This window comes from Psittacula echo, assembly GCF_963264785.1.
Source record: "Psittacula echo genome assembly, chromosome: 5".
NCBI classification, from domain to species: Eukaryota; Metazoa; Chordata; class Aves; order Psittaciformes; family Psittacidae; genus Psittacula; species Psittacula echo.
Genome location: NC_137739.1, coordinates 79,110,240 through 79,181,490, shown reverse-complemented (window position 1 = coordinate 79,181,490; position 71,251 = coordinate 79,110,240). Strand labels below are relative to the sequence as shown.

General features: G+C 43.8%; 3 protein-coding genes and 1 long non-coding RNA gene across 18 annotated transcripts in view; 2 read left to right on the top strand and 2 right to left on the bottom strand.

The window, feature by feature from the left end:
* TBPL2 (TATA-box binding protein like 2) overlaps window positions 1-1,909 on the top strand; it is a gene marked incomplete at its 5' end in the record, with an annotated part of 10,005 nt that extends 8,096 nt beyond the window's left edge. Inside the window, one exon of the mRNA XM_080618118.1 lies at window positions 1,393-1,909. Within this exon, the coding sequence (XP_080474244.1) occupies window positions 1,393-1,472 (80 nt within the window). The 3' untranslated portion in view covers window positions 1,473-1,909. The remainder of the gene's footprint in view (window positions 1-1,392) is intronic.
* Window positions 1-4,219, bottom strand: part of LOC308221156 — a 6,587-nt gene extending 2,368 nt beyond the window's left edge. The window contains exons 1-2 of the long non-coding RNA XR_013956882.1: window positions 3,944-4,219; window positions 2,185-2,598 (exon numbers count right to left, since the gene is read on the bottom strand). This is a non-coding gene — a long non-coding RNA (uncharacterized lncRNA). The remainder of the gene's footprint in view (window positions 1-2,184; window positions 2,599-3,943) is intronic.
* Window positions 4,220-4,233: 14 nt separating this feature from the next.
* On the top strand, window positions 4,234-22,820 carry ATG14 (autophagy related 14; the record flags this gene model as incomplete). 2 transcript variants are annotated; one of them, XM_080618116.1, is made up of 10 exons in its annotated part: window positions 4,234-4,505; window positions 9,888-9,950; window positions 10,086-10,128; window positions 10,501-10,582; window positions 16,378-16,615; window positions 17,033-17,262; window positions 17,719-17,836; window positions 18,928-19,018; window positions 19,128-19,213; window positions 21,871-22,820. In XM_080618116.1, 10 exons carry the CDS (start codon window positions 4,234-4,236, stop codon window positions 22,175-22,177), a joined length of 1,530 nt encoding a protein of 509 aa, XP_080474242.1. In that variant the 3' UTR covers window positions 22,178-22,820. The 2 variants fall into 2 exon arrangements, with proteins under 2 accessions (XP_080474242.1, XP_080474243.1); XM_080618117.1 differs by lacking the exon at window positions 21,871-22,820 and adding an exon at window positions 20,993-21,068.
* A 5,808-nt stretch (window positions 22,821-28,628) lies between these two features.
* Window positions 28,629-70,944, bottom strand: FBXO34 (F-box protein 34). 14 transcript variants are annotated; one of them, XM_080618107.1, is made up of 8 exons: window positions 68,573-68,697; window positions 54,451-54,527; window positions 43,528-43,632; window positions 42,657-42,709; window positions 41,312-42,089; window positions 40,817-41,016; window positions 32,626-32,708; window positions 28,629-32,098 (listed from the first exon to the last, which is right to left on the bottom strand). In XM_080618107.1, the coding sequence occupies exon 8, from the start codon at window positions 32,086-32,088 to the stop codon at window positions 29,917-29,919; it is 2,172 nt and encodes a 723-aa protein (XP_080474233.1). In that variant the 5' UTR covers window positions 32,089-32,098; window positions 32,626-32,708; window positions 40,817-41,016; window positions 41,312-42,089; window positions 42,657-42,709; window positions 43,528-43,632; window positions 54,451-54,527; window positions 68,573-68,697; the 3' UTR covers window positions 28,629-29,916. The 14 variants fall into 14 exon arrangements, with proteins under 14 accessions (XP_080474233.1, XP_080474234.1, XP_080474235.1 ...); XM_080618108.1 differs by lacking the exon at window positions 32,626-32,708 and having other exon boundaries at window positions 28,634-32,098; window positions 41,289-42,089; XM_080618109.1 differs by lacking the exon at window positions 32,626-32,708 and having other exon boundaries at window positions 28,634-32,098.
* Between the last annotated feature and the right edge of the window lie 307 nt (window positions 70,945-71,251).

The window sequence follows — 71,251 nt, the reverse complement described above, 5'->3', positions numbered from 1 at the left end:
TCATTTAAACATTTAGAAGGGATTATTAGAGGAAAGGGTGGAGATCTAAGAACTTGTTCCAGACTGTCTAGCCAAAACACTCATGAGGCAAAAGCCTTGCTGAGTAAGTGTGCTCAGTAGATATCTGTATCTCAGATTCTATGTCAAAAAATGTTGAATTCCCAAGTGCATGTTTTTATCACATCCTTTTTCAAAGCTTGTGAAATACTTTTATTCTGATGTACTGAAATGTAAATGGTACTTGTCCCCAGAAGACCTGAATGCTTTGAGTTATGTGAAAGACAGAAGTGCCTGCCTTAGCCAGAGATTCTCACTACCATAAATCACAAATTAACTGAAAATGGGGTGCTCTGTACTAAGCTTAAGTGCTTCTCCCTCCAATGTTCCCCCACCTTCTTGTGTCCAGTAAAATCACACTGGACTGTTCCATTCCACTGATAACTTGCATTTTTGCAAGTTATTTTTACAGTAATTATAATACCCTTGAGTGTGCAGGAGGCCCAGAAGCACTAAGGTAAGCCCCTGTCTGTGAATACTGGGCCCAGCTGTTAAGGACAGAACTGAATTTGGGCTGAGAGGTGCTTTTTTCCTAATTGAGAAAGCAACTTAAAAGTAACCTTACTTTTGGAAGAGAAGATTGTAGTAATGCAGGTAAATTAGTCATGTCCAAGTGCGCTTTGAGGGAAGGGTTTGCACAGTCATCCTGAGTGGCATTTAATCTAACTGCTAATTCATTTAAATGCAGTTTTCTTGTAGCTGATATATGTTGTACTAACATGAGAGTAGTGTCAGTGGTATGGAATATTCCTGCCTACTGCAATACAATTAGTGTACAAGACTTGGTATTAAAGATTTACATGCAGTAACATGGAAAAGGCTAGCTTTGAAATCACAGGTGCCCTAACAAAGCTTAAAAATAGCTTCTCAGAACTGGAGATGGGGAGTTCTCAAAGTATGGCTCAACTTCCAGTATTTAAAAGAAAAATCCTTGATTTCTTATCTGTTTTCCCACTGATGTATGGACAGGCATAGCTGCCCTTGTTAAGCAGATAACACCATGGTGGTTCTCAGTTGCCTTCCCTCCCCCCCCACCCACCCCACCCCCCTCCCAAAGCCAATGTTTTGCACCTGTCAAGAGTGGTGGTGGTTTGGTTTCACAGATTAAACAAAAATTTAGTCTTAAAGAAAGCAAGCTAGAAATTCTTCTTTCTGAGGTGGAGGAAGTATGATGGAAATACTGCCTCAACCTAATAGTATGTTACTTTCAATTCCTGTTTCTTCATGGTTTGTAATCTTGTTAGGTTTGAGTTGTATTCAGTAATTCTTAACTCTGTTAATTCTTGGGGTTTTTTGTTTTTTTTGTTTTTTTTTTTTCTCTAAATGTCTTTTTAGGAGCAAAAGAGCGTTCTGAAATCTATGAGGCATTTGAGAACATCTACCCCATTCTAAAAGGTTTCAAGAAACCATCATAACATGGCCCACAAAGCAACTAATCATAATACATGGGTTTGTATTACTATGCATGGAACAGATGCAAGGGTATTCCTGGACCCACCTGTACTGCTATGGATTATTAAGCAAACAATACTGTTCTGAATGCTATAAATGCTGATGCCTTCCTATGGTTTCTGAAATTGTCAGGTTTTTTGCTTTCAGATTAGCTGTCTGTAACCCACTTGTGTTCTGACAGCTTCTGACAAGCTGAAAAATTTGACAAATAAATGTACTTTGAATAGAATATATATTAAGGTGGCACTTAAAAGTATTTTGTAATAGGAACCATGTGTCTTTTTCTGCTGTTGAACAGCTAAGACAACACTGCGCTTCAAACTAGCTTTATCAAAATCCTCAGCGTTAACTGTACTGCAACCTAGCTCCTGCAATGTTGTATTTTCATATTTAAACTCAAAATGTATTTTATCTACAATATAGCTTACAGAATCCAGCATGAGCTGATTTCAGAGTTTTGAAGACAGAGATTGTAGAGGACATATACCAAATTCTTCTGATTCTACTGGTTGGATAAACTCTTGTGTGGAATGGTGTTGGTACTCCTTTTACAGAGAAAATGTTCAAGGCCCCTGACTGCTGAAACATATCTAAAAAGCCTGTGGGGGGAGGTGTAACTAAACAAATTATCTGATTTGTCATGACAATTAGATTTTTAACAAAATTGGTACCCACTTGTTATGGCTGAAGTTTCCTCAGATGATGGGAGTTTGTTGCTTGAGACAGACAAGAATACGTTGGTTAGGGAACTGCCTCTAAAATGGTCTTGAGGAAAATACAAAAAGTCTTGGATGCTCAAGATTTAATTATATGGGATATTTAACCAGACTTCAACCAGTGGCTCTGTATCAAATTTTGTAATTTTTCAGCTAAAACAATGGGGTTCTTGTACTTTGTTTTTTCTCCAAGTGAACTCAAGGCTTCCTTTGCAAAAGGTGTCATGCTCAGACTGGTGACGCAAGTAGGAACGCTGCAAAGACTATCTCTTGACTGTTCTGGTACCTTCCATGATTCCCTGGAGGCAGGGTTGTGTTTTCCAGAACAGGGCTTTGGTGCTGCTAAGTTCGTCTTGCGTCCTCTCCTTGTTTCCTGTTGAAGATGAGATAGCTCTGTCAGGAAACACCACTAGAGGTTGCTGTTAGACGATTTAAGTGTAACCCGGGCCAAAAGCTTGGTCTGTTCTTTATGGAAATACACAATATGGGCAACAGCTTAATACAGGACAGGGTGTTGCAGTCTTGCTGGGCTTAGTTTTGCTGTCACAAGTTTATTTCTGATTCAGTGAAGACATGATTTCAACTTCTGTTTTGTAATATGTTTCAAGTGCTTTTGTAACTGTGCTCCTCTGGAAAAGAAGTTTGGGAAACTTCATGCACTTCCTTACGATAAACAGGTCTTAACTCTTATCAGTTTCTTTGTCACAGTCAAACTGGATTTCCACACTCAAATCTACTCAGAGGCTTACTTCTCTGTTTGTTTTCTAACACTGCAGACTTTCCGTAACTATGGGTGTGACTTTTATTTGTCCTGTAGCTGTAATAGCTTATTAGGTTAAGTTACAATAATCTTTTGCAAGTGAAAAAAACAGTCGTGCTTTTATTGGCATGCTGGGAAAAGTTTATCTAAGATGACCCCTCTTCAAGAAATTACATTTTAATTAAGAGCTTGCCACATAATTTCACTAGTAAAGTTAATGTTCTTTAAAAGTACAGATACAGTCTTAAAGATAAGAAATGAGCTCTGTGCCTTTTCACTGAGTTACTGATTAAGTTAATGTTTGCTTCTGGTAACCTTAGAAACAACTGTCTTTGTTCTGGTGTTTTCTGGCACTTCAATGCACTAGGAATGGGAACAGTGTAGGCTGGGATTTTTATTTTACCTGGGGCATGGTTTGTTTCTTTTTTTTTTTTTGCTTTAAGTTATTCTGGCTCCTGTGGCCTATGTCTTGTCTCTGCTAATTGCCTGGTGTTTCCCACTGTATTCTGATGCAAAGAATTTGCTCTATTTCTACATACTAGTTGATTTTATCTATTTAACTCCTGATTCTGGCTCCAACCTTTAGGCTGGGGTAAGGAAACTTTTTAGTCTGTCACTCTTAAGGATGTGTATCAAGATTTGACATTTCTATTGCACAAATTGTCTTCTTAAACAGATTAGTGTTGGTGGTATTATAAACACATAGGGGCTGGCTGCTATATGTAGCTCATGCAGCAGTGTTGCTGACTGGCTGTTGTGCAGGAGGCCCCCTCGATACTGCAGTGAGGGTAACTAGTCAAGACGTCCCATCCTGGGGCCATGCGGTGGTTACAGATCTGCAGTGCCCGGTGGGGTTGATGCGAGCCCCCAGCACCGCAGGAAGCAGAATATAACCACGCTGCTTACTGCAAGCTTTAAATAGTAAACTTTAAGTTCTCCAAGCTTTTTTTTTTTTTACCTCAGATTTGCACAATTCCCTCCCAGTCCCAGTGGAGCCGGGCTGACCTGCCCGCTGTGTGCCGCAGCTCACCCACCATGTCCCCCCGCTCTGGGCGCAGGGATGGGGCAGTCTTGCCTCCTCCAGCCGGTGCTGCCGGCAGCCAGGAGTACCGCAGTGTGTGCTGTTGAAGCCGGAACTGTCCCACCTTTCCTTTCACCGCCTGCCCCGGCGCTGGGCTGGGGTCGAAGGGGCCGGGCCGAGCACTCAACCCAACGCCACCCCCACCGCCTCAGCACCCGCTTCCCACAATGCCCCTGTCCGCACACAAAGTGCCACGTGACTCGCGGCGCGGGGAGCCCATCATGGCGGCTCCCAGCGGCTGCCGGCCGCAGCCAGGCGGGCAGGGCGGTGGCGCCGGGGCCGGGCCGGCGGCTCTGCGGGGTGCTGAGGAGGACGCGGAGGGGCTGTACGTGGCGGTGGAGCGGTGTCCGCTCTGCAACACCACGCGCCGCCGCCTCACCTGCGCCAAGTGCGTCCAGAGCGGAGACTTCGTCTTCTTCGACGGTCGCGACTCCGAGAGGTACCGGCAGCCCTGAGGGGACAGGAACGGCGGCGGAACGGAACACCCTCTCTCTGCCTCCCTGCCCCGTCGCCGGAGTGTGGGCAAGGAGCACCCTGCCTTGCCTTGGGCTGCCCTTCCCCCGCTCCCCTCAGGGCTGGGGATTGGGGGGGGGGAAGGCGGCTCGTCCCCCTTCCCCAGTGTTCAGCCACTACACCGGGGCGGGAGGCGGTAAACGGGAATCAGGGGAACCGTCCTTCGGCTGCCGGGCCCGCTGCCGGGCTGCCCGCTGGGGGAGGCAAGCGGGCAGAGCAGCATGCACAGCGTTTTGCTTAAAATAGTAATAATAATTAGTAATACAGCGCCCCTGCTTTCACACAGTCAGGTGCAGCTGCCAGCAGGCATGCCCGTGTTGATGTAGCCGGCAGAAGCTCCAGACACTTCAGGGCAAAAAGAGAGCCGTGCGGTAGGGTATCTGAAATGCATATCTATTTTCAGCAGCATGTGTTAAAACTGTGGCCTCTGTAAACACTGAATGAAATCAGGAAGGTACACAAGAAAATGCCACTTTTATTTATTGTCTTATCTATATAAACAGCCCTGATCATGGGCCCCTCTTTAGAATTACAAAAAATCTCACCAGTTAATCATGTGCCTTCCTGCTCCTTTTTGCAGAGCATTGACCCTGCAGAAGGGTGGCTGAAGGAGCCACATGTCTTTAAGTAGCTATGCTCATTACATGACTGAGATGCAGATTGCCCTTCTGTAGCTGTCGTTCACAGCATGGCCATCCCAGATTCTTAAAGAATCTGCCTCACACCGGCTCTGTAATAGCTCTGATTTTTTGGCTGATGCCGTGCTCTTGGTCCTTCATTTGTAGTTTCATTAGCAGCTGTTGAGAGTGATTTCTTGAACTATTTTGGGAAGGCAGTAAGCAGTATGAGGTGCGGTATGGTCCTTGCACCAAAGGCTCTTGGCATCCTTCTACCAAGCACACAAACAGCCACTGGGACGGTGGTGTTTTTCTTCCTTTAACGTCAGTGGGAGTGGGCATAGGGCGTCAGCCAGCGTGAATCAGCTTGCAAAATTGAGACCTTAGTCTGCCACTGGATGGGCTTGCTTCTTTCTTTATTTTTATGTGAAAAACTGTGTCATGGAACCACAAACTGTATTTAGTCATTCTAAAATAGATGGAAAAGCTGTATTTGTGTGAGACTGCTCAGGGTAATCTGTAGCTTCCATGAAAAAATGGGATTTGGAGGTTGGAATATAAACCAACTATTATATTCCTGCCCATTTTGTAGACTTAAGATTTTTGGCTAAATATCAGGCTTAAGTAGAGAAATTCAACCGTAGCCTTCATTACAGCAGAAGCCCTGTAGTTCTGTATTAACCAAGGCTTAGGAAGTTTCTGTGCGCATCAGAAAAAACATAAAACAGCAGCCTTAGCCAAAGTACCAGAAGCAACAGCTTGTTAGGGAAAAAAACAAACCCATCTTTCTGTCTTCCTTGTGTCTTCTCACATGAAACAAGATCAGCTTTTCTGTGTGACAGTTTTCACTGCATCCTCCTAAGGTGTTTTGACTGTCCTAATCATCTGTAGCTAGAAAATCTTCTGTATATTTACATTGATTCTTAATTGCAGCAAGTAAGTCTCTGTCTTTTTTTTCCGCATGCCTTTTTTTCCCCCTCTGCCTGGACATTGTGGTTCCATCTGTGGGGATCACTGCCGTTCTGTTCTCCTGGGGACTCCCTATATGCTCAATTTCCCCAGGCTTTGCCTCTCCGGCTGCTCAGAACTTTCCCAAGCAGTAGTGTAATTCACTGAAAACAGCAATCTCCTATTAATGAATTAAAGGAACAACCTCATATATGAGTAACGTGAAGTGTGTAACATAGGACCACTTGATTGCAGCAGGAAGGTGTAGGAACAAAGCTCTGTAAAGTTTGGGCTTCTTGTGCTTTTGAAGATAATGGAATTCTTTTTAAAAGTGTTTTGTCTGTGTTCTATGCCTAATACTTCAAATGACAGATACAAAAGTGAGAAGGAACTTGTCACTTCAGAGGTCAGTTTTCTGTGTTTCCTCTTTCTAAGCAGTGAGCTGGTGTCTATGAATCTCTTGCAATGGGAGCACAGAGGGAGGCAGTGACTTTTGGAATGGTGGCCACACACCATGCCAAAGTCATGCAGGGACAGGTGCAGTTAAGTGGCTGGATTTCGGAATGTGTTTACTGTCATCCTTATTTATTTGTTTATTTTATGCCTTCTAGTAGTACCTGGGCTAATTTTAGGTCTGTGTTATGGCCGGCACTGGAGGAGGCCGATAGGGTCATGACAAGGGCTTTTGGTGTGGCTCAGTTATTAGCGCCGTGTGAGAAATTCAGAATGTGGAAGTGTATGGGGTCACTTGGGCCTCCCATTTGTCTTTTTGATGTGTTACAGATAGGGGGAAGAATTGTTCACTCTTGTGGAAAGAAAGCAAGTGTTACTTCTTGTGTCCAATGGTGGGTTTTATTTACAATTTTCTTGTGATTTTTCTGTAGAAGATAATGAATGATTTCATATTCTAAGTGTAAGAATTATTTCAGATTTATTTTCGTTGGACTGTTTTGTGTGTGGACTTCTATAAAAGCAACAGTAAGATTGAAGTTTGTATGTCTGGCAAAAATCACACCCTGTATCTGTGAGGAAGAGAGATTGAGGAGCTGTTAAGATTAATTATTGAAGTACAGCTATAATTAAGGATGAGTAGTCCGGAAGTCCCCCAGTAAAAACATCGCTGACATTCTTCTTTTCATTAGTAATGCATGGTATATTCAAAAGCTAAGCTGGCATCTTGATGTTGGTTTCAGCTCGGAGACTCTTCTTCCTCCTGGGAGTTTACTCCAGCCTGTCATATGCAGGAATTATCAGTGTGTTTTACAGGCATACTGAATTGCTTTGTCTTATGCGTCTGCAGATGGCAAAAGCCAAAGACAATGTAATTGTGATGTCTAAGCCTGTCTGACTTCTTTAAGCTGTGGCTTATAATCAGGAATAGTGACTTTTTGCAGTGATGAAGTTTTATTATAGTGAATAGGTACAGTAATAGGGGTATCTGTTGTTGTTCTCAGCTCTTTCAGCATTAATCAATTCTTGTAGATTAGGAAGTCCTTCCTTCTGATTGCTTCTCTCTAACTATGAGCATGTGGGAATAAGCCAGGTAACCTTAGAAAATCTGAGCTTAATATGTAAGATGTGAGGAAAGAGAGACATTTCATGGATAATTTGAGATGTTGAGGTTTCTCCTGTCAGTTTACATTTTATGGGAGTTCCTATAATAATTCATCTAAAGTTTTGTTTCTCCGCCAAATCAAAAGGCTGTAGATAAATAGAGAAAAATCAGTTACACGATGCAGTGCAATTAACGTTAGGGCTATATAAAGAAATGGAAATGTTTGCTCAGGAGAAACCTGCTGCAGAAGTTTGTAGGAGCTGTTTGACGCAATTGCTGAAGTGCGTGGTGAGCTGCAATTTTTGCAGGCTCTCACAAATATTTCTGTCTTCCCTCAGCAGTAAGAACTTAATTTAGTCCCAGATTCTTGACAGATCATTCAACTTTTTGCTGATGTGATGGACGTGATTTGGGTAATTGCGTTTAGTCAGACTGTATGCCCATTAATCCAGCTTTGAGAAGAATTGCCAAACTACCCCAGCGCGCTCTCCCTGTGTGACTGCCCAGTGGTGTGTTTCTGCGCCAAGTTATTTTTGGTTGCAGCCGAAGGTCAGGGGTACAGTAGGTGTGCATTGCTCCGTGGTAAACAGGAGTCTTGTACAGTGCACTTCTGTAATTTCCATGATGACTAGTGGGTGAGGACACACAGGAAGAAGGAACACGCGCTGGGTTGAGCAGCCAGACTCCAGCTGCACCACATTCCTCCACCTCACGCATGGCCTCTGGCTTTTATGCGAAGCCACCTCCATTTGTATTTGGCTTGTTTTGGAAGGAAAACATATTTTTGCTTGACTATGAGGCAACAGCCAGTAGTTCTGTTGTTGTTTTAATGCTGATGTCATCCGGAAGGGTGATTACCTGCTTTCTGAACGCAAAGTTAGTCACTAGCCTTTCAGACTTAAGCACTTCAAGGAAGAAAATAAAGCATTTTCAAGTTTTACCTGCAATGACACCAGCAGAGTCGAGCAGAGAGGGAGGCCCAATATGCCCTCCTATCAAGGCTTACTGTATCGTTCGTTCTGAACACAGGTTAGATATCTGTGAAATAAAGGACTTGGTGGATTGGTAGGTAAAACGTTCAACCTCTGTTAGGGTCAAATTGTCAATTCTGCATGTTGCAGAAGGAAATCAATTGTTTTTCCGCAGTGATATAACCCAATACATGCTTTTGAGGCATGGATTAGGACAGCGCTGTAACATCGCAAGAACAAGGGAAAGCTGGGAAGCCATATGCTGATAGAAGACAAAGCACATTTGCTGGTTTTTTTGCTGTCTAAATCTCTTGGCTGGCTGGCTGGCTCTTTGCTCTTACTGTTAGCTTTGTCACTTCATGCTTTATTGTAATTTCTCAATGTGCATCATTCGTATTTTCTTTAAGTGTATTTCTCAATACATTGTGGAACATGGAGGAGAACAGAACGTGGCAGCTGCTGCATATTCAAAGGGTGAAAACACGGGATGAGGAATCCTGAAAAAATTCCCTTCTGATCAGTTCTTTGCAGTTTCCATACCTCAGACATCTGGTGAAGCAGAACTCGCACAGACATTTGGGTCATGGACTTGTGATAGCTACAGGTGTTTAGTAGAAGACAATTGAACTCATTGCTGTTACTAAAACAACAAAGATTTGGATGTCATGTAAAAGTCTTGAGAGAGTGCTGTCCTATTTGGAATCATTAATGAATAAAGTGCAAGACACTTCCATGTTAGAAGGGAGAAAATGCAGTGCATAGTGTATGAAAACCTGCCTTTCCCACTAGCGGAGTGGACTCAGCTGATGCCATCACAGCTTGTGAAGTAAGGCAGTTCAGACTGACTATGGTATCTGAAATAGTATTGTTAATTTCTCCAGTGACTAGAAGTTTTGAGGATACTATATGTTTTTCTTATTCCGCAAACAATTGACATTACTAAGCTGTAAATCTTCTAGAAATAGCAAGTAATTTGCTTACAAGTTTGCTAATACAATAAGCTGATGTTTCCTCAGCTTGGAGGTTCTTTTGCAATTCCGATGAGACACGTGCTGTAGAATTCTGCAAGAGTTTTATACATTTTGCCATTATTTCCCAAGACTAAGCCAGAAAGCTGCAGTTTAGAGGCTGCCACAAGCTTTGGTCTTTTTATCTTTTCAGACAACTTGCAATGCCATATTGTGAAAATACCAATTAAACCCTTTAATCTCTTCTAGGTTTTCAGACAAGAAAGAAAGGCTGATGCGTCTTAAAAGCAAACAGAGAGAATTCCAAAAGCAGTAAGTTGTGGTTATTAAATGAAAATAAGCTGTAAGAATTCTCAGAAAAACAAAACAGTTTCTCTGATGTGCTGTTGCTGGAGACAGACCTAGTCCAGATAGTCATAAAACTTTCAATTGTGTTTTTTCTTCTAGTGTTTTGAAGGCCATGGAAGGAAAAGAGATAACTGATCAGCTGGTGAGTTGTTCAAAGTGTCCCATAGTTTTTAAACTCGCTGAATTCCTAGATCTCATAGTTTAAAGTTACAGTTTACCTTGAGGGTATTGTATTGCTTTCCCAAAAAGCTTGTTTGTAAGCACAACTGAAATGGGCTCTGCAAGCAGAGTGCTCCGAGCAGTTTTTATTTGTTATCAGATATTTGTTCAATAACTTATTCTGATTGACTTTATACTAAGCATTCAATTTGTTTGTGGCATTTTTCTGTGCACAAAACAGCATATAAAGTATTTATTTGTACTTTTGCACTAGAGCTGCTGGTTTTGTTGTTAATCATTAGTCAGTGTGTTTGAAGGCTTTTCTGCCCTAGAGTTGCTGAATGTTCTTTTTCAGAGATGGAAAATAATGTCTTGCAAGATGAGGATTGAGCAGCTGAAACAGACCATTTGCAAAGAAAATGATGAAATGACAAGATGTGAGTAATGCCTGTGCTTTTCTGGTGTGGGAAACTGTGTGCCTTACAGTGAAAAATCAATTGATGTGAATTTGAGTCTTAAGGTTTTAAAAATGATGAATTTTCAAACCGTCACTTCTTAAATCGACTTGAAGGCAATCAGTGAGTGGATTTTAGCCTTTTCATGCTTGGGTTTTAATTAGCAAACAGTAGACATTATTCAGCTGGATGGCAATCATTTTGCAACAGCTTTAAAAGTAAATGCTTAGCAGCCTGTGACTTTGGCTTTGTCCCTAGAGATGGCTTTACTTAGTGTGGTGTTCCTGATCACTTCCTCTTGATAAAGAGGAGGCGAGCAGCTCTGCAGCTGTTAGGAACTTCATGTACTGATGAATTTTAACCCACACCTGTCTAGAAATCCTAAAATCCTACTAGAGCAAGAGCCATTGAAATGTGGCATAGGCTGGGGAGTTGCTCTCTGTCAGCAGCTTCTGTTTTGAAACTCATTAGATTTTTTGCTCATGAGAGATTTGTAGGACCATTTTTCAGAAGAGAATGTGCAGCACTCTTTACAGCCTACATGCAAAGGAAATATAAGAAGCACATTCAAAAGCATATTGATTGAATCAGGAACGTTTTTATGACTTGAAATTCAAAATGAGCCATAGAGAGAGTGGAAGCAGAGGCATATACTTGACAATAGTTATAAAGGAATAGCAGAAGCATGGATGATAACATCAAAACGGCTGAGATGCAAAATGGTTTCAATTAATAAGGATGGATAGTAACAATAAGAAATGTAAAATAAGAAAAAGATGAAGTAGATAAGTCTGTTAGTTAACAGGAAAGACAGCAAATAACAGTGCAGAGAAGTCTGAAGCATTCAGCATCTTTTTTGCTTCATCTTCTCACAAAGAACTGTGATCAGCTGCTCAGCCAGATTAAATTTTACATCACAGGAGGACTGCACACTGAGGAAAGAAAACAGCCAGCTAAATATTATTTTATGGCAGCAAGGTCTTACAGGATTTGCCTTAGGGAACTTAAGGAACAAGCTGTAGTTGTCTGTGGAGGACTTGAGAACACATGGGACAGAGGATGTCCCAGGAAACCGAGTGAAAACAGTGTCAGTTTTCAAAGGGTGGAGGAAGGGAGAACCTTAAACTGATGATACAGTCATGCTATTACAAACCTTTGGTCACTTTGCAAGTAGCTAGAAGGTAATGTAATTAAAAATAGGTATCACTTTGTTAAAAATGGTCCATGTCAAACGTGGAGGATAAAGCAGAAGATGCAACATGCCTTGCCTTTGGGCGCTACACCAAACCATGTCATGAGCAAGCAAAAACATTTGCTCTGGGTGTAATCACTGTAAGATTGACACAAAAGGGCAGAAAGGCTGCATTCAGAGAGTAGTGATACTTGTCAAACTGAGGAGGTGAGACAGGTGGAGCTCAGCAGGAGCTGGTTCCTGGCCCATTTTTGTTCAATATTTTCCATAATAGCTTGCATGGTAGCATAGAAGGTAGAATGGAGGAAGCCAAGGTGGATGATGATATGACTTCTGTGGAAAATAGGATCAAAATCAAAGTCGTGCAGATAACTTGACAGTGTCATCTGAGAAGGACAAAGTCAACTGCACATTGTTTAGGAAAGACAAACATACAAACACAAAGCAAGGGACAGTGGTGAGATTGACGGGAAAGGATCAGGGGAATTATAGGAAGGGGGCCTATAAGGATGCTGGGGAGGGACTATTCATTAGGGACTGTAGTGACAGGACAAGGGGTAACGGGTTAAAACTTAAACAGGGGAAGTTTAGATTGGATATAAGGAAGAAATTCTTTACTGAGAGGGTGGTGAGGCACTGGAATGGGTTGCCCAGGGAAGTTGTGAATGCTCCATCCCTGGCGGTGTTCAAGGCCAGGTTGGACAGAGCCTTGAGTGGCATGGTTTAGTGTGAGGTGTCCCTGCCCATGGCAGGGGGGTTGGAACTTGATGATCTTAAGGTGCTTTCCAGCCCTAACTATTCTATGATTCTATGAATTACGAATCAAGTAAAAATTATCAAGCTAATGCTGCTTCAGAAAGGTTCAGACCTCATTCTGGGTTATCCTAATGTAAGTGTTGTATTTAAGGTGGAAGTAGTTTTTCTGGTATTCCCAGAATTGGTGTTTTCTCAGTGTGGGTCTGGTGTCCAATTTGAGCTATTTAAGAAAGTTGAAAATCAACTGGAGAAAGTCTGGAGGAGCATACTAGGACTAAAACACAAGGAACATCTAGGAAAATTTATTTTTGATTTAGAGAATAGGAAGGTGAACAGAAGCAAGCTTTTCAATAAGTTGAAGAATATTATCAAGTCAATAAACTACTTTTTCTCATTACCCTGTGAAGGAAGGAGGAAGTCAATATGACTTCAAGGCCCTTAGTCACCTTTTCTCAAAATGCAGCTCTGCAGGTAGTAAAACTTTGGGACTAACTGGGAAGTGGAGTTCCTCCGCTTCTCTACTCTTCTGTGAAGTGTATTCTCTGCAGAGAATATTGCGTCCAGTTCTGGGCCCCTCAGTTCAAGAACAGGGAATTGCTTGAAAGAGTCCAGCGCAGAGCCACAAAGATGATTAAGGGAGTGGAACATCTCCCTTATGAGGAGAGGCTGAGGGAGCTGGGTCTCTTTAGCTTGGAGAAGAGGAGACTGAGGGGTGACCTCATCAATGTTTACAAATATGTAAAGGGTGAGGGTCAGGATGATGGAGCTAGGCTTTTCTCAGTGATGTCCAGTGATAGGACAAGGGGTAATGGGTGTAAACTGGAGCATAAGAGGTTCCATGTGAACATCAGGAAAAACTTCTTTACTGTGAGAGTGACAGAGCACTGGAACAGGTTGCCCAGGGGGGTTGTGGAGTCTCCTACGTTGGAGACATTCAAGGCCTGGCTGGACAAGTTCCTGTGTGATGTACTCTAGGTTACCCTGCTCTTGCAGGGGGGTTGGACTAGATGATCTTTTGAGGTCCCTTCCAACCCTTGGGATTCTGTGATTCTGTGCAGCTTTTTGCAACTCTTCTGATTCATAGTGAACTTAATTAGATTTAACCCGTGAACTGACCTAACTATTGCCCAGCTGATTTATTGTTAGCTCAGTTACCCCAAAATCACTCACGCAGATAGACCCAAAATGAATTCTTGCCATGAGTAGCTACTAGATCAGAAACCCAACTTGGTTAACTCTTGAGCACATTAGAAAATGTAAATAGGTTGCTTCTGTTCTATTGGATATGGTGGCATAGTTTAGTGACCTGAAATAAGAATCATTTCTAGTACGCTGTGTTCCTGCTTTTAGAGTTGACTGTTTTGGACACCTCAATAATTGGTACTTCTTTAAATAAGGTTTTAAAATACATGTATTTGCCTTCTGTCTGTGGAGAAGAGTTCAAGGCAACGATCTTGCACATATCTGGCAGAACTCTCTATTGGGCAGATAGTGGTGTGCCTGAGCTTGCATTTGTCAGCCAGTGTACATGTGTGGGACATAGAGGTGTCCTGAAATACTTCTGGGGACAAATTTTAATGACCTCATTAACTGAGTCAAAGAGCAAAAGTGCTATGACAAAAAAAGGGCAGTTGTTTCTGCACTGGGACTACTAAAGAGGAAATGTGTGTGCAGTGTTCTCCCCTGCTTCTCAAATAATTGCGGTTGAACCTGCAGAAAAGGGAGTTCACTCTATGAACATGAATGTGAAAATTGAGCAGATGGGCATTTTACTCTTCTTCTGTCTCTTCTTTATGCAAAGGGGGAGTTTGGGAATATGAATGCAAGCATTAATTGATTTTCTATTAATGTTACAGGAATACTTAAAGGAGGTTGAATTACTAGCTGTCATGTAGCGATTCTTGGTATCGCTTAAAGAAAAGTTGATCTTTCTATGGTTCCACTAACAGGGGGTCATTTATTTTATAAACCTGAGGATTATTAGTTCTTATCTGCACAGAGAAGCTGTTCTCACCTTCTCTAATTTGAGACTTTGCGTCTCCCACATATCAGATCTCTCTTCTTACCAAACACACATCGTGGATGGCAACAGATCAGCTAGATGACTAGAAATAATCCCTGACATTCAGAGAAAGCACCCTCTGTGTCTGCAGGGGCAAGCACGCTCAGGGGGCTTCCAGCAGTCCTGGTCTCCCACCCTACCAGGCCAGGGACCAGCCAGTTACAGCTCTGCAGGTGCAAACCAGGACTAACAGAAGGCTATCGTGTGCCGCCTGAACACGGCTGGGCACAGACCTGTGTGTGGGAATCAGTCTTGGGTCCCAATCTTTGGATGTAGCCTTTTATTCCTCCCCTAATGGGAAGAGTGACAGACTGAATGTGTTATTTGAGGTAGCTGTAGCCACTTAGAACTTTTCTTGATTTTAGTAATAACAGAATGAAGCTTCTTTGAGTAGCAGATGCCACAGAGAATTCTTACTGTAACTGATCTCATCTGTGTCTTGCAATCAACCTATATCACTAAAATGATGTCAGGGCTTAGTGCTTCCATTCTGCGCAAGGAGCAGTTATCCCACTTCTTGATTGCAAGAAGGTAATGCCTTTTTCTAATAGAATCTGACTAACACTATGTCTTTTCAGCCATAAAACCAGGAAGTGAGCACCTAGCAGATGGGGGCTTTTGTTCAAACTAGGGTTTTGACATTAAGAGTTTTAGGCATGTATTTGGGGAATATTTTTGTGCGCTTTTGAAGGACAGAGTTGGCTGACTCTAGCACCATATGTTTGTGGAAGCACTACTGCAGTCAGTTATTGTACAGGAGAATAAGCAGGTGCTCTTAAAGGATATTTTTTTTAAGCTATAGTGTACCTGATGTGGGGAGTAAATTCAGGCGGTTGCAGTACTGTACAGTACATAAGCTCATTTCTGGAGAAGGCTCTGGGGAGATCTTAGAGCAGCTTCCAGTATATAAAGGGACTGACAAGAAAGCTGGAGAGGGACTTTTTGTAGGGGCCTGTAGGGATAGGACAAGAGGCAATGGCTTTAAACTGACAGAGAGGAGATTTAGATTAGACATTAGGCAGAAGTTCTTCCCTGTGAGGCTGCTGAGGCCCTGGCACAGGTTGCCCAGGGAAGCTGTGGCTGCCCCATCCCTGGCAGTGTTTAAGGCCAGGTTGGATGGGGCTTGGAGCAACCTGGTCTAGTGGAAGGTGTCCCTGCCTGTGGCAGGGGGGTTGGAACTGGATGGTCCCTTCCAACCCAAACCATTCTGTGATTTCTCATTTTGTGACTGGAAAGAGAGACAGTCAGTGTTCCCTTGTGGTAACACAAAGTCTGCATCGTTGGGACCCAAGTGCTTTAAGAGCACGTACATGAATGTGAAGCCCAAATAACATACATTAGTAGCAGCAGTGGTGCCAGAAATGGTGAATGAAGATGCTATCAGCTCTTGATTTTGGCTGCAAGCAGTGCCTGTCTTTTTGGCCAACACCATGCAAACATGTACAGTCAAGCTATTTCTGTCGTGGTGATTACCTCAGAAGTTTAATTAAACTGTGAGATCTTGGCTTTTCTGCTCTAAATCAAAAAATAGCTGGGTAAAAGATAGGGAAAGAATAGTCCCAATTTCAGTCTCTCTGGAGATCTTCAGAAAAGATTAAAAAGTTGTACCACTGAGCAGCTGGAAAACATGAATAGTTTAGCAGGGTTTTCTGCTTTAAGCTGTTCTAGATCTTGTTTGCTATAAATATTAATAATGCTTTCCTCAAGCTTACTACAAGTACCTCACAGTTCCTTTCCCAAGGCTAACATCTGCTGCCATTTTCACAGATGCAGAGGGGCTTCTCAGAATTAAAGAGGAGAACCAGAAGCATTATCGCAGGGCGCAGCGGCATCAGGAGAAGAAAGAGAAGATCCAGAGGCATAACCACAAGCTGGGAGACTTGGTAGAGAAAAAAGCCTATGACTTGAAAACCCAGTATGAGCATCTGGCAAATCTTCGTCGGATGCATATCCTAGAGCTAACATCAGTCATATTTCCCATTGAAGAAGTAAAGACGAGCATGAGGTATAGAAGGTTTATCGTTTTGGATTAATTTGACTCAGCTTTAGACACCCAGAAGTGAGTCATGTAAGTCTAAGCTAGACACTCTGCCTCCCTTAGCATCTGTGGGGAGGAGGAGGTGTTTCCCAAAGGCAAAGCATCTGACCCAAAAAACAGAGGTCCAGAACAGAAGAATCTGGAGGTGCTAGCATCTCCCCCAGAAGAGATCTGAGGAATGTGTCCAATGTTAAACTTTCTTAAAATAGATAATTAAAAATCCTGGAACAAAGGGAAGTAGTTTTGGGAATGAGGAATTTTGCAGGAGTGTTTCTACAGGATTTTGCTCTCTGTGAAGTCTGGCGAAGTGCCTGCCCAAGTGTATCTCTGACTGTATTTTTAACACTTCTTTAAAAACACTTCGTTCCTCTTTGCGTGTTACAGAGATCCTGCAGATGTGTCTTCTGAGAGCGACAATGCTATGACCTCTAGCACTGTGAGCAAGCTTGCGGAAGCCAGGAGAACCACGTATCTCTCTGGGAGGTGGGTGTGTGATGATCACAACGGGGACACCAGCATCAGCATCACAGGGCCTTGGATAACCCTTCCTAATAATGGAGACTATTCAGCATATTACAACTGGGTGGAAGAGAAGAAGACTACACAAGGACCGGGTAAGGAGCAAGGTCTGATTAGACATCTGGGATACTCCAGAAGCCATAGAACTTGCAGCCTTGGATGCCAGCAGAAGGCACTGAGGAGCAGTAGCCCAGTCCATTTGTTCTCACCCAGACAAACCTGAATCTGAAATAAACACCAGTATAAGGATTAGTCCACTGAAATCCTCTTTTGCAGGAAGTGCTCACTGGGACACAGCACAATGTAATAGAGAGATAAAGTTAATTATTCACAGTTTTGATGTGTTTCACATGCTGCTGTTTTAACAGGAATCCCAAGAATTACCATTTTCTACCAACTTCTGACAGATTTCACTGTAAATGATTGTTGAATTCAGGCTGTTCACAATACTCACAAATGACATTTTCCAGAGTAGACTCCGGTAACGCATTGACACATCCACTGAGGCTTCATTTGAAATGAGACTTTCATGATGTTTTTATTTCTTTTAGATATGGAACATAATAACCCTGCTTACACTATCAGTGCTGCATTGTGCTATGCAACTCAGCTTGTTAACACTTTGTCTCTCATACTTGATGTAAATCTTCCCAAGAAGCTCTGCAACAGGCAAGTAAATGCAAGCCTCTGAGGTGAATTAGTGACCAGTTTTGACTGATCTTAATTCTGTTGGGGTTTGGGAGCAAAGTCATTGCTTGGAACAGCTTTTATGGTACCAGTTGATGGCTCATGGATTTTTGTGCTGTTTAATTTGGGGTGGAGGACTAGTAGGGTTTTAGACCACAGTCCATAGTGCCTCCTTCCTTTTTTACCTCCTGAGAGTGTAGACCAGCCACCATAGTTGAAAATAATAGCTTTCTAATTGACATATTCGGCATCCTCAAATTGGAAATGAAATATGACGTCCATGAATAGCACTTTTCATTTTATGAGACCCTACTGTGCTTTACAAAATCCCAAACCAATTCAGCAACCCTTAGTCATCTTGAATAGCTCCACTACATTAAGTGCTGCAGAACAAGGCTTTATAATATGGCATGATAGCAGTGTGATTCTCTTTGGGATAAAATGCCAATGGGGAGCATAGCTGGCTGCCAGACAGCTGGGAGAGTATTGTGTAAATCCCATGATGAAAAGCACTGTTAGATTTTTAATGTCAGTGTGGAATAGATGGGATCTGTACAGAAGTACTGAGGGAGCTGTAGACCTGTTCAGTCTTCCTGGGATCTCAGATATGCTGCTGAGATTCTTTTAAGTGTTTAATATAGTGATTGCCGAATTCAGGGCAGTAAAGTTGTGTAGGGTCTCCGTGTGGGGAGTTTATACTGTTACTTGGGAGCTCAGCCTTCACAGGAGGAAAAGCTTGGGAACAGGAAATGATGCAGTATTTAAAAGGAGAGCCAAAATAGCGTGGCTACAGTGGATCTTTGAGTTTCATACACCTGTCCTATTGAAGTGGGTGAGACTAGCGCAAGCAGTGCTGGTTGATGAAATGCTAACAGTCTTGCTAGCTGAAAAAATAACCTCCTAAACACTCTCAAACTGGCTGTACAGTTTAAACAAGTGCTCACTTTGAGCGTGTTTACTCTGGGGTTTATTAGGAAGCCAGGACACAGAATGCTGATGTCTCCAGAGAGTGTATTTTCACAGCAATGTGGTTTCTGTCTATTCATGTATATGTGTGTATGGTCTTTCAACAGCGAGTTCTGTGGAGAGAACCTCAGCAGACACAGGTTCACGCGGGCAGTGAAGAAGCTGAATGCTAATATCCTGCACCTTTGCTTCTCTCAGGTAGGGGAAATGCACATTGGGATTCTTTAAATAGCTTTTGAAAGATCAGCTGTGCCTGCAAGTTTCCCACTGTAACTGATCTTGTCTCTTTCTTACTTCCCTATGGTAGCATGTAAATTTAGATCTGTTGCACCCACTGCATACGCTCAGGAACCTTATGTACCTGGTCAGCCCAGACACCAAGAACTTGGGCAGGTAAGAAAAGCAGTATCTCAACTCACCTGTGACTGAATCCGGTTCGGAGTAATGCATTTGCCTCGTTGCTTAGGAGGGAAATTCTTCTCGTCTGCTGTACCTATAGATCAGTCCTCAGCACCTCAGAAATCAGGGTGGTTATAAGGAGGAGATAAAAGAAGACAGAAAAAGGGGGTTCCGAGTAGGAAATCAGATTTCAGACGTGCGTGCTGTGCTGCTGCATGTGGCTCACAGCTGATTATGGACTTGTTTCCCATATGCTCAGAAGCAGAAACTCCTTCCCTCCAGGGGACAGCAGTACATGTGCCAGGCAGTCCCACTTCCTCCAGGTACCACCCTACCCACGTCTTGCCGACACGTAAATACCTGAGAGCATCCAGCCGTTTAAACCCTAAAACAAACACTAGGTAAACCTTCCCCAAAATACTTCCACTGAGTGAACACCCTAGCCGAAAGTCGGCACTTCAAATAATATTAATTTATATGTAAATTAAGATTAAAGTCAACTTTTCTGCTGTTAGTACACAATGAAAAGAAAATCAGTTCCTGTGGGCCGTACACACCACGTTTAATAATCTTTTTTTTACATTGATTTCCTGTTGGGATAATCCCATCACAAGTCACTTGTGCCTGAGACAGTCTGCAAATATTTGTTTAATCTGACCAGGGCGTTATTCTCCCTTAAACTCAGTAGTGTGCCAAAATCCACTTTTCTACTTTGTTCTCATGTACAGATCTAGTTTTATTTGAAAACCTTCAGTACCACTAAGAGGAACATCACTTCCCTTATGTCCTCTGGGTATAGCCCTACTGGTTCAACCCAAAGGTATGGGGAGCCAAATCTTTGTAGCATATCTCAGTTTGGAAGAAAATACGTGCTTGCTGCACGCCTGAAAAGGAGGGTGCAGGAAATACCCAGAGAATGAAGAACTGTTGTAAAAGGTCCAAGTGCCACTGTGGGTCTCACTCCTTGTGCAGATGTTACAGAGCTCATCAGTCAGGTCCATGTAGTGAACCAGGAGGTTACAGGGAAGAGCTGGAGAAAACGCCTACCAGCAAGGGGTATAGTTTAGTCTGTATGAAACTGACTTAGCTCGCTAGGGATGACACTGACAGGTGATTTGTTTTCCACGCCTTCATGGGGAGAAAATACAGGCTAGCAAATGGCTTTATAGTCATCAGTGGAAGCAAAGAGTCTGAACTAGGTTGCAACAAGGCACATGTGCTTAACACAGAGATTAATTACCCACAGAATGAAGGTGGGGATTCTCTGTTTCCTTCTGTCATCCTGTCAAGGCTGGATGAGTTTCTGGAATGGATGCTTTCATCAGGCAGAAGTTACTGGGCTAACGACAGGGGGAAGGGGTAGAAAGTAATGGCCTTTGTTAGGGAGGAGGTCACTGGAGATGATCTAATGGTCCCTCTGGTCCTAAACCTGATGACTTTCTTTTTATGTTGCCTTATTAAGCAAATGCTCTGCCAGAAGGCAGCGCTCCCATTCCTTTCTGGGTTATGAAAGAGGAGCGTTTACTTTTAATTTCTCAGCTGTCTGCAAAGTTTGCAGCAACCAGCTCTCTTTATTTTCCTTTAGATATCTAAGCCTATAGTTACCTGATAGTCTCCTTTATAAGCTGCTGTTTTCAGATACATATAATTTTACCAAGCTTTAATTGTCTAGATTAAAATTTTCCATGGTAAATCACTGCTTCAGGCTCCCTCTCCCACTAAGGCTGGAGAAACAGTCTTACGTTAAATTCTTACTCCTGTTTTGCTGAGCAGCTTTGTGCTTTGAAATGAACTTCGCCAGGGACACTGCTTGCTGTGGGGAATCCACTTTTCACTGCCTCCACGAACACCTCTCTGACCACTGGAACTGCCTGCTTTGGCTCAGTAAAGGTGTTCCAGCTTTCGGCGAAGCAGTGGGATGGGGCGGGATGCAATTGCTTCTCCCACCAGGCAGTGGCAGCAGGGAATAATGGAGTCACAGCACAAGTGGGTTTGGTCGGGACCTCTGAAGATCCAGGCCATGACTCCACTCAAAGCAGAGCCAACTAGAGCAAGTTGCTCAGGATGAGTGCACAGCCTCGCTGGGCAACCTCTTCCAGTGTTTGACCAGCTGCATAGTAAAAAAGATCTTGAGATGCTGCTCAGGGTGAAGCGCTGCAATGGGAAGTCTCCACTAGTGAGCTGTGCCAGCCCGGTTCTGTGAGCTGTAAACTACACCCTTCTTGCTGACAGAGCTGCAGCTGTCTTAGCCTGGCCAGGCCTAGCATTAAAAATGAAAGCTGTTCCCCATCAAGCTGAGATTTCCACCAGTGGAGCTGTGAGTTATTATCAATAGCTTTTTCTTTTGTGTGTACATGTTTCACTATCCCCTGCCAAAGCAGAACGTCTCTTTTGCCGTTCTTGCTCTGTGGTTTGGAACCCAGCTATCACTTCCTTGGCCAACTGTTCTCGTTTCACCATTGTCTACAGTTAGCTCTGTAGCCAGCAAGTTTCTCTTTGCCAACTGATAGACACAGAGGTGGTGTAATTCCTCTGTTGTACACATGACAGAGCAGAGTGCTTTGGCATGCTCAGGACTCATTCAAGCAAATGGACAGTGACTCTCTTGCATGGTACCAAACAGGCTGATGGCACTGTGTTCATATTCACAGGTCTGGGCCTTTCGAAATCAGTGCTGATCTTGAAGACTCCATGGAGTTTGTGGATCCCAGTGCCACCGGTGAGACAGATGAGAGTGGAGATGAGCACGTCAGTGATGAAGAGACAGACCTAGGGACGGACTGGGAGAATCTGCCAAGCCCCAGGTTCTGTGACATCCCCTCTCAGCAGGTGGAGATGCTGCAGAGCCAGAGCACGCAGGTATCTCAGCCCATTGCTAGCAGCAGTGCTGGTGGAATGATCTCTTCTGCTGCTGCCTCCGTGACCTCGTGGCTGAAGGCGTACACTGGACATCGCTAACAGCATGGGAAAAGGGTCATAGGATTTTTGGAAGTAATCCCTCCCCAACAATGCTGTAGTAAACCTTACATATTCAGTTAAGTAGTGCCTGGAACAAAGAAAAGGTCAGACTTCCATTTTGTAAACCAGAAAAACCTTTTTATTTACCCAAGATGACTGTGATGGTACCATTTTGTAAATTAGCTAGCTATGGACTCTGACGGATTCTGTGACGGCACTTTTGTGTCTTGGTTCTGTCTGCATTGTTGAGTACCCGGGGAATTACAGACCAGTCAGCCTCACCTCTGTGCCTGGAAAAATCTTGGAGCAGATTCTCCTGGAAGGCATGCTAAGGCACATGAAAAACAAGGAGGTGGTTGGTGACAGCCAGCATGGCTTCACTAAGGGGAAATCCTGCCTGACCAATTTGGTGGCCTTCTATGATGGGGCTACGGAACTGATGGACAGGGGCAGAGCAGTTGACGTCATCTACCTGGACTTGTGCAAAGTCTTTGACACTGTCCCGCATGACATCCTGTCTCTAAATTGGAGAGACATCAATTTGATGGGTGGACCACTCGGTGGATAAAGAACTGGCTGGATGGCCGCACACAAAGAGTTGTGGTCAATGGCTCAATGTCCGGCTGGAGACCGGTAACGAGTGGTGTCCCTCAGGGATGGGTGTTGGGACCGGTCTTGTTCAACATCTTTGTCGGTGACATGGACAGTGGGATTGAGTGCGCCCTCAGCAAGTTTGCCGATGACACCAAGCTGTGTGGTTCGGTTGATACGCTGGAGGGAAGGGATGCCATCCAGAGGAACCTTGACACGCTTGTGAGGTGGGCTGATGCCAACCTGATGAAGTTTAACCATGCCAAGTGCAAGGTCCTGCACCTGGGTCGGAGCAATCCCAGGCACAGCTACAGGTTGGGCAGAGAAGAGATTCAGAGCAGCCCTGCAGAGAAGGACTTGGGGGTGTTGGTCGATGAGAAAATGAACATGAGCCGGCTTCAGTGTGCGCTCGCAGCCCAGAAAGCCAACCGTATCCTGGGCTGCATCAAGAGGATTGCGACCAGCAGGTCGAAGGAGGTGATCCTGCCCCTCTACTCTGCTCTCACGAGACCTCATTGGAGTCTTGTGTGCAGTTCTGGTGTCCTCAACATAAAAAGGACATGGAACTGTTGGAACAAGCCCAGAGGAGGGCCACGAGGATGATCAGGGGACTGGAGCACCTCCCATATGAAGACAGGCTGAGAAAGTTGGGGCTGTTCAGCCTGGAGAAGAGAAGGCTGCGTGGAGACCTCATAGCAGCCTTCCAGTATCTGAAGGGGGCCTACAAGCATGCTGGGGAGGGACTCTTCATTAGGGACTGTAGTGAGAGGACAAGGGCTAACGGGTTCAAACTTAAACAGGGGAAGTTTAGATTGGATATAAGGAAGAAATTCTTTACTGTGAGGGTGGTGAGGCACTGGAATGGGTTGCCCAGGGAGGTTGTGAGTGCTCCATCCCTGGCAGTGTTCAAGGCCAGACTGGATGAGGCCTTGAGTGACATGGTTTAGTGTGAGGTGTCGCTGCCCATCGCAGGGGGGTTGGAACTTGATTTTAAGGTCCTTTCCAGCCCTAACTATTCTATGATTCTATGTGAGTCTACTGAAGAAAAAGGACTCGTCAGCCTCCAGCTCTACTTTCTAAAGAAGAAACAGGTTTTGAAGTGTTTGCATCAGGATGAACACACAGAGAAGGCTGCTCTGTGTGCGGCCTGGACAGTGGTGCAAATGCAGTTCACGTTCTCTTAACTCCTTACAGGGTTTCCATTTATGTGTGGTTTAAATCTGTCTTGCATAATGCAGAAATGCATATTTCTAAATTCTTTTCATTCAGGACATGAAAATTTTGCATTTTTAACATGTTTTCTAATCTCTGTTGCCATATTTTTAATACAAAGAAACAGTGCAGAGAGGAATTCACACAGCAAATTGCTCTTGTTTTAGCTTTGGTTGTGAACCTTTACCCAGTTTTGCTGTAGAAAACTGGCTTGTTTCATGCTGTTTCCATTGGTAGGTAGTCTAGAAGTTTTGTGTTGTGCTGTCCAAGCACACAGGCTCTTTACTCTCAATATCATACACCAAAGAAAAACTGGACGTTCTCTTAGCTTAGACCCACATTTGATGCAGACACAGGATTGTGTTGTTGCAATAATATTCATCAGTTACGACACCATGTTGCCACTTTTTACTATTAGAAAAACCTCATTTCGAGCTAGTTTGATGAAGTCACACAGTCTCCACCCTACATGCGTTTTAAACCCTATTCTGTTTTACATTGATGGTGAGTTGTTTCTCTTCTTGTTTACTGAATGCCAAGAAGCTGATTTCATTTTGCTGCAGAAATGCCCACAGTGCAGCTGGTGGCTCGCTTGTAAAACTGCAGGAGGTGTGATACTGACAGAAGCGTTTGTTAGCAAGTGCTCCTCCACTTCCTCTGCCTTGCGGTATGGATGACATAAAGATGGGTTTGCTCAGCGAGGCTTCCAACGTATGGTTTACATTTTCTATAGCTGGGACGTTGTACTTCTCCACGGGGTAAATTAATGTAAAAGCATCCTCCCATCCCTCCCAGAGGGAAGACTTCCGACACTTCCCTGTTGCTTCCCTGCCGTGCTGCAGCTCCTAATGGGGGCACCACAAGGCCACGGCGGGTGATGCACCAGCCACATCCCTGCCACAAGGCAGTGTCTTGAATCTTTGAAGCCCTGCTCTGGGGCTGGCTTACCCGACCATCTCATGGAGTATTTTGGGGTGGTTCTGCACTGTTGCTCTCCAGGCCAGCTACAGCTGCGTCCTGTCCCCACCAAGGACGGGGTGGAAAAGCCCATCATATCCCAGTGAGCTCTGTGCCAGGGGTACTGGTCAGCATCATGTCTCCAGCCCCCCCCCCCCAACTTGTACGGCAGCTCTTTGGGGATGAGAATCTGTTGTCAATGGTTTCTTTTTTTAAACCAAAGACCCTTAACTCTGCACTCACTGCATGCATGTTGTTAGGTGAAGCCCCCCTCAGTCCTACCCTTTCTGATTCCCCATTTATTTTCCGCTGGCCCCTGCCATATAAATATGTTTGGGCTTTTTCATTTGTTTTTAATAGGCATTTCAGTCACATTTTCATTGCTGCCTCTCGTCCTACTTTGAAACCCTTAAACATCAGGCCATGATTCAGCTTTGTACGCTGTCATTTACTAGGGAAAGAAAAACCCAACACACAAACTTCTTTAAGCCATATACTTCATGTTTTCCAACTATTTTATTTGTCATGCACTGAGAGTGCACACCAGCACTGCAAGGGCATTCAGATGCAGTGGGATGGGTCTTTTCTTCATCTTTTGTAACAGAATATAGACTGTGGGTTGTTCTTTTAAAAGTGTTTTGCACATGTGTAGCTAGGGAAGAATCATGTGCACCTTGAGTGCAATCACCAGTATTAGTTCTCCAGGTTGTTCCGGGGAGGGAGGGCAGGAATATCTGTAATTATAGATATCTGAAGACAGACTGCTGAGAGTTTACACAACACTTCTGCGTAGCATGAATGCAGGAAGTGCAGTTCAGGCCATGACTTTTGTCTGTGACCAGTGATCTGGCGTGGCCAATTTGAGCTGCCAAGGAAGAACCTGATGCTGAGAGCTCAGCCCTCCATTGGGAATCAGGTGCCTTCACATGGGCTTAGGTGGGACACCCAGGAGTTGCTTGTCACTGGCAGAAACTTGGGGGCTCTCTGCAACTTCCGAACTAGATGTAAGTGAACACAAACAGTTTGGGTTTTTTTTCTAAATTTTATTGTATTATTGCAATAAATCTTTAACAGTAATTTTTTTTAAAGTTGTATATTTATAATTGTTACTTCTGTGTGGTTTGTTTTCAACTGTGCTGGGGAAGTACACAAGCAGTTCCAGCCTTTGAAGCATCACAGGGACCAGACCTGTTACAGTGCAATCGTACAGCGGTGGAGTAAGCAATACCCATTCTAGAAAAATACTTGTACATAAAATAACTGCATCTCCATTGGAGCAGGTAGTGGAGTCCTGCAAGACACACACACACGACTTTCCATATATATACACATGTAAACTGAAATACTGCTCATGTAAGCCTGGCTTTGAACTGCTCCTCTGCTGGGTGACTGTGTTTCTGCAGGTAGTGAGCCTGAATGCAAGGGAAGATGCTCCTCTTCACAAGGCCATTTCAGAAGGATGGAAGCATGTTGTCTTTCTAAGAAGGTAACTACATGAACCAGTGTGTGTCTGAGCAACAACGATGGGAAAGGGCTGCGTTGGTCAGCAAGAACAAGGGTCTGCCCACTGGACCTGGTGGCCTAGCAGGCCACAGAGGATAAACAACCTACCCCATTAGAATTCTTTGTGGCAGCTACTTGGGTGGAAGGCCTGATGTCCCATGATTGCTGTTTGCCTGGGGCTGCTGCATGCACATCTGCAGTGGTTCATTGCCTTGGTCACAGTTGTGGCAGTGCAGGAAAGCAGCCTATGCACAAAGCCAAGCCTGGCTCCAAGCTCAGCTCCTGCCTACAGCTTGCTGAGGTCACTTCTGCGGAAGCGGTGCCATTAGGAGGTTTCATCCTCTGCTAGTGCAGGGTTGTGGCAGGAGCTCAGCACCATAATGCCCACATCCCAGTCAGAGCTGGGTTGCCTGGACCAGCTGAATGCAGGCTGGGGAAGACACACAGTCCAAGGTGAGGCTCCAGCACCATTCCCACATTGCAAGAAGCGGGACTTGAGACAGAGGTTGGATGCATCAGTGAAATGATGTCTGAACTGGGGCCAGGGCAGCGGAGCAGAACACTGATGAAGCATTGCAGAGCCTCCTTACAGGGAGCAGCAACACAGCACAGGGGCAATGCTGCTGTAGAAATGGGTGGGATGGAGCAAGAGCCCAACCACAAGCTTCAGCCACAGTGGCTTTTTCAGTAGCATCCATGCCAGGAGACCCCCAGAGCTTGGTGAAAACTGGAAGCTTACAAAGAATGGGAATGTTATTGGATTTCTTCACAGGCATATCTGGAAATTCAGTCCAGACACTTCAACCGCACCCAGGCAGGGACGTCAAACACAAAACACAGGCAAGTCCTCAGTGCTTCTGAACACAGAATTCTGTAAATCCAAAATTGGTTGATTTGGGTTTTTTTACTCCAATTGCTTTTTAGAAAAAAAAGCTGAACAGACCTTGGCTTCTTCCTAAGCTGGTGTTAACAAATCTGCACTTTAAGGGGGGGGAAGCTTGCAGGCAGCTCAGCAGGGCTACATTCAGAACCAGCCCACTGCTGGATGCAAAAGCTTGTTCTGTAAGCAATTTTTACCAGCAGTGCTCTGCAACAAGGATAGTTCCAGCAAGCCCCATAGTAATGTGTAAAACATACCATGTGCCTCAGCCAGCCCGGGGAGAGGGCAGGGATGGGGTAGGGAAGAGCACGAGTTGTCTTCCATATTTTGATGCTCCAAGGAACAAACCAACCTAATGTCATTATTATTTTAGTCCAGTTTTGCCCTTTGTTCTGCAAAGGTGACCATAATCTCACAGCCTCTTGCAAAAAAACCCCAACCAACCAAACAAAAACAAACAAAACAACCAAACCCTCACCCCCCCCACAAAATGACCTCACTGGCCCCTTACCTAACTGCAAAATATTTTCCTCTGTTGCTTCTATTTCAGCCTCGCAGGGACTTTCCTCACTGCTGTCAGCCTGGCACAGGTTATCTCAAGTTTTCCAGCCTTGGGTGGGGGGCAGGAAAGCAGTTTCTTTCCCCTCTTCCTTAACTGAAATTAAGCTGAAGGCCTTTATTACTGATAAGTTTAAACAAGACAACAACTGCCAGCAAGTTGTTCTGCCACTCATCCCAGCACAGCCAATGGAGCAGATTGAGTCTCGGGTTCAGCCTGTGCCCCATTAGAGAATAAAGTCACAAATCCACAAGGGATCCTGCTTTTGCTCTCCCTCTTCACAGCTGATTGTGAGGCAAGCCACACCCTTCTCTTAGATTTCTAATTTCATCCCTCCTGGTTGTCATAATGTCTGCTGCATTGCAGAGGTGGCTGAGCCAGCACCAGGAGGGGTGCCCAACACCCAGGGTGGCAGGCAAGGAAAGCAAGGACTGACAACAAACCACAGCAGCATACCCTTTGTATCTCCTGTGAACACCCTGAGCTCACCAAACCCACATTTCAGGCTGTAAGGGTTCAGTTCTTTCTCTTGTTGTTAATGAAAAGGATGAAAGCATCCACCTTCAAACCTGCTCTGTCCTCAGCATGAATCACTCCATGCCATCCCACCACAAATGCATTGGAGGCAAATGCAGGGGAAGCAGAGGGAGGTGGGTGGTTCAGCCTGGCCACTGCATCCTTCCTCACCTTGCTGAAGGTTCAAGAATAGGATGAGCCAGGTGCACAGCCACCCCACCAGATTGCTGCTCCTGTGGGCTTTGCAGGGTAGAGAAAAGGGCTCAGGGTGAGCCACATGAAGCAGTGGCACCAGCTCTTCCTGCATCAGGTCAGAGATTTTGCCTTTTCCAGCTGCAATGAGAATGTCAGGAGTCCATCCTTGTCCTGGGAAGGGGCGCTGACTCACACCTCAGAAACAAGAGGCCAGAGGCTGTAGCAGAGCAGGGCAAAGCACTGCAAGGATTCCTCTTAGCAGACAGACAGCAAAGCTTCTGGCACATCCCTGAGCCAAGGCAACCCTGCTTCCATCCTGCTGGTCCCACACTCTGTCCTCTGGTATCCAGGGCACACATGAGGGGCCAACACCAGAGCTGAGCAGCAGCAGTCCTCAAAACAGAGCCTGCACTTTTGTGACTTCCACACACCTAGCACCAGCTTTCTGGAAAACAGGAGCCTCTGTCATGCCTCTGATGGGAGGGAAAGGAAAAACCAGGAACTGTGATTGTTACAGAAGGAATTGCTCTAGGTAAGAGAGGTTTGGGTTTTTTCTTGATTGGTTCTTTTTTATTAGGAGGCCTTGTTTTCTACAGAAAGCACACTGCACGTCCAAACGACAGCACAGCACCATGTTTCTGCCATGTGTTTTACAGTATTTTTATTTTGGGGCAAGTCTTACACAAGAGGAAATCTGGTAAGGCAGATCTAGAATGCACAGTTAAGTGAAAAAAAAAAAAACACAAACCAAAATAAAAATAAAAAATAAAACAAAAAACCCAAACTAAGCCAAACAAAGACCAGACAACATGGGTAAGGTAGACAAGAACTTTTATATTCTGACTACACAATAACATTCCTCTCTTTTTCTCCACTGCCACACTACTGTAATGGATCTGCTTCTAGTCTAATTTTAAGGTTGTCCAGTTAAGTTGTCTGCAGATTCTTTAAACAAGTTGACCTTTACCTATTTAGAGTTTCTTCTCAGAAACATTCATATATTATACAGGATATACAGATTTTGAACCAAGACACTTAAAAACACACACAACTATAGCCGCAACACTATCATAGCTGCATTGTAGTGATTACGTTGTTCAGCCAGCTGTAGACTCTGTATGTACATTAGATTTTATAGTGTTATTTACATAGATGGACTAAAAGCTATCTTTAATCTAAAAGGTAAAGGCTCTTGTGTTTAAGTATGTGCAGTTTTCATAGCCCTGTGAAAAAAAAACACACACAACAATTATATACACTGTAAACAGCACAAGGCATGAGTATCTCCTCCTACCCCAAACAATCTCGCAGGAAAGTGTATGTGCACTAATATTCCTCTTCCACTTCTGCTCCTGATCCTCTGGTTTTCTTATGAATAGCACGGTTAAAGCTGTGGCAGGCAGGAACCCAATGATTGTCATGAAGACCCAACTTACAGCCCGGGATGCCCTTCTGGGACCGGTGACAGCACATCCAGTACCCAGGCCCATAGGGTAAAGCTTGGCAGTATGGTTTCGGATGCCACCGGCACAGCGATACGTCCCCTTTCACATACTTCTTCTTGCACTGTTTGCAAGGGTCTTCTCTGTAGCGGGGATCACGGACCCAGCGTGAGTCTGCTGGCCTGATGTTGTAGTATTCAATAATGAATTTGAAGTAGTAGCAAGTGCATTTTAGGGCAACCAGACTCCTAGTAGGAAGCAATCCGAAGATCTTCACTATGATGTGGTGAGGCAAGAAGGCCATATACTGCTGAGGCTCCAAAAGCTGCTGAATTTTAAACCTGGTCTCCAGAAAGTCATGCGAAACCTGCCTTTTCAAGCAGGAAGCATCAAGTACTTGCAAAGCCCCTTCTGTCAGAGGAACAGAAAGGGCAGATAGCTCTGTAGTGTTTCTGACACACGATCTGTCAGATGCCAAGGCATCCTCATCTTCATTTTGGGCTACTTCTCCTGGCTTTTCTTGGGTACTTTCCCGTAGTGGCTGTTGCTCGTGAGCCACAGGCTGGTCAGCCTGGAGAAAAAACAGCCTCCCTGGGAGCGGATCTTCACTAGAACTGGAGATAGAGAGCTTCTCTTTCCTGCATCCTTTCTCGGTCTTGGTGACCGATATACTGATGCATAAAGGCTCCTTCCTAGCAGGATGCAGACTCTGCTTTGGGAAAATTACAGGCTCTTTCAATGTACAATCAACAGTCACGTTCTTGCTCTGCAAGGAATCCAGTGGCAACCTGGCAGCAGCCGGACATGTGGACAGCAGAGGTCTGGGTGGCTCAATTCGCATTTCAGATTCACTCCTGCCAGCCGTTATTGCCAACACTGCATGAGCAAGTCCTGAATTCACATTCTCCATCTGAGGATCCAGCCCAGAAGGAAAAGGCTGCCCAGCAGAAGCAGCGCCACCCCACAATTCAGCATCACTCAGAGGGCCACAACGTCCTCCATATCCAGCCTCTTCTCCTGCCTCCTCCAAGCTGGCCCCCTGAGCCAGGACAGCAGAGGAGACCTTCCCCGCCTCTCCCTCAGGCTGGGTGCCAGTTGCCAGGAGCACCCTCCCGACATTCCTGCGGAAGCTGTTGTTCCTGGAGAGGCTCCCAGCCTCCCGCTCGCTCTGGCGCCGCAGGCACTCTGACTCCAGCTTGGCCACCATGTCCAGCACGCGCACAGGCTCGCTCTGCTGCTGCTCACTATTGCTGCAAGGTCCCCTTTCCACATGTACCTCACATGCCCCGGCAGAGAAGAAAGGGTCTGAGCTGGAAAGTGCACCTTTAGGCTGAGTACTCAGCCTCGTAGCAGAAGCAGATGTGCAGGTTTTCGTACAGTCTACCAGTAAAGCACTTGCTCGTTGCTCCAGGAAGGCCACCATCTCTATCACCGAGAGGGACCTGCCTGGGAACACACCCTCACCGTTCTCGTTCACATAATGCACTGAACAGTGCTCGATGCCACAGGCAAAAGGCTCCGGCTGGGAGCACCTGGCATTTGCCTCCCTCATTCTTTCCAGTTGAATTTTGGCTTTTTTAAGATCTACTGATTTTTTCCTGCGTTTCACTGTTCTTCCATCGATATCCCACGTGCTTTTGATTTTCATGGAGCCCAGCCGGTTGTTGCTGCTGCACTGCTGGGCTGCAAAGAATGCAATCTTCTCCTTAGTATTGCCAGGCTTCACTACAGCCCAGACATCCAGCGGCCCTTCCCCTTCTTCTCCCTGGTGGATCGTTGCAGACAGGGCGTTCTTCTTTTCCCTTGCACTTGGACCATCTGCTGGACCTTTCCCATTCATATTGCACATAGTATTTGGATAAATAATCCCCAGAAGCTTTTGAGATGGAGTCACGAGGGAGGGTTTTGGGAAAACGCTCAGTTTGGTGCAGTTGTTGGTGTATTTTTCTTCTTGTGCTGATCTCTGATGGCTCATAGGCGGGCCTCTCAGGGAATCCTGGCTTATTTCTGGAGATCGCTCTTTCTTCTGTAACTTGAGATATGGCTTTAAGTGCATACCAGAAACCCTAGAAAAACAGAAAGGGGAGAAGTTACAGTTGCAGAACATGCCTGCCTGGAGTTAGAGAAGGTGGCCCAGAGCTGGCACCACCATGCCTCCTACTCTATGTCAAGCAGCCCACATGAAAAAGGAACCACATGAGAAAGGAAAAGCTGCAACCAAGGCTGCAGCATCCACCCTTGGTGAACTTATAGGCTTACAATCTTAAGGATAGCAGAGATCTTCCCATTAGAGAAATATTTCCAGGAAGTGGCAAGGAGAAATCCTAACATTTAAGTTAGATCTGCCATGCAAACATAGCTAGTGGTTCATTCTAGAGTTAGAGGCAGCCTTCTGTCCATTCATTTCTTAATCCACTAGTAAGGTACACACGGGTCAGAGTTTATCTTGACATTAGCTACCAGGTAAACAGATATTCTTTTTAGTGGATAATGTGCAGTTAAAGCTGGAAAGGGAAATTAGCAAGTGTAATTATACTCATCAGAGATCCTAGAAGATACCTGATCTCCCAATATAACCCAAAATGAAACCTACCCTTTAGTGCATCAATAATGGCAAGTTTAGGGTACTTTCCCATAAAGGCCCTTATGCTAGACATCAGATGAGTCCATCCCGCCCTGCCAAAAGCAACAGAAGCATCATGTACAGCTGAAGAGAATCACTTTCAAAGGCTGTGTTTTTATGTTTAGGAATTCAAGAACTGTGAAGGAGACACTTGGATGCTGCTGACATTACAGCAGCAGCACCACTGTGCAACTGTCTCAGGCACTCCTTTCTGTTACACCTTTGCAGTTATCTTCAATTCAAAGCTCAGAGCACTGCCACATAGGATGCAATTATCAGGGGACTTCAGGCTCTTTTCCTGGGAGGATCGCATAAGCATATTGCAGAACTATAGATTATGTTTCCATGGCAATCTTTGAATTGCTACATTAAAAGGGCTCCTTTTGAAACAGGGATAATCTGTGCTTGCTAGTTTAAGAACTGGTTCAATGCTACATTTATCATGAGCTGATACAGACGCATTCAGACAGTGAATGTTTCCCTTGACAGCCACCACCAAAACAGTTGCTTTAGTACTGCATTTCTAGCCTAAAAAATCCGCTTCTAATTAAAATCCTCAAGTCATAACATCTATAAAGTCAGAGAAGTTTATAGCTGTAACACCTGCAGTTCGCACACATGACAGGTTTGTGTCAGACCAATGCAGGCAGAGGCCAGCCGGGCTCTCCCCTGCCATGCCACATTGCCATCAGGGCACACACCTACCTCAAGACGGCCCAGCTGATGCTACTCAGGATACCTGTGGGGTCAGCACATGAAGAGAGAGAACCCAGCTCACCCACCCTCAAGCAGACCCACCATAGCACACAGGCTGGCTGTAAGAGGGATGTCCTAACAGCAGATGCTGACCAACAATGTGCACGCTGTAGGAGGAACACAGAGCACAGTGTGGGGACTTTCCAGACAGCCTCGCTACACAGATTAGCTGCGGACCCTCCAGAGAAACTGATGGCAGAATGGAGAGCTGAGCCAGAGAGCATCAGAGCCAGCTGAGGGAAGGTTTGAAAGCAAGATGCTTCACTTCCAGCTGCTACCACAATACACACAAGTATACAGGGAGCAACGACACACCAGGCACCTTCCTATGCCTGTCCAAGCAGAGGAAGCCTCTGCCACTAGAAGCGGCCGTGCTACTTAACCACTGCTTTCCTCTGAGGTTTTGATTCCTCCTTCTGATCCTCATGATAAGTAGTAGATCTGTGACAAGCGTGGGGAGAGAGGTTTTGGGGTCCTGTGCAGTGCTTTGAAGGCCAGGAGGCAGACACAGGAAAGGATGCAGTTATGTTCTCTCTCCTCCTAATTTTACAGGAGGATCATTACCTCACTCTTGTCACCAGACAGTGTCAAAACCATCTGTGGTTCACCTACAGACTGGGGGGGTAAGAGAACATTCCTTACTGCAGATACACATACCTAGTCCCTGGGTTAATTCTCTCCCCTTGCCTTCTGCATGCTAATTCCAGCTCATGGTAGAATTGGGTCACCTCCCAGTTCAGTCTCTTCTGCAAAATGCAACTGAGCTATTTAGACTGCCTTCTCAGTTGGATGCTAAAAACTAAAAAAAAAGAAGAAAAAAAACCACAAACCCTGATAAAAACAGAACTTCAGGGTGCTAAAATATATGAAAAAAGACTGGCAAATCACAGCTGCTGTAGTTTGTTTCTACCTCACTTTCCATACATTCTGCCTCATCTCAATTGCACTTTATAGCTAAGAAGTCAGGCCACCAACGGTTCTGTGCCAGAGCCCAGCCCAAAAGAGCAGCAGGTGAACCACTGCAGCAAGCTGCTGCAGAGAACAGTGCCTGCAGCCCTCCTCTCCCCACCCAGAAGGGCATTCTGGGGCTGTGCTTTCCAGACTAGAGAGAGAAAAGCTCCAATGGCTGCTCACCACCATACCCTGGGGAGAAGAGGTGAATACAATTAAATACACGACTTTGCATGTTGAAATCTCATGAGCTCGGAGCAGAAGATCAAATTTCATTCATGAGTTTTCATGCCAGGATGTTTGAAAGATGAGCTGAGCATGTTTTTAAAAGGCTTTCTTCAAGCAGTTTTCAGGAATCCAGCAGGACAATGAGTTCAACACCTTTCATTAAGAGAAGCTGCACATGAAGGTGAGACCAGGTATTATACGAATGAAAACAGGACCAAACTGGTTACCCCAACACACTCAGAGGACATGTTTAGCCAGCAAAGTTGGTTCAGCTGCTCCCAGCTATTTCTGCTCTATGGAGAAAGACAAAGGGTAAAGCTATATGCCTCACCTACTACAGATTTCTCCTTTAAGGTTGTATTTCCTCCTGTGTTTCAGTTAGTCCCTGGCTCAGCCAACAATACCATTTAAGGTTGAAAAGTTATAATTTACATAAGAAAATTATGCCTTAGTCAGAAGTTTTACTGCCAGAATAATTGCCTCATTTGAATTCAACATGCAGTTCATTGCACTGTCTTAATGGATCCAGATTTAAACCATCATTTAATAACTTTAGACAGCTATAAAGAGTACTGCTATCCCCACCTGACCAGCTGAATCACAGTGTCACCTGGCTCCCAGTTCTCAACAGTGGGGAAGAGAACTTCCATTTTAAAAGGGTAATGGACCTTACCTGAGAGTACAAAACAAGCCCCCATCCCACACACACTTTGTTGTGAATATTAAGATCAATGAACTCTTCAGCAAACATAGCTTCTTCCCTGCACGTCAGCAACACATTTCATTTCTAGCTCCTAGAATTAGAACAAGGCTTCCCAGCAGAAATTGCTTTGAAGATGAAGCAGAGCCTAGTCCCCACCCACAGACTACCTCATTTCTGCAACATTTCAGTGCTGGCAAGCAGAGAATTGTGGCAGCTGCAGGTAAGCTTTTAAATATTTAAAACCACCAAAAATAGTTGTTAAAAGGTGAAGTCACTGACAATTCCCTGTGATACTTAATTGCAGAATAATTCTGTTTGCTTTCCTCCACCCTTTAAGTTATCAAGCATTCTAATTTTATCTTTAGAGACAACGACTCTTCAGAAGTCCATGGAGTAAGCATAAAAGGTTTTCAATCCCAAACGTGTGGTACTGAATTGCTGATAAGAGATAATTCTGCCACGAATGACGAGCACTGAAACAACTAGCAGTGCTCCCTTTATACTGTTATTCCATCCTTAAGCTGATGAAATAAAAGGGTCAGTTTTTCTATTTCTAATCAGCCATGTCTGAAAAAACAGGATACTTAGAATTCTGGAATGACACTACTGTTTTACAAGTTGTAACTACAGCTTGTTTCCACTGCAGTTTTATCAAGTTAGTTACAACAGAGGATTGATATAAAAATGTATGTCTTTATACATGCACAGACATGCACACACCCCTCTTCTTCCTACTGAAGGCAAGGCCCATAAGCCACAATCCAAGCTGTCCAAAATCTTTTTGCATCATTTTGTATTTATGTATCTTCTAAACCAGCAGCCTGAAAAAAGAAATAATGTATTTACTTTAGTGGAAGCTCCAAGTTGGAAGAAAAACTGGTACAAAGAGCCTTAACTTTCACAATTCCTTTCTAAGGTTCACAGAGAGCCTAGATGCACTCACTGCCTCACTGCACCTGGGTCAGGTACTCTCACAATGCCCTGTGAAGGCCACAGGGCTTCCTCTAGCCAGCAAGAACAACAACAACAAAGCGTAATCTGCTCAAACAGCATATTCACACTGCAAGTTTTCTGGGCAAAGCACTGGTAGGTTTTATTAAGATGAAAATTTCAATCAAAACCCCAAAGTTTCCTATGGACTTCTTTTTGTAAACACTAACTCCAGTCAACAAAAGTTCCTAGCGCTGCCGACTGCACACACATTGGCAACTACAACTCTGACAAAGCCCTTAGGATGTACTAACACAAGGCAGAAGCCAAAAAAGCCCCAAAAAAAGAAAAACAAAACAAACAAGCAAACAAAAAAAAAAATTAAAACCCCAGCAATAATAAAAACCTACACCAAGCATAACCTCTGGCAAGGCATTCGTCTTCCCTGGCATCCCATTTTGCTGTCTGTAGAGCTTAATTCCTCTGTAAAGGACACTGACGATTACGAAGGACTAAGTACTGAATGCAAGTTAAACTATGGTCAACCACTTGTTATTTCTGGAAGGACTCGGTGGGTCCTTTGGACTCCTTCTCCAGTACCATTTCCATCCCCTTTGCACTGCACCAGGGCAAGGCAAAGCAGACAAAGAGCTGCTTCAAAGGCATTCCGTGGATTCTGCTGCAGCGGGAAAGTCCCAGACAAGCAGCTGGGATGGAAGGCTCTCTGCTACTCTACTGCAGCTTTTTCTGGTGAATGGCAAGTGTCCAAGCTCAGAGAAAGGCTCCGGGTTGGGAAGCACGATACTCCAAGACCAGGGGCGGGTTTGACTTCAGCAGCTGTAGAGGCATCTGATTTCTAGAAAACCCACTCCCTTGCAGCAGTGGTTTCATATTAAAGCAACTGCTCCTGACCCACCTCTCCACACCTGTGAAACTGCCTCTTGCATCAACTGGAGAGCAACTGAGGATTATTGCAGAGTTTGACAGCAAACAGAAGGCATCTAACCACTAAAAGCAGCACTCTCTGCTGGAGTGGCCAGCAGGAGAAAACTGAACACATGGAGCAGAGCTGGCCCAAAAGAGCCAAGGACCTAAATACAAAGTAGGTGCCTAACTCTTAACACTGGATCACCCATGACTTGTTCACCCACATCAGGTGTTCAAATAACATGACTTTTGGAGCAGCAACACCCAAATATAACTGTGCACAGGAGCAGCTATAAAATCCTTCAAGCATAAAATCCATCATCTTCACCCAGGCACAGATTTCAGGTAACAGATTGCACATTCAAGCCCAATGCACAGGCTACTCCGGTTTCAGGGCTCTCACCCGTAAGTTTTGAACACATTTTAAAGCAAACACACACACACCCTTCAGCATAAAGCACAGTAACCTCAGCTATTTCTAAATTTAACACAGGAAGAAGTGCCATTGCTTTGCCAGTCTTTTGTATAAAACCACTTACCATGAAGCGAGTGACATAGAAGTCACTTGCTGTTAAGCCTGAGGAAGCTCAAACCCATTCTCCCCGCTTCCCAACCATGCTACAGATGACACAGGCGTGACAAAGCAGAAGGGAACAAAATAAACTGGAAGATTTTGTATTTAAGGTTATAAGCTGCTCCAGAAACACGTAGCTCAAAGATGATGGGATAGCACACATGCCTGTGGTGGAAAAGGCTAAGACAAGAAGAAATCACAAAAGGACAATAAGAAAAAAAGGTGGTGGTTTTTACAAAGCTTCTGCTGAAAGTTGGCCAGAGCAGTACAGATAAGTGACATGTTTCATTCTAGAAACATCTTCTCTTTCTTGTTTTCTAATTTATTAACTGCAAGATGACCAAGACCTTTCTTAATGTCATGGCAAAAAAAATTTCTTCAGTTAATGAACCAACACAAAGTGATGCTATTTCATGTTCAATATTGTACATACATAATGAGGACACATGAAAGGTGGTAGAAATTAACCTTGGACCACGCTATCATTAAGAGACTCAGTTCCAAAATAAGAATAGGCAAAAGCACATCTGAAGGCATCAATCAGGTTCTTTTGAAACCCAAGACCAAAAGGAACTGGTTCATGAAGTCAGCTGCACTATGGTGCAAAGGATTTCACTGCAAGACAGCACAACCCAGCAGGCATTCTCCAAGAGTCAAAAGGTGTTTTCATTATTAAGAACACATCCCAGACAGGAACAGAAGAAACTCCAACTGAACACTCCTTCTTCAGGAAGGATACAAGAAGCAGACACAGGGTTCAAGTCACCAAGTCACATCGCTCAGAAACTTGTATCTTAGAGATCAAAAAGTCTAGGACTAAACACAAAAACTGGTGCAGTGTTAAGTCACTGCAAAAATATGTAAAAAAAAAAAAGAAATAGAAAGGCTCTTCAGTTTGTGAGAAAAGACACAGAGAAACAGGGCTGCAAGCAAGGTTAGGGCAGAGATTAAGCGCAGTCTTAGTACAGCACAAAATATCAAATTTGAATTTGCATTATTTCTAAAGAAGAGTGGAAAGGGTGATCATGAAGGCAAAAGCCCAGGGGTTAATTTGAGCATGAACAAAAAGCTTAATGAAAACTGCAAGGATTGGCTCACCTCAGTTTCAGAATCCAAAATAGATAGCTCTTATAAACTGCAGGCCAAGCAGCAAGACTTATAAACATCTTGAAAGGCAACAATGGGAGTTAATAAAACATGTAGCACTGCAGGGAATAAAGAGAATGGAGATAAATTGCAGCCTCTCCAGGTCTGGTAATTTGACTGCAATATAAAGGTGCTTTGCAAGCAAAGATGATTAAAACAACACAGAAAAACAGGGAAGAAGGAATAGTTCAGTATGCCCGACTAACCTGAAGGTTTGCAAAACAGTGATCTTTTTAGGCAAATGTACTACACATCTTACTCACATGGACTTCAGAAGGCACAAGGAGATTTACTGGTTTTGACAGACTGGCAGAAGAATGGGAAAACAGACAAAAGGAACTGTCTTAGCAGCAGCCAGCCCTGCATGACTTACTCAGCTTATTCAGCCCTGGCTGAGTAAGACAATATCAGCCTGAAAACCAAAGTCATGCCTCAAGTGTCAGTCTTGGGAATATCTGATTTTGTTAGGAATGACCTCACAACAGGTGCATCCACAGAAATTATGGCATTTCCAGAACAGCAGAGGCACAAAGCTCCAAGTAACAGAAACTGAGGAAAGTGCTGAAATTCAGATGGAGATGTGCCAGCAAGCTGAACACCCAAGAAGTTTTGGTGGTAACTAAGAACAGTGTACTGGCCACCACAGACGCCCATGAAACAGGTAAGTAGAGGTGATTCTGTTACATATTCAAGACAGCAGTGAAAACTGTCCTGCCAGATCTGCTCTGGAGTGCAGCATACACTTTGGCATGATTCAGAAGAGACGTATCTACACTGAGAATGAGACAACAGTTGTTATTCAAGAAGCTACTAGATAACGCTTGGGCCATTTAGCACAGCAAAAACACATGCAGGGGTATCCAACCACACATTACAGAACACAGCAAAAGAGGCAAACCACTGAAAATAAGAAGTGGTCCTTACGCAAAAGAAAAGAAGGAACACAAGTTTGAACAAGTATACAAGGTTGTAAGAACATTCAATTAGGAACCTTCTTTAGATTCTCCAACTGCACAGATAGATCTGTCATATTCAGTTAACAGCTTAATCTACAGAAGAGAAGATGTAATTGCTTATGAGACTGGACTAAGTTTACAGAAGGAATTATGAGATACTGCTTGGGAAAGCAAGGAGCTGGCTGATCCAGGAAGTCTCTTCCAGCACTAAATTACCACAAGACTAACAGAGCAAGTACATGCTGTCTACACAACCACAAAGAACAAAGGTTAAAGTCTGTTTTAAACCCACACAGTTTTTGGAAATCAGAAAGCTGGCACTCTTCCTCCACACTGAGGAAGTTTAAGAGTCTTGGTTGCAGAAAAAGAAGGGGGGGGAAAAAAAGTCCATATATTTTCAAGTAGCTTGAACTCAAACAAACTGGCATGTTCTTGCATTTGCATAAGGACAAGTTGTTCAGTACGGTGTTCCTATAAAGAGACACAGTGAGAGGCGTTCACTTAATTGTCACATAAGCACACGTGTTTGAAATCAATCGTGCATTTCTTAAGAAGAGACACAGGAAAGTGTGCAATACAAAACCTGAGCTTAAACTAATCTAACTACTTATACCACAGTAAGACAAACCACAATGATTGCCAGCATTTCCACTTGCTTTAAGCTGACTGTGTGTTGTAAAGCCACTATGACAAACCATTCTCCAATTTGGTTTTACTTTGAAGCCATGTTCCCAAATTTACAGCTGTTGCTAAAACCCCAAAGATTTGTTCAAGTACGGTCCCAGCTGTAGTGAATCTGTAGTTGTCATTACAAAATAAAAATGCCAAACACATTTCTGCCTTTAAGCCATTACAACATTTCACTTAAACACAATCCAAAAGTAAGAACTTAGACTAAACATTTGAGTGACATGCAAGACAATAGGAAAGTAAGGAAAAGGCTAAATCAGTGGTAAATGACTACAGACAGACCAGCCGGTTTGCTCATACCGTTTGACTTGATGGAAGGTGGAAGATGTGGAATTCAGCGGTTCCCTGTGGAGGCCAGCTCTGCAGGAACTCTTCATCGTAACTACCCCTTCAGCTAAGGCACGCTGTTACAGCCAGTCCATCCTGGGTCATGCACAAGGCTCCCCCATCAGCTTTCCTTGCCCCACACAGAGCTTCACCTTGTCTCCGCCACCTAGAAACTGAACAAACAAGAGGCACGTAAGATCATCACATTCGAATACAGCAGAAATTGAAGCACAGATGGTCAGGACAAGGACCCTTTCCCAAGGGAGAGAACACACACACACACACACACACACACATATATATATATGCATAAAAGATACAAATAAAAGATACAAAAGAACTTAACATCATCACATGATTATTGCTGCTGGAGTTTCTGAACACCATTAAAATACCAAGCAACAACCCCCACAACAGCCTGTCTGAACACACAACACTTTTTCACCTTATATATGACTGCAGTGCTACCTTGGCACCTCCCAGCGAACACGCTGTCTTCTGAGCTCCATGCAAACAGGACGCACGAGATCTTTCTGCTTGTTAGCACCGCATCAAGCTTTGGAGGGAAATCACTGCTAGCAACAAGATCTGACGCTGCCAGGAGTTACGTTAGTGTTCTAATCAAAATAACATGGCAGATTTCATAAAGGACAAAAAACATACCACCATGCAGCCTCCAAGCCTTATGAAAACTGCCCCGTCCTTGCATCACGCACAGATAAGGCAGAAGATTTCACCAAAACAAAACTGTTCTGCATTATCTCTCATTTGCGCTGGGTTGCTGCTTTCTACACCTTGTCCTTGGAGCAGACACTATTACTGGCACTTTAACGTACTTTGATGGTGAAAGAAAAACAACCTTTGAGTTGGAACATAAAAGGAAGAAGTGACACAGCAAAAGATCCCTGGAAAAACTCAAATACTCCAAGCCTGAGTTGCCAGCAGATTGTTTTAAAGATTGTTTGCTTCCTCTCTAGAGGAACATGCACAATGATGCTGTAATAAAGGAATGCCATCTGAAGATGCTAACTATAGAGCTGTGTCCCCAGGGGATTTGTCATTTAGTGCAGCAGGTTATTCTTGCCTTTTCAGCAGCTTTGCCCAGTGCTCCTACTGCTGCCCTATTCCTACAGCGAGTGGTATTTCCACAGAGCAGCCTGGTAGAGGCACTCGATAGAGGTTTCTGCTCGCCAGCAGCCAAGCTCTCATAGAGATGGAGCCTCTCACATCACCCCTTTCACAACACCTGCAAGAGGAAAAAAAATCCCATGCAGAGAATCACCTACCAACTCACAGCTCAGTTAATCAGTGCTTGACCAACATGGTTTACAACTCAATGCTGCCACTAAACACTCCTAGCTTGGAAAACCTGCTCTAACTTGCTAGCCACACACACTGAGAAAGCAATGAAGGATGACTTTCCAGTCAGGGAAAACAGGAATTGGTAAAGATTCACCTGACTCAATGCCTACTGTAGCAACATGATTCCTTTAGTGACAGTGAATAAGAGGTTAATAATCTGCCCACATTTGAGTAAGCAGAAGCCTAAAATAATATATAAAATATTATATGAACACATTCCAGTCTTCATGAGGAACTCTCAGCTGAGCTCTGCATAAGGCAAAGAAACATGTCAGATGGAGAAGACTGAGACCTTCCGTTGGCAGAGCCAGAGGATGAGAGTATGCCCTTTACTCCATGAATTCAGAAAGACAAGGAGTTCAGCTGCTATGGTTAACAGCAGTAGAAACTGAAGTTTTGTAGTTAAACACCATTTTCATTAGACTACCCGGAACTTAAAACAAAGACCTACCTGCAAGAGTGAAACCTAGGCACAAAAATCAGCCATTTCTGATGTTTTGTGGGCTGTAAAATATATATATTCACAAATAGTAATTCACAGAGGAAAAAGCAGCATATGCATAACGCTTCATGAAAATCAAGTTAAACACAAAATCATTACTTTCCCATGAACCATCAGTAAGAGGCACTAAAATTCTGACTTTTATCCAAGCTTTTGTCTGGCTTTCCTTCTGGCTTTACTGACACTAGCATTTCAGACTCAGCAGGAACTGTACCACAGGAACATGATTATATCCACACCCAAATAAATGCAACCATACGATTTCAAGAATGCCAGTCACTTTTTCAATAGCTAATCCTCTTTCCATGTATTCCTGGTTAGGAATACCAGATGTTTTGCTCTAGTCTTACTCCTTTGCAGATCAATTGAGAAGTAAACAGTGAAAAGCCACACAAAAAATGTGAAACCAAAAGATATCTTGTTTGCAGTAAAGTGCTTGAGAAACAAAACCATCAATCAAACTGATTCAGGTCAGGAATCCACAATCCAGATGCAAGCACAGGCATCATACAGTGGGATGTCATGCACTTAAGAAGGGACTAGCACCTACTAGAGGGAAGCAAAAGCTACCAAAATAGACAAGGGCAAGTTCAGATAGGCACTGTAGCGCAGATCCAAATACAGCTCCATACAAAGCATGCTTTTTCCCCCCCCTCCTCCTCCTATAGCTGCTGGGCTGTAGAAAAGAGCTGAAATAGACTATTAATGCCAGCAAGCTACTGACAAATTCCTACTGTGTAAGTAGTAAAAAGCTGTGCTTGTGAATTAAGAAAAAAAGAAGAAAAAAAAAATCAGCATCCAAGCTAGCAGAGATACTTACTGCCTTTTAACTACCACAGTGTGTTTCTTTACCAAGGCTGATCCTTATCAGTAGGTGCTTCAGCTGATTTGTTAGCTTTGCACAGAGTTGGGTAGAGCCTGAAAACTGAAATACAGATGCACAAAGAAACAAAACAGAAGAAGAAGTTAAAGACCTAATCATGTTGTTCTCCTTTTCTGAAACCACCCCCAAACATATGCCTTTATGCATAAGATGTGGGAAGGACTCAGATTTTGGCAGCAGTGAGCATCATGTCCTCGCAGCAATGGACCGCAGCTCGCTGAATGGTCCCACAAAACTCCCTATCTTATCATCAGTTCTGAACGCTGCTGCAGTTTAGAAAAACAAATGTATTAGCTCAGCTAGCATGTATGGAGGAGGGTCAAGGTCTCTTCATCTGCACAGCAATACACTGCAGGTTCTGATATTTTGATAGCTAAAGTTACACTGCAAGAGCAAGTGCATTTTAAACAGTAGCAACAGTAAATGATTAACAAAGGACTTCAAAGGATGGGCACATCCTTTCAGAAAATTTGCCTTCTAGGAAGTAGTCCATGGCCTAGGAACTTGTTCCGAGCAGCAATCACGGTGTTGGTAAAAAACACATTTGATGACCCCATCCCCACACTGGGCTAGCTTTAAGATGCTCCCCACAGGGCCATCTCAGTGGATCAGTTGGGCAAAGAACATCAGCACGCTCAGGATAAAGAAGAAATCAGCTTTCACTAGTCCCAACATTCACACTTCATGGTAGCAACCAGCAACCCATGGCATGTCCCAGACTAGGTCAGCCAACAAGATGATACACCAGATCCTTATCTTAGCCCCTTAACACAGCTAGAGGAACACAACCTTTTGTTTTTAACTATTCTTTGTGTAATATCTACCTATTTTAAACACTGCCCTTTAAGACTAAGTTCACCAGCTAGGTTTCTCTTTTTTATTTATTAGAACAGTCTTAGGCAAAATAAGAGAAAACAAGCATGTTTTAACTAAGGCTATCTTACAGTTTCAGAGTGACCTCGCATTTGTGTTTCCATGCAGCTGATAACAAACCCCCACATCGAACTAGGTATTTAGCAAAGACACTGTATCCATCTTATGAGCATTAAGAGATGTACCGATTAATAAGTACAATCAGATGAGATTCTCCAAGTCCTGCTGAACTGCAGTTTGCCCCTTCCAGCTGCAGCAGGCAGCTACAGGAGCCACCACTGACATAGTTTACCTTGTGAAACTTTGTGTGCTCAGCTTCCCCTCTGTTTGATGGTCAAAAGGTATAACTTTGCATAGATCTGTTATCTAATCTAAAAGCAATAAAGCTGCCACACAGGCTCCAGCTGGAATAAACATGGAAGGGAAGCTTCCCGTGCCTACTTACACACCAAAACCTAGTACCACTTCTTTCAGGTACCATGAATCAAGAGTTGGCCAAGCAGCAAGACCTCATTACCACTGCCTTTGGCTCATCTCCCCAACAAATTCACTCTTGCCCTTTTCAAAGTTCCACCAAGCTCCCATCCATACTCTGTACCCTGGATAACACCAGACAGAGGTTATTTAACCAAGATCTGACAAATCCCACATAAATTAGAGCTTGGCCATCCATGTCAGCAGGGAGCACATGGATGCTCTGAAGCACTGTGCAGCTCCACAGCCATTTTGGTCACCATAATTCCTGCCATACTGGGCTCCCACCCTTCCCTCCCAACCCCTTCACATCATCCCTTTTATCAGCACAGGTTCCTGTTCCATTTCTCACATGAAGCAGCTCAAGGAGCTAACTAGAAGAAAGTTAACCCACAATAGGTCAGCTCCCTGAGCCCACTTACCCCTGCACCTAGCAGGCACTAGCAAAGCCCAGTGGGACAAAGCTGTCAGCAATTCAGACTGAACTTGGCTGTCTCAAATCCACACCTTGAATTGTGCTCAGAAAGGCGTCTACTGCAGAGCAGTTTTTAACTTGTTTCAAGTCAAGGGAAAGGAAGACTTCTGAATGCATAGTGTGCAAAACACAGTGTTTCAGAAGTGGGTAAACAAGCATGTAGGGCTTCAAGGCAACCCTCGACTCTTCAGTAAAACAGCACTACTTGCTGTAATGATAAGCATATGAAATGTTTATTCTAATGAAGCACTACAGGGAGAACCTGCCTTCCTTCCAAGAGCATATCAATAAGAATGAAAGGATTCAAATTTGTAGCTCTCATGCTTTCTCTCCTCTAGGTGTGGTTAGCATTGGAAGGACGAAGTTATCCTCTCTCCCCCTGAAAGGAAGAAATCTCAGAAGAGGAGAAGAGCTCTGCTGCACCTTGTTAACTCTGTATTTTAATATTGGGAAAAATAATATTACAAGTGTTTCCCTTGTTAAACTGTTCCTGAAATGTTTCAGCTGTCTTGCACAATTTGGGTAAGGCTATCACCCATTGCTCAACTGGGAAGGAGTGAAGAACTGGCTCATTAGATTTGTTCTCCTCAATCCAAGAGGAAAACAAAGCCACTAAATCTCTTACTTGCCAATGCTGCTGCAGTGCTGGTGATACACAGATCACAGGTTACTCCACTTTCTAGAAAGCTACCACCTACTTTGGCACTCTTTGACACTGCATAATCTACTGCGTGTCCTGAACCATAAATAGGGGGTAGCTAAAAACCATGGAGCAGGGCTACAGCTGCTGCAGCCTCAGGTTACAGGGTATGAGTAAAAATACTCACTGTACTGCTGCACACTTGAGGCCGTGTGATCCACGAGCCATGGCTGAATTATTCAGCGTATAAAACCAGATTTGTTTTCCCATGCAGATTCTGAATTAAAGAAAGGCTACTTTCTTGGGGTGAGGGGAAGGAGAAAGCTTCCAGAAGCCTTCCTATTATAGAAGCAATAGAGCTGGTTCCAAAAATAGTAAAGAAGCACTCCCAGAGCTCCGGAGACATTGTGCCGTCTTTTGTAAGGCTGAGGATTCGCTGGATTGCTCCTGTACATACAAAGAACAGTAGAAACAACAGCAAGATACAGAACTGATGTTAAAGGAGAGTTTTGGGACAAACACCAGTGACAGAAATTCAGAATACATGGAAGAGATCAGCTGGAATACCAACCTGTCCCACTTCAGAGAAAGGCAATTAAAATCAGCAAGAAGAATCACATCTTTTTCAAGAATGCAGCATTAGTTTGCTAAAGAAAATCCTGATTATTATTACAACACCAACGTGGCAGATGAGGATTGTAAACAATTATTTCATCACCCTGTTTTGCTTGTAGATGTTAGGGATCCTGGCTGGAGAGGTCCACTTGACTCATTTTGGCACACATTTGGTAGATTCATTTTTGCTGCAACAGCTAATAAATTGACCATCACATGGCCTGCCTGACAGTACTTACTCACTAGTTTGCCCATAATAGTTTGTTAGTGACCCAGCAGCATGGCATTACAACCCATTCTAATTCTTAAAAATAAAGCTTCCTTTGCCTGTTTTGTGGCAGCTCTTAACACAGTGAAAATTAACCCATTTGCACTATTCCTCTGATTGTAAGCACAGAGTTGAATCTATGTAGTCCAGCACAGGACCAGCCATTTTATTGGCATATACTCACAAAGTGAAGTGTCAGCAGGGAACTAAAAATCTCATACTTGATACTATGTAGGCAAGAAGTCCCTCTGCACCAAGATACACAATGCACAGTAATAATGGCTTCTGTACATCTTTCTGTGGGGTATTAAATGGTTTCTAAAGTAGAAGAATAAACCTACAGGTAACTTTTGGATATCCAGTAAATAAACACAATTGTTTTAGAACTTTTTTAAAAGGAAAACCCCACAGCAGGTGACCCAGTGTTAAACACTAAACTCATCAGCTTTGAAACTTAATTCACTGAATTAAATATGGCTTTAACTGGTTTATATGGCTCTAACTGGTTTCGACCAGCCTTTGGGCCGAGAGTTCTCCTTACAGAGACCACCCCATATGCCCTGATCACAGGTCCAGCCCTATGTAGTTTAGGAGAGTGAGAGATAATTAATTTTTGCGTACATCTGTGGAATCTTACCCTTAAACCAAAAGGTTACGTTGTGGATTTCTCTGTCCTATACCACTGTGGATACCTTCTCAACAAAACACAGACACAAAAGACACCACCACTGTCCCCCCCCCCAAAAAAACCCCAACTGAACATAAATGACACACATACAAAAGACTCAAAGCAGAACAGGATTTTGTCCACATGGATTTATTCCACCAATCCACTGCAGAGTTGAGAGGTTACAGCAGTCACTAAGCATCTCTAAAGCATCCAAATCTTTCCTCAGTCACCAAAACCAAATCCAAACAGAAACCTTACAGCAGCACAAACACTAGATTAAATATAATGGTACTAAAAAAAGTTTCAGAAGTAATTGTGCCATTAGTTTCAAGTATTTCTGTAATTCAAAATGCTCATTTTTTTTTCTATCACACTCCTGAGTCTACTCTGTTTTCAGCTACTTGCATCTTCTACAGTTTTTTTTTCACCAATGCCTTATGAATTGTCACGAAGTCTTAAATCCTTTCCAAATTCTTGTTTAAACTAGGACACTGCTGGTGCCCCAGCATCATGCTTCTACACAAAACTATCATCTTGCAAGAATAATGTAAAAACAACAAACTCTAATTTCAAATTTATAAGTAAGCCATTTACAAAAAAACCCTCTGCTCTGAATACAGTTAGACTGAGAATACCCACCTTCAGGAGAGATTTCATGTAAAAGGAGGCTCAAACTATTTTTCACAGAACATTTTATAACCAACTGCACCACTGCATCTGCTGAGGACAGAAACTTCCAACAGATTCATTAAAAGCATCTAAAAACAACCCACCCACAAACAAACAAGACACACCTCCAGCTACACCCACTCAACAAGCTTTGGATTCACTGGTATTTCTAGTGGTATCTTACAAAACAAAACACCTCCAAAGAACAGGCTACAGTCTAAGACTAAAAGAAAAATTAAGGACCACTCACTAGAGTCAGTTTTCAACATGGCCTCTGCAGATGGTGGTCTTGGCTGCCCCAGGCCCTGTCCACCCAGCTCCATCATAAGCCACCACAGGACACAGCCCAGCGACTGGCACCACTGGGGAAACCTATTTAAGAAAGGGCAAAAACCACACCCAACAAAGAGGAAGAAGAAAAAACCCACCAAGGTCAGAGAAGGGTAGGGAGGAGTAGGTGCTGCCTGGCAGGGCAGGTAATCCCCTGCCGTGAAATGGGAGTGGAAGGGTGTTGGTTAAACGTTAATCTTTACTTCTCACTACCCAAATCCATTTTAACTGGTGATAAACGACTTTCTTTTTGTTTCCTCCGCAACAGTAACCAGTAAGCTCCCTGTCTTTACCTTGACAAACTCTCTAAAGCTATTCCCTCCTGGAAGGAGGTGTAGTGAGCTACCCCACAGCTAGGTGGGTGGTTGGCTGTTGGCCAAGGCTACCTCACCTTTTCACAGCTTTCCACAGATCTAAAGAAATTAAAGTTATTCTGACTTTGCTGTTAATTGCTGGTGCCGTTAACTGACACCACACACAAGAATCATACATTTTCAATTTGACTGCACACTAAAGGCTGCCAATCTTCACTCTTCATTGGAAGACAGTAATCTGTCACAGTGCTGAAGACATTTGCTCACAACATGCACAATGAGTCCCCATCATTTCAATCCAATAGCATATTTTTTGCCTACTGACGTGCATTGCGTTGTCTCCAACAGCTCCAGGCCTGCAGCATGAAGTCATGCACGTGGCATGGCATGGAAATGGTACAGCAGGGTGTCAAAGCCAGCAACATAGAGACATAATCCAAACCAGTGACAGACAGAATAACACACCAACTCAGATGAGCCTCAAAACAGCATTTGGTACAACACCACAATCAAAGCAGACCCCCAAGATACCCATCATACAAAACTAGGCACTTGCAGCCATCACACTGCAGAGCTTGTTCAAGCACATTCAGCTCAGCAGAAGCAAGCACAGGGAAGAAACAGTGCATGGGTGAGCAGAGCTGGGCCCAGACAGGGCCCAGGCAGGTGAACGATCCAGGAAACAGCTCTGGATGCAGATGATGTTTCTCACCACTTAAACGGCCTTACAGCTTGCAAACCACAGACCTGCTGAAAGAGACCATAAAGGACTCTGAACACCCAAAAGCACAGGTGATGCACCACGGCTGAATAGCTTAAAACAAAGATGAGAGGCAAGCAAGAGTACACACTAAACGTTTTTCCCAAAGTATCTGCTTTGTTTTATACAAATTCTTAAGAGGACATTATACACAGAACATCTTCTGCTGAACTAACTCAGCTACAAATAAGCTTGGGTTTTGGCTGCTGAACTGCAGCAGAGACCAACATTAAATACAGTATCTTTTTGCATGATTATTTCAAAGACTGTTTAAAATGCAAGCTAATTTAGAAACCTACCAATTCCATGGATCTTTACTCTTTTTTTGGCTGCATTTTCAAAGGCTTTCTTCCCTATTAATAACTCAGAGGTACTTGAAGTAAAAAAAATAGCTTTATATTTTCAGAGCTTTGTATTTGATACACCTAGCGACTAACACAATTACGTTTTCAGAAATTCCAAGCATAGCACAAATTCTGCTCTAATTCATTCTTTGAAGAAAAAGACAGGACCTGAAATAGCACCTAAATTTCAGTAAAGAATAACTTCTGCACACTCAAGTGCCTTGTTAAAACTTCTGCTGTAGATCCTTTCCTTTTCATGTTTCATCTTCAGAATTCAGTAGCACAGGCCTGCAACAGGATGCCAGAAACAATTCTGAAGCAATTCTTTCCAGGATAATGACCATTTCATAAGTATGAACATTTCTGAAAGTTTACCTGAAAACATCAGATTTGGGTTTGCTTCACATTACTTTTAGCCTTATTAACGCAAAAACAGCTTTAGAGGCAAAAAAAGGAAAAAATCTATGCATTGCTATCTAACTCAGTATTCTCAGCTGCTCCTCTCTACTACAATCTATATTCTGTCTTCAAGGCTTCCTCCTCTTGCACAAAACTGAGAAAACATGAATAAGAACCACCAAATCACCAAGCAGCTAAGCAGAAATTAAGGTACCCACAACTGTGTTTTCAAAAGGATGGTTTAAGTGAACCAGATTTTGAGCTGGGGATTGTTACTTTACTGTGAAAATACTCAGCACATTTTTAGGCTTCCCAGTGGAACAGCTGGTGTGACCACACAATACAGCAGAAGACCATAACCTTACATATCAAACATGCCAGCTCCAGAGCTCCCACTCACCATGCTGGCTTTCATCAACAAATTGCTACCAAATCCTTCTCCCAAAGCCCACTGAAGTCTGCTAGCCTGAAAACTAAATTACCAAAGTAATTACCATGCCCCATCAGCCCCATCTCTTGCCATTAAAGGTCTCTTACTAATTGTCTATGAGCTTGCAGGAAATAGTTTCAAACAGCTCCCTCAAGAAAGTAAGTTTCAAGCCTTAGTTTTTCCATTCTGAGCCATCCCTGCACTATTTCATAGCTCTGATAATTGTACCACTGACTAAACTCCAACTGGGAATAGCTGTTTTTATCATCACTATTAAAAACAGTCCCTCATACTGTTAGGAATCTGGAAACTCATTGTAGCTTCATCCCACCCTTCGGCCTCTCAAAACACTATAGAGCAATGAAACTATGTGCTGAAACCAGAGGATCCCTGTGCTGAACAAGTTCTGTAATTTCTGGATAATTACAACTGCTTCCTAAGCACAGACAGCCATGAAGACTTGCTTATTGATTTTAGAAGGACAAGCGGAACAAGATCTTAGAAAGCCAAAGTGAATTTAGTTTTTCCATACTGGACTAGGAAAGTTGAATTCTTCGTAGAAATGCAGCAGTGATGTGCATGTTAAAAAGCCTCACACATTCACCAGAATGTAAGGGCTTTTTAAGTAAAGAGATTCACCTGCAGTTTTCCTTTTCTAAAACCACATTATCTTGTTTTTTACACCTTAGGATGACTGATGGCTCTCAGAGAAGTAGCAAGATGCAAAAAAGCAAAACAAAACAAAAAAAAAAAAGTAAGAGTTGAAAGAAGAGCAGATTTAAAAAGCAGCTTTTAATTATCTAAAGTTACAGTTGCCAAGTAGACAGCAAAGAGGCTGTGCAACACATACAGATGGGAAAATTCCCCTAGATTTATTTCACAGTCAATTACAGTGGATTAACCTATTAGATAGAGCAAAATACTTCTTTTTGTGATGCAAATTTCAACAACTTGAAAAAAATCATTGCCACTCTGATACACAGGATCAGCAATTTATTCTATCACACTTCAGTCATCACAGTCCATAAACACACCCTTACGAGCAACCTCTCCCTCTTTTTTTAATGCATCTTCTGTCATTATTTCCTTCTCCAGGAAAAGTATCCCTTCTTGGCTTCCTGATTTGAGTATCATTTTATACACCCATAAAGATTTCTTATTGCTGTTAAAGAGAAGCATCAAACACCCTCACTGTTTTACAGACACCTTTGCACGAGCTCACAGGTGCTTATATTATTCATTTCTGCCTCTGCAAGATGCCACCGTACAAAGCATTTGTCAAACAGAAAAGCATGGTGGTTCCAAAGAGCAGCCTTCCAGGATCCCTGCGCTGAACAGTGGGTGTGCCTACTTTTGTTTAATATCAAGCTCCTTCTGGAAGAGCCAGCTACATGGATAGTTAAGTTTTTCCCCACCTCCAAAAACATCTGTTCCTTTTCTAAGTTCTCCAGACTTCCTTCCCTTTACCATATCACAAAGCCTTTCTTTTTAGCAAGGCTGCCTTCTTGATAGTCTCCATCACCGTTATCTTCTTGCTTGCTGCAGAGCAGCCTGAATCACTGAATCTTGCAGAGCTTCCAGTCCTTTCAGCTCAAGGCCAAGCTCTGAATTCAAGCATCCTGATTTAGAGAGAAGGCTGTTAAGCTCTTTCCCTGCCTCCTTTTTTAACACTCTACAGCTTCCTGCCCTGGGAGGCAACCAAGCTGCTGTAAGAAATGCCAGTTTCTGTTAAATACCCTGAATTCCTGTAACACTGAACACTTAAAACTATTACTTCCAAATCTAGCACTGTAACAGCTTTTACTCCCCAAAGTGCAGAGATGAGCAAAAATTACTTCAGCACAAAGGAGTTTTAGTTAGTTCTTTACTGAATCGCACAGCATTTAAAGTTAACATTCAGGCTTGGCACGACCAACCATCCACTCAAACACACAGCACAATGTCACCCCTCAAAACCCCACTGTTCAACCTAAAGGCACTTACGATTTTATTTTAAGGGTGCATCAGCTGCTAACTGAAAGTGGGAATGCTTCATTTAGCACACACACTTGTTAAACTGCTCACAGCATGCAAATAAAATACCGCATTGTGCAAAAGTCATTCAGCCTCCCCATCCATAGATATGAGCAACGGAACTGTGTCCAGGAAAGAGAAACTTGGAACAACACGCAAATATTTCAGTCCCCTATTCCCAACATTCACATACTATGCTAAAGCCCACATCCCTGTCGTGTTGAAGGGATGACCATGTTGAGAATTTTCTGTACGTAATGGATGGGAAAATGACCATTATGTGCCTTGCCCCATTACTGCACCCTTTTATTTGTAGTTATTACTGCAAACTGCCTTTTTTTTTTTTTTCCTCAGACAATAGTTGTGTTATTATAGGTACCTTTATGCTGTGCCAAAACACATACACACAGCAATTCAGAACAATCAGCCTTGTTTTCATGGGAGCAAAGGTTGCAGCCAAATGAAATGGGTGGAGAGCACATTAAACAATCTTGGAATCTGCTAATAGGATATAGGAAAATGTGACCATAATGCAGATGCAGTTCCCCTTTCACCTTCCAATGTTATGGATAAAATAAAGCTTTGGAAAACCGATTAAATTGTTTGAACAACATTAAGCAAGTCAAAGTGTTCCCAGTGTGCTTACAAGACCACTGAGAAGGTCTTTAAAAGTGCCCTTTCAAAGCTCTGAAACAAGACAGCAAGCTTCCCCACCCCAGAATACCACCTGTTTAAAAGAGACAGAATACCTGCAAGATGTCTGCTTATCCACAAGAAAGAGAAGCTCATCACAACAAAAGTTCCCATCTTAAAAGACATGATCAGCCCCTCCTCTGTCTAAAAGAGAAATTTGTATTGAAGCACCTTGCTTGGTCAGCTGTAACCTGCATTCCCCTTGTTTGCTTTCGAGATGCTCATTAGTCAGCCTTCTCCTTCACAAATGTGATTGTGCCTCTGCATGATCATACACTGAAGTCATGTCCTTGAGCCTGTGACATCAGTCTGTTGCCATGGTAATGTACAGGGCAGTCCAAAATACAGTATTATGGCATCACTGCAGGATCAGAAGCAAAGCAAGCAATGCCTGAGAGCCGGTTAATGCAGCACAAACAGCCAAGGCATTTTAATTTAAATATTACAAGTGCAACTGCACTTTCTCATGATGTTCTTGATAAATATGGCTAGAAGCCTCGCGTCAAGAAAGACAATCCTGAAGGTCATTAAGTTAAAGACATCATGCATCGCTAAAAGGAAGGGCAATATGTTTTCAAGGATGGTCACCAAGAATGACGAAAGCTTAGCTCAGCTCTCTGAATAGAAACCACCATCTGTTCCTAAGGCAAAACCAGGCTCTGCCTAAAGAGATCGTTCACAGAGAAAGAGGGATGGCCCCTTGGCACCCTAGATCAAGTGCTGGGTTGCATGCAGTTTTTCTGGAAATCAGAGACTGGAATGTCACAGCAATGTCACCCTTTCAAAGGGACAGCATTACATAAGGCATGGTTCTTCAATTTCAAGCTTTGAAGCAAAGATCAGTGCAACATTAACCCAAAAAACAAAGCCATGTAGTTAGAAAAGGGTGGTACCTTCCAAGAGTTGTTATTCCATGTAGGGTTAGACATTAGTTCTGTAGGTTCCTTGCACACTCAGGAGAATGGCATTTCTGAAGAGCAAAAGGGAAGGAAAAATCAAATTAGTGACACAGTAATGGTGTTACAACTACTAACTAGCTCTTAAAACCCCAAAAGATCCAGTTTGCCCAGCACAAAGGGCATGCAGAAACAACAATCAATGCATTGCTGACATGTGGAGCAACACCAATTCAAGCAGGTCTTCAGTGCTGATTGACTGAGTACACCCCAAAAAGAGTCCAGCAACTACAGCGAAAGGCGGCTGCCCTGTCACCAGAAGTCCTGCTGGGTGGCTGGGCAGAAGCTGCTTTGGCATTGTGGGAGCCCAGGCTGCAAGGACAGCAAAGACGAGGGACTACAAAGCTCTTGGCAGCCACACTGGATCCCTTTCTTGACCTGTTCCTCCATTCTCATCAAGCACACATGTTAGGAATCTGAGTGCAGATTTCCCATCCTTGCTCTAACACTTAAATTCCTCAAGACCCTTGAGTACTTTTGCATGTTCTGCTTCCGTGTAAACCGAGCCACTCCCTGCATGCTTGACTAGTTTCAGTTTACCTCCTTCCGTTTTCTCTTATTAATCCATGCATGTCCCATAACTCAGTCAACGCTTCCTTCCACAAAGCTGACTTCCATCCTTCCTATAACCTCAGATGCACCCACAATTTCTTAACAGTGCCATTAATAAGCTGCGGGCACAAGAAGAAACAGTTCAGATTCTCTACACGGATGTAACCATCGCTCTCTCCTAACCCCTCCCAGCCAGGTCCCCGGTTATAACTACCCCATGTCTCATTATCTAATACTGAACACAAGCCTCTGGGCTGGGAACCACTGTTTATTTGTCTCTGCAATGCCACACCCCCAGTGGTGCTGTAGAAATAAATTCTACAACCTGTTTGAGCCTGAGCTTGATTCAGACCTGATTTATACCAGTTTCTAAATGACTGGTGCAAATACCTTCACTTTCTCCCTGCTCACTTCAGCAATACTGACTTATGCAATCAGCCACCATACGCAGCTCCAGTGCCAAACATCACTACAGCTAACTGCTCCTACAGACCAGAACTGCACAGACAACAAAACACTTAAATTCCTCTACTATTAAATACAAATTGCGAATTATAAAGGGAGGAAGAGACAGGCGAGAGGCACACTGCTCTCAGCATGAGGACACCTGAATGGCAAGTTCCACACGTCAATGTCACCTCTCAGCCACCAAAGCATCCAGGGTTTGCCCCAACCTCAGCCCTTAAACACCCAGCAGGTTACCCAGCTGCAAGTCTGAAGTACTACAGAGGCTGAGATTTTGGAGGCAGCTTTAAGCCAAATGGATTTTAGAGCAAAATAAAGCCAGCAGACTTCATCTCCATGGAGCTCCTGCAACATAACATAGGCTGGACAAGTTACTCAGGGCAAAGGTCTGTCTTATTAACTACCTAGTAAATTCAGATTAAAGTTGGACAGCTTTTTCCCCTCCCTCACATAAAGATCAGATGCTATCCAGCCCCCAAGGAATTAATCTACCTTCTGCAAAAAGGAAAACTTGCTCACAACTACATGGCACCACACACAATCTACAAGATTGTGGCCCTTCAGGCACTCATTACTTTTTTTCCTCACACAAAAGTCTCCAGTACTGGATAATTTGCCTCCAAATTATTTTTTACAGTAAAGAGGGATCATAACCATAGACACTGAAGCACATGAGTAGCGCACCCATCCCAGCTCAGGAACCTTCAAGCCAAACACAAGAAAGAAAGAACCAAGGAACACTTCAACCACTAAGAAAACGTAAGTAAACATAGGCCAGAGAAGAGCCAGGGCTGGTGGCTGCTGTGGAAGCTTCGTTAATAAACTCCAAGAGAAGCAGAATATGGGGAAGACAACCCACCATCCCAAACGGTCGCAAGAACCTTGTCAACTTACACAGACCCTAGGACAACTCCAAAAATCCTAAGTGCAGGGCCAAGAAGGCAAACAGATGATTGTGAGATGTAGGGTTAGTTTTACAAGGGAAAAGAAACACAACCACACACAACCCTTTAACAACTAACAAAGCAGGATCCAGCACTCCGCATCTGAGGTATTTGTGAGAGACACCATTTTATCATCCAGCAGTCCATCTCAGCACAAAAGATGCCAAACTCTTGTAATGGTGTCTACCATTCACTATAAGCATACAGGTGAATGACCTTCACCCACTCATAGGAAGAAGCTGTGCTTTGCAGACCCTTACTGACTACCCAGCTGAACCTCCTGCCCATAAGTGAGCCCCTTTCCACCTACTTAACCTCAGAGGAAGTTGCCCAGCATGACAAGGAGTTATCACAGCCCATATTCTAGCTTCTTTTTCCCATGCAGGCAAGGCCCCCAACCTCTCTTAAAAAGGCAGCACAGCACCCACGCTCCCCAATGAGACTCATGTTCTACAACCTTCTTCTGCTTACAACCCTGCTGCCAGATAACACTCCAGGCTTGAACCTAGTTTTTATTTAGGCTACACCCACTCCATCTTGTCAGCCTCCTGTCCCTGCAATACCAGCAGCTATAAATGAATGGAGGAGTCTGATCAGCTATTGATTTTTCACACGGAAAAAAAGTATTTTTCCTCTATCCAAATAAATAAATGCCTCATTAAAAAAAGGTGATGCAGTTCATCTCGTCAGAAGAACCCATATTATTCTTATCAAAGCATGGATTCACTCCAGTGCATAATGCACAGGCCAGTTAGCAAAGCACATTTGGGTCCTTCCCTCTGAAAGCCACCCTATAAATGCAAGGCTTGACTAAGGGGGCCTCATACTCTCTAATTCTTTGAAATTCAACATCACTTCACCTTAAATTATTCCAAGAGATTAATGCTGCAGTTGGACCCATACAGAGTTGCTCTACATGACCAATCCTATCAGCCAAGTTATGACCAACACAACCAAGCCCAAACTTACAAAAATAATCAACAGTGAAAAAGAGCATTATATTTCATTTCCCAAGATTTTTTTTACCTGTCAACAAATATCTGTGTTAGTGTGCTACCATCCTCCCATAGTTCTGATTTGAGTTATTGCGCTTACAGCAAAAAGCAGTGAGAGCCAAGAACACTGCCTAGAATTCAAGCAGAGCCTGCAATAACAGAACCCCTTTGGGGCAGTGACAGTTGAGTTCTATTTAATGCAAAAACAAGCTACTTTTCCATTCAAGACAAAAGCAGAGACAAAGAATTGTATGTGGCTCAGAATGCACAGTCAGCTGTCTTTTTAGGAATAGATCAGATTTAACAGTTCTACTGCAGTCCTGAAAAAGTTTGCCTGACAAGAGTTTAAACTTTGCCCAATACAAAAATTTTTTGCAGTTTGCAAAATCCAGGCACTTGTCTGTGGTGCTGTCATGGCCTTAAGCCAGTACCTCAAAATCATGATCATCAACATTATTTCCAAGAAGATACATTATCAAGATTCAGCCTGATGCACGAATGCACTGTTATCCCATTTCAAAGACAGACAAAAACCCTCTCTGAAGCTCTGCCCAATAATTCTCTTTTGCATAATATAGGTTGCATATAACACCATTTCTACACTGTGGAACTAAAATGACACCATTCTGCTACAGCCTTGCCAACATGACCACTCTCACCACAGGGACTTATGTTCTGAAACAGAAGTGGTAGCAGAGGTGTCCTCAAGCTGGTTTATTTGACTATTCAGGGCCTGATGCAGATAGAAAAACTAATTAACATGTATCATTATGGAAAGCAAATATATTCTAAATGTTCATCAGTTTATATTTAAACCCTCTGAAACATCTAATGTCAAAGCTAAACAGATCTTCCCCTGGCAAACTATTTGGAAAGCCAGATAAGGTAATGCAGTATTTTAGGATATTTTTGCTACACACGCTGGGGATGCACCTCTAACATGCACAAAGCCCAGGGAAGCATCATGAGAGCTGCAAGAACACCTCTGTATTGGCTAACATACATGTAACAAAATTACAGTTTCACTGCAGGTGAAAAAGGAAAAAGCACTTCAGTTTTGTTTAGATTGAAGTGCTGCAAGCCACACTACTCATCTGCTATCACAGCAGACTGCTGGGCTGCTCCAACGATTATTCAGTAATGAAGTAACCAGAACTAGAAGGTATGCAATTAGTCCCATCTCCTCCTCCCCCCTAAAAAAGAAGGAATACCCAGCACAGACATTATCCCCTCTCCCTCTAGCTCTGCCACCCTTATAACTTAAAATACCCATAATGCAAAGTAGAGCTGTCACTTACAAGCTGCTAACAAGCCCAGCTTGGCCCTGACTGGCAGCAAAGGTGATATTCTCAGCATCTCCCCAGAAGAAAGTTACTGGGTTACTTGTTGGGATGTTTTCTCAGATCACCCATACATGCATATATTAAGTTTAACATGCCTGCATTTAGCTATTCCAGTAAAAGCATGCAGCTTTTCAGAGGAAAACAGCACTGCTGTTCCTACTAGCTTTAAGTTTAAGCATCTCCCACCAATCCTCCCCAGCATGACCACTGTGAAAACATTAAGCTCAGGACACAGGTATCACTTGCTGGCATTTTGCCTAGCTTTACTGACTCCAGCCTGACAATGCCAGCTTGTTTTACCCGCACAATTTACAATCTACCTTTCCTTAAAGAGTTATGCTTTATGTTTGTAAAGCAATATTCACAGCTCCTTCCCTAACTGTGACTAATATATGGAAGATGCAGAAAGGCCCCAGACACCCCAAAGGCAACTCATAGTGAATCCCTGCTTCCAAACTGCAATTCTGATAAAATACATGTTGGCACTGATTCATGCTCAGAAGCTCACTCATCCTCCCCTCCACACCCCAGTGGTATCAGTTGGTCTAATTAAAGACATGCCTTCTCCCAACAGCCTTTACCCCAGGAAAGTTTCTCTATCATGACCAACTTTTACATTTACTTTATTTAATCTCCAGGCTGCTTCAAATGGAAAGCAGCCTGACAGACTCTTCAGTCCATAACTGCCTTTGTTCTGCCAGGGCAGCCACCTGATGAAGAACAATCCCTTGCTGTTATGTTGTGACTCAAGAAACACAAAGGAAAAAAAAAAACACCAAAAACCCTTACAACCAGTATTCATGCAACTAGCAACATCAATGAACTAGCTCCATATAGCTCCACTGCAGACATAATTTTACACTTGGATAAAGTTCCCTTACTTTTTTCCATGTTTGTTTCTTCCCAATCTCTTAAATATGTTTTCCCATAGACATATGGTCCATTCCTACAGGACACTGGTGCCTACACTTCCTTGGGTTTAGTCAGGCCAGGGATGAAGCTGTTAGCTTCACAAAATCCATACATAACCCTTTCCTCACTGGGTACATCTACTGATCCCAAGGAGAAAAAAGGGCAGAGGGAAGGGAAAGGCAATTTTTAAGGCTAGAAGAGTATGTAGAATGCTGCAGAGAAATTTGCCACAAGCATACGTAAACTACTACTATTTATCCTACAGTTTACCCAGAAGCCTACAGCTAACACATCAGCGGATCTCATTTTAACAATTCCATAAGCTGTTAAGGCTTAACAAAGGAATCATTAGGAAAAATGGTTTAGAACACTGTTGGTGGCATCCCATGCACTACGCAAGGAGGGAGCATGACTGCAACTGCTCTGAGCTCCCATTCCCAGCTTAGACTGTAAAGCTGCATCATCAAGAGAATTCCCAGTAATTTGTATCAAAGCCACATCTCCAACTGCTTCTGCTGCAAGATCAACTCAAAGTAAGTTATTATAGATTTTAATATGACTAGATCTACAGTCCTACTGCATCTAAAAAAAAAAAAAATCCATAAGCATTGTAGGAGAAACACAGGGATTTTCTTTCTTAACACCACAGAAGATGGATTTGATGCTATCAGTAATCCTCCCACAGCTCAAATTTCAGAAGTGGCAGCAGATTTACTTAGATTTCAGATGCATAAACAAGCACTCTTTGCATCACTTCATTCATGTTTATTAAGATAACATCACTTCATTCATGTGTTTATTAAGTTACCTCAGTTAAAACACAACAGTAGAGTACCATCCTTCTTTAGAAAGGAAATTAAAAAATAAAGAGGCAAGAATCTAACAGTTTGCCCCAAACTTGATGGCAGGCTGTTACATATATCTGGTGCCCTGATGCTTAAATTGAGGTCTAGAAACCCATTTCCAGAGGGCAGGTTTTCCTTAAAGATCCCTGACCATTTGTCTCAAGCTACCGTGCCCTGCATGCCCAGACTGTTCAAGCAGTGGATTGCCTGGGCACAAACATCCTGCACAGCGACAGCCTCCTCTCCCCAGGGCAGGACGGGGACATGTGCAGGCAGTCAGAAAGACAAATGACTGAGAAAATCAGTCACCCTGACAGGCAGCATGATACCAAAGCAAGAGCATCCTAATGGTGGGAGAGTAAACTTTGCATATATGTTTACAGGGAGCCTCTCTCAACTTCAGGAGTCAGGACAGGAGGAAGCACCAAAGCTCTGAAGAAGTAAACATACTAAGACTGCAGTCCCAATGCCAAAGTGGAGGCTTCATGATGGAAAGGATTTTTACACTTTGCAATAAAGACTTAGGGCGAGGCAAAGTTCAAAACAAAGACCTCAATGAAGAGCTTTATGAATCAAAAGGGAACTAGGCTGCCTCTGTAAGCACGTGAGCCGGTAAACATAAACTCCAGTCCAGTTCAACACTAGCTACTATCATTCAATATGTAGCAAGTCTTGTTTGAACTCATTGTCCAAACTCTTTTTAAAATATAGCCTCCAGTATGACACATTGCAGAGAGCCAAACCACAGGCACAAGCCAGGAGTTAGTCTTTGAAGTTCAGATACAACAGAAATTATTTCACCTACCTAGATGCAGAGGGAGAGCTGCTGCCTTTGATGCTACTGTGGTCTTAAACTGCCCAAGGACTCCAAATTGCTTGCTGGGCTGCAGAGCAGCAACACCCAAGCCTACACATACACACAAACATAATTATGTCTGGTCTAGACTTGGGGGGAAAGGAAAGAAACAAAATCTTTTCAGTGATGTTAGCATGCAAAGAAAACAGCACATACAAAGAAATCTCTAGAGTGACTTAGGAACAAGATTTTATGCTTGGCTTTCTGACAAGAGAGGAATTAAAGAGCCTAGCAATATAACCCTGTTCATCCCAAGGAAGAAACTGCATACTTAAGTGATCAACGGAATAACAGGGAGGAGGAAAGAGGGACAAAGACACAGGACAGCAACTGCACACAGCAAAATAGGAAGTTTCTGATGGTACTGAGATAGAAGGCAGCCTAAGAGCATAACACAGAAAGAATAGTTCAGATTTTAAAATTAATCCAGTCTATTGCATCCAAAAGAAAAAGAGCCAGTAAATAACAGCATTCCAATAAAGCAGACAGTATTTTTCACTATAAAATTCCAACTGTTTTAATATTCTACAGATTATGCACCTCTACTGACTGCCAAGCAGCAAAATCAGAGGAGGAGGTCACAAGAAGAAAAGCAAATCAAGCAGCAAAGGCATTGCTAGACACCTTGAGAAGCTGAAAATGTGTAAAACCCCAGGCTTTCAATATGACAGAACATTCAGTAGCTACCCGCAATGATGATTTTACATCCAAACTTTTTGGAGTTTAAGAATTCACAACATGAGACCAGCTTTTAGCAGAATTAGGACCAGACTTGACATGCCCCAGATTCCCCAAGGTTACTTTTTGAAACTCATCTACACTTAAAATATTTCAAGTGCTCTTCTCACACTGCAGAAGAGCAACCAAAACCTAACATTTAATTTTCTAATGTTTTAGCATCCGTTTTATGAGAATTTAATTTCAACACATTTTTATTTGAATGACAGAAGATATTTTGCATTAGATTGCAGGTTGAAAGTTACTGGAAATGGAAGCAAGATGCTGTTATATATAAAGGTCACTGCAAGGAGGAAAGAAAAAAAAATGTTACTGAATGTTACTGCTAAATCAAAGTCTGTAAAATACCAAAACCCCAGAATGAAGCAGAAGTAGCTTAGGAGCTGCTGGGGATGTTTCAAGTTAATAAAATTCTAAATTAAAATGGCTGCCGCTTAAGTTTGCCAAAAAATTATGCAAATTTCCAAAGTTCATACATAGTAATTAGCCCAGCAGAAAGCAAGTCCCAAATAAACGACGAAGTCAGCCTTGCTCTTCTGCTTCCAGCAGATGGAATTAGCTGCGTGTGAAGTTATTTTTTGCAATTGGAGATTAAACGCATTATCCTGAATATCAATTCCTTAAGTAAACAGAATGTTGGATACATGCGTACATGGTATTAGGAATATGCAAAACCCAATCAGAATCCTTTCCCATCGTTCCAAACAAGACACTAAGGAGGCTGGGGGAGGGTTTACATATTTTAAGCTTCATTTTTCAAACCAATTGACTATCTGCCGACAATTCAGCTGAAACAAGTTCTCTCAAAGCAGATTAGCGTTTGTAGTCCAAACAGGTTTTTCCGAAGAAGACTCTCTGCCTTGACTAAAAATTCATTGTCTTGATGTGCTAATTGACAGAACACAGAAAGTCATCCAAATGGCAAGTTCAAACAACGTGCATAAAGAATGGGCTTTGCCCATTACTTCTCTGAAACCCAGTTTGTGGGCATATCAGTCATATACTGCATATCACATGCTGTAATGCACAAATTCACCTTTTCCATTCCTATTACTGATTTGCCACTTCATGCATAAAAAGATACAGCCTTCTCCTAAACCCTGCAATTCTCAAGCTACCTGCAACAATACACTGAGCTGAATGGCTGAACTTCAGGTGTGCCCTTGACCAAAATACGAGCTGAGCACTGTCCCAGTACAAAAAGTTACTCTCAAAGACACTGAATGACCCAGCAACTTTTCTCTATTGTTATCCTGCCTTTATCATGCTTGTAACAGAACGATTTATAAACATGTATGTCAATGCATGCATCCAGTTTAGAGAGCACCCACGGTGAAGAGCATTCCATCTCCTACTGTGAGTATCAGCAGGTGAGTGCTGAGAAAGTCAACCAAAGCCAGTTACTGCACCGATTGTGAAGAGATGAGACAGGCTGCTTCTTGTGCAGTTCAGGCACCAGCTTCCAAACAGAAAATTGGTGAAAGAAATGAAAACAAAAGTTGCTACATGAATACTGCTTTCTAGCTCCAGGTAGTCCAGAAAAATGTTTCCAGAACCTATGTCTGCTACAAAAAGAACCCAAAACATACATAATTAAAGGAACATGGGGAAGGAAAGTAAAGTTTAACTCTAATTTAAAAGTCAAGTGACACGCTGGCTTGAATACCATTAACCAAAATTGTGCAAATTAAAAGTACATGTACTGAAAGCAGTAGAAACTGTGCCCAAAACAAAATGAGAATTCTCATACAAAAACACTTCTGTGGCCAAATGAAATACTGAGTTTAAGTAAGAAACCAAGCACTTATACCTACCATGTTCTCTCCCTCCTCTTCTCAAGTAGGGAGTCTCATCTATCTCAAAGCAATCAAAAGAAAACACTTTGATTTTTAAAGGGAGAGAAGTTGCAGAAATGAAAGCCCTGTCTGGCACTAACTAATATTTGAGAAATCAGAAAGAGATTCTCCAAGTTAGTGGAAGGATGAAAACAGTTCTGAATAATTCACTTTGCATAGCCCAGTTCCTGCCAAAACAGTTCTGTAAATCCCATGGTAGTTCAGATAATTTCCATTCTTAGAGCAAAAAAGCTAGATCGAACATTAGAAACATTAATTGTGTGATATGACCTGAATGATGCAAGAACAAGTAGTTAAGTGAACCACAGCATCCGCTGAATTTTTAATCACTAGTTGTTTTGCTGCAAGGCAGAATAACATTGTATATTAGCTTCCAAGAACTGTACAGAATGGCACATTAGTACAGCAAGATTTTAACTGGCAGAAATTCAGCCTCCGTGCTACCTAAATCCCATTACTTTGCTATGAACTGCAGACACAGCAGTTTCTAAAGCAGAAACTTTTTTAATCACATGGAAAAGAGCACTATTTTCTACACCCCAAGATACCAGTCAGCCATTACTGAATACCTACTTTTTTTAAAGCTGACATTTTCTTAACAGCCATTTACATGCTCCTCTGCAGTGTATTTTTGCTCTCAAAACAGCATTAAGTAGTCACGTGGCAGCAACTCACAATGAAAGAGGTAGCTGAACCTCCAATGTGTAGGAAGGTGATCCATGTAAACATTCATATTACCTGTGTACTGCAACAGGAGGTGCCATTGCAACATGGTTAGGCATAGTTAACCACCAGCTATAGTTAATCCTTCTGCCTCTGATACTCGTCACGACAACACTGCAGACACCCAGCTTTTACCATTAACTGACTGTCCAAGTGCGTACAATTGCCTGTAGAAATACAAGCCCACGCTATACGTGTATCATAGAATCATAGAATAGTTAAGGTTGGAAAGGTCCTTAAGATCATCTAGTTCCAACCCCCCTGCCATGGGCAGGGACACCTCACACTAAATCATGTCACAGCCAGTCCTGCTTTGATTTCTCTGCAGTTTATACTCAAAATCACTAGATTAAACCCAACCTCCATGCCTACAGTACTAAATACACCTTTAGTTATGCTCTAGGCATAAAACTGCAACACCAGGCTTAGCAAGTGATACAGCAGATATTCCCCTTCCACAAGACGACAAAAAAAGTGAAGTTATTTGGGGAACAAACAAATCCCACACGACAGCCAGAAGCCACACTACAGGCACTTAATTCAATTCTCAGTATCTTAGCGGTGAAAAAAGGACATTTAAAAAAAAAAAAGAGACAACATTCATACATTAAAAAAGTTCTACCATACTGACTTTAATAGTATCTAAATTTAATAAGTTAATAGAATCAAAACAACTTAGAAAACAAAACCAGTAAAATATAGTACAAATAAAAACTGAGCAGCCACACATACCAGAGCAGCATTCCTGTGCCCTCCTCTCTGCAGAGCTTTCAAAGCTGGTAAGTTGATCTCTAACCATCAACTTTGACTAAAGACCTCCTTCAAAAGCTTAAATGCACGGATAGGAGCATTTAGTAATACATCTGATGACCAAATAATCCACAAAAACCATAAAAGCAGCAGATAAGGTCAAGAGAGATGTACGCTTCCAAAACTGTTATCTTTAAACATAGCCTGAAGACCAGTCCTATGTTTTCCTTACAGTCTCAACTACCAGGTGCAGAAAAGCCATTATCCTTTTTGAAACCAGGTATCAAGCCTGCAACAGAAATATTTAAATATGCCATATCTGCCAGTAATAAAGCCACTGGTGTCTGACCATTATACTAAACTGCTCGTTTTGTTATGCTATAGGGCAGCAAGAAGTGAAAGTAACACATTATGGTGAATGTGTTGAGACCTGGAATCTCCAGGTCTTCAGTTACACCTAGGTAGTATTGTGCGTCTACTTTTCAGTATTCAGCTTCACAGCACCAGAAATTGAACTTGACACCTCCGTACCTCAAAACCACAGCCCTTTCCGGCACAGGAACTACATGCCAGTCTCTATGAACACACAATTCAAGGTGGCCAAGAGCTCACCAACGCTGTGGTGCACATCCACAGCACATTATAAGACAAGCTTCCAATTTTAAGGGAAGCAAAAAGATGGTTTATATGCCTATAAGAAAGTCAGCTGCAGCTTAGCGCTTGACAAGTCACTCACGTTTCTTCACAATCCTTGTCTAAATGGAGAAAAGAATTTAAAGACCATTTAGTGAGAGTGAAACATACACAGCTTCCTCCTCAAGACCTGCTCATTCCCCAATTAAATATGAAAGAGACAACTTAGTAACATGGAACATGCAAAATGATTTTAAGACACTGGTTATTAAATCAAATCCCACAACTTTTCCCACCTATTAAAATGGAAGCTTGTCATGAGAAGTTTGGTAAGTGCAATGCCTTTGTTCTCAGGCTGCTGGTGATGAAGACCAGGCTCCCTGACCTTCTATTTCTTTCCCTCAAAGGCTCTGTGCTACAGCAAATTTATGGGGTTTCACAGGTAAGAGGAATATTGGGTGAGTTCCCTTCAAAATGAGTCAATAATGCTGTCACTGAGGCCAGGGGAAGGCAGGTGACTGCTGGAAAGCAACACAAGGCACTCCCCGCAAGACCCAAAAACACTGCATTCAGAACACTCCTATCCCCTGCAGCAAGGGATTAGCCATTTACCAAAAAGGAATCAAAACACTGCATAAGGCTTCCAGTTAATTTTTCAAGGGAAAAAAAACCCAACACAACACTAGTGCAACCAGAGTCACATCAGGAATTCTTCAGGGCACTGAAGAACAAGTAGCTCACCCACCAGCAGGATTTCATTCGTCCAGCCGATGCTCAGAGAACAGCTCACAAGGAGAACAGAACAAGATCTTTATTTTTTCTTTCAGTCAGTCATTTTGCTGTCTTCATGTTAAGCAGTAACAACATTAACCACCTACAGGCATTTACAGGTTTAGACTTTGGACTTCCAAAACAACTGCCTACTTCCATGTGGATTATTTTTTTGGCTCTTCTCTAGGGGTGACAGACAATTATAATGGCCAATTATTTAAAACCTTTCATCCGAGAAAATACTAAGCACTACGCAAACACTCATTAAGGCTTGTGACTCGAGTCTGTGCCACACTTTAGCCCATTTTCAAAGCTAGCCTCGGTATCTCTACCTACCAACGCCGCATACCGAGAGCTATGGTATAGTCAAGGCAGCTCGCAGCACGGCAGGGTTAACCACTTGAGTATGTACACAGCTTCGCAGGCTGGTTTTACAGCCCCCGACGAACCCCGAGCTGCTGCGGCTGTGCTTAACAGCCCTTCCAACCCGGTTATTTATAAACAGAGACAAGAGACATACGCTGCTGTTGAGCATTGTATAAAACACCTCGCAGGACAAGTGTCAGTCCCATTTCTCCAGCCGATACACGTTTCCAACTGGAAGACACACAGCACGAGTCAATAAACTCGATTTACTGAAGAAATTAGAAGCTACACTTATTGTTTCGAGCAAGGCCTTGAAGGAAGTAATTTTGAGGAGAAACCTCTTCTCCTGTTATTGTACATTTAACCTTTCCTTAGGTCCTTACACCACCCCTACGTGAACACATTATTAAAGTGCTACCAACAATACCTAATATCGATTAAAGCTGTCTTTTTATATCACTGTTTATGTTCTCTGAGGTCCCCAACCCTTCCCTCTGGAAGGCTGACAGATGCATGAGCACGGCGTAAGCCATGCAGAAACACACCATCAGGAAGTGACAGCGCTCAGAAGATTAAAGTTTCGTTAAAAATACGTGGGGGGTTTGTTTTGATGTTGTCTTTTTTTAAGGAAAAGCCCCGCGTTCCTGCAGGTGGGCCCACTGAGAGCCCGTGACCCGCCAAAAACCAGCTCCCGGGCCGTCCCCCAACCCCCTCAGCCACGCGTTATGCAACCGCATGGGAGGAGAGCAGCTCCGGGCCGTGCGGAGGGGCCGGCACCCCGCTCACACGGAGCCCTCCTTTCCCCCGCCGCCGGGCTCCCGCTGTCAGACGCCGCGGGCCGGGCCAGCCGGGAGGCTGGAAGGCCACGGGAGCGCAGCCAGCGGAGCCGGGGAGGGGACACAACGGGGGAAAAGCAATGAAACACCCAGGGAGGCGGCGACCGCCGACAGCGAGGCGCCCCGGGCACGGGAGCTGGGTGCTCGCGCTGAGAGGAGCGCCGGGAATAACATGGAACAAAATAAACCCGAGAGGGGGCGGCCGGCGGCGGGTAGGTGCCGTGCCGGGGGAGCGAGGAGGCCCAGTACCCTCCGTGGAGCCCAGCGCCGCGCAGCCCTGTCCGGCAGGCGGCCAGTGGCCCCTCGGCGGCCCCCAGAACCACCATGGCCGGCCAGAGAGCGGGAGGTGCGTGCGGGGCCTGCTCGCCACCCACCTGCCCGCCCCGGCCTGCGGCCCCGTGCCAAGCCGAGCCGAACCACAGCGAGCAGCAGATGCCCCTCCTCCCTGTCCCAACCCTACCACGAGAAGCCTACCCGGAGCGGGGTTGGCCGCGCTCCCCCGCAGAAGACGGCGACTCCGCAGCAGCAGCGCCCAGCTGCGCTAAGCAGCCAAGCTGCGCTGAGCGCGGCGCGGCCGGATCCCCCCCCGCGCCCAGCCCCGGCGGCGGGAGGGGCCGCGCCGGCCGCGCCAATCCGCGCCCGGGGCGGGGCGGGACGGGGTGGATCGAGCCCGGGCCCGCTGGGGGGGGGCTGCGGTTTTGCAGGCCGCCTCCGCGCAGTGCCAGGCACCGGCATCACCGCCGCGCCAGGCAGCGCCGGCCGCAGGGGCCGGAGTCCTGACTCGGGGCCTGTCGGGTCTTTTCAGAGACTGTATAGCTCTCCTCACGGCCCCGAGGCTGTCCTCTTCGCGGGCCCGGAGTGCTCCTCAGGGCCTCGGCGGTCTCCCCAGAGCCCGTGGGGTCCCGCCGGCAGGTTCGAGGCGAGGGATGTTTCTAGACAGACCCCCGTGCTGGGGACCGGCAGGATCAAGACCTCTCCGCAGTCCCCCAAGCTGGCTGACGTGGGGCCTCACAGCCTTGCTCACCCTGGAGTCGCCAGGCCTGGACCTTGCTGCCACTCTGCCACCTGCTGTGAACTTTAGCAACAGGGGTGCCAGCTCTCAGCCAGCTGTCTGGCACCAGCAGCTTACAAGTGCATTTAATGCAGTGATAACAAGATAAAAATCTATATGGCCCTCAGCAGGAGGCTAAAGAAATTCATTTGATAGACCTTCCAGCTTTAAAATCTACTCAGTTCCTGGCTGCAGGACCAAAAGAGCCGCTAAGGGGTTACTGGGAGCTTCAAGGTAATGGAACCTCACTAGCTTGGTTCCAGCTAGCTTGTTTTGCCAAGATTGCCTCCTAAGCACAATCACTAAGTACCCTTTGCAGTGATCTGTGCAAATGCTGCTGCTGTTCCCGGTGTAGATGTGTCTCAGGCTGTGCAGCCCCTAGGCAGTGGTTCGTCATGTAAGCGTCACCCCAGACATCTTCCTTATGCTATCCTCTTGGAGCCCTCAGCCTACAGAGGGAAACAGTCGGGCACCAGGGAAGTCCTACAAAACCAAAGGTACTGAGAACAAGAGAGAAATGCAAAGGGAAGGCATTGGGAAATGGGGAATTAAGCAGTGGCACCAGATGGTAGCTAAAGCCTAATGGAGTTCCTGCAAGAAGTTTTCCCCCCTCCCAAGATGAAATCCCGAAAGATTTCAGCAGTTGAGGAGGGATGCAGGTCCTGTGAGGGAGGACCACAGATCACCCAGCGTAAGGGCAAGGCTAGCAAACCGAAAAGGTCCAATTTCTCTGACCTGCAGGAGGGCAGCAGTGGGGATGTCACTCTGTGTAATGCAATACTGTGAGAAGATCTTTGAGACCATTCTCAAGCTAAAAAGCAGCATGTGTCAGCACAGTGCAGTGCTGATGAGGGGCAGAGCTAATTAGCCAGGACACAGGATCACATGAACATGGGCATGTCAGATGGCTGAGATGAATCTTCAAAAGTCTCTAGAGTCCCTGTTAGCTACGGCTGCTATATACAAAGATAACATGAGGACAGGAGGGATGACAGAAGTAAAATGAGTTTTCAAACGTCACATATTAGATCAGTGACAGGACGGAAAACAGAACCTACAGTTCCTCATCCTTCCAGTACTTTCTCCTCTGGACTGTAACAAAACCCCAGAACAACAATGGGATTGAGCTGGTGCTGACAAAGTAGCTTCATGTGTTCCAGGGGAAAGTTCTGGGGTTTGGTACAGGACCATGGTGATTTGTTTGTGCACATGGAAAAAGAAAAATTATTTACTATAGTACCACAGCCCAGTGACATACACTGACACACAAGATATCGCCCGACAGTTTACAGGGGAATGAAATATGTGCCCTGTAATATTAGAAAAAGGCCTCACAATGGTACAGACCAAATCTTTTGTTGTAAGTTGATAAATACAGCTAAAGGCCATTTGCTGCTAAGTGCCTTCTAATGATTAAGAAACCTTTCTCCCAGCTCCCACCCCTCTCAGCCCAGCCAGGGCATTTAGTGATAATATAAGATTTTGCACATTGTTTAGCTTACATGGCCATCTGGCACTTTTGCATTTCAGTAGCCTTGAACATTAAAAATACAATAGATAAACCCAGTCCTATCTTATCAGAGGCCTGGAGAAGTTTAACTCTGGCAAAGTACATGGGATTAACCAACTCCTTACAGCTCTTTCATTGTTTCCATCTTAAGTAACGGTCATATTCCTCAAAGTTTTGCATTGTTGTACTCTCTAAACCAAGCTGTTCTTACCGGCTTTGTATTTTTTAATCATGAAACAACCCCAGCAGTCACATCCAGCTTCCGTATGAGATGTTCTGCTTCTAGGCAGTAGAGATACAGAGGTGCATGCTGAGAAAAAAAACACATGCAGGTTTTAAGCCAAAATAACTTAAATACGCACACACACATATACTAGAAATCTTGTCTAAACCAAGGAAAATGACGCTCTTTTCAAATGATAACACAATGGTCTTGGCCTATCTCAATTAGAAACCTACCTCATGCTGCTGAAACATCCTCTAATACCACCACACCAAGTGGTTTCTTCATCTGCTATGCTAAAAGGGATAAAAGTACAGTTCACCCAAAGTAACCCACATGAAAGTCCACAAAGTCCCTGGAAAAAACAAA

Coding starts and splice junctions, on each gene's coding strand:
- FBXO34 (XM_080618112.1), bottom strand. CDS start 40,893: ATGAAGAGTTCCTGCAGAGCTGGCCTCCACAGGGAACCGCTGAATTCC. Junction 32,099..40,816: donor ACCTTCCATCAAGTCAAACG/GTATGAGCAAAC, acceptor CTGTTTTTCTAG/GGTTTCTGGTATGCACTTAA.